At 47.0% G+C, this 65,604-nt stretch overlaps 2 protein-coding genes across 2 annotated transcripts; both read right to left on the bottom strand.

Annotated features, from left to right (window-relative positions):
• Positions 1–26,134: 26,134 nt before the first annotated feature.
• WFDC2 (WAP four-disulfide core domain 2) lies at positions 26,135–33,399 on the bottom strand. Its single transcript, XM_070472694.1, has 4 exons — positions 33,274–33,399; positions 32,538–32,681; positions 29,632–29,784; positions 26,135–26,290 (listed from the first exon to the last, which is right to left on the bottom strand). Exons 1-3 carry the CDS (start codon positions 33,347–33,349, stop codon positions 29,633–29,635), a joined length of 372 nt encoding a protein of 123 aa, XP_070328795.1. The 5' UTR covers positions 33,350–33,399; the 3' UTR covers positions 26,135–26,290; position 29,632.
• A 17,411-nt stretch (positions 33,400–50,810) lies between these two features.
• Positions 50,811–61,031, bottom strand: LOC110139246 (pancreatic trypsin inhibitor-like). Its single transcript, XM_070471827.1, has 4 exons — positions 60,941–61,031; positions 51,929–52,120; positions 51,369–51,506; positions 50,811–50,830 (listed from the first exon to the last, which is right to left on the bottom strand). The coding sequence occupies exons 1-4, from the start codon at positions 61,029–61,031 to the stop codon at positions 50,811–50,813; spliced, it is 441 nt and encodes a 146-aa protein (XP_070327928.1).
• Positions 61,032–65,604: the final 4,573 nt, after the last annotated feature.

Below are 65,604 nucleotides of genomic sequence, written 5' to 3'. Positions count from 1 at the left end.
AAGTGTGGTGCTTGGAATACTGGTTTCTGCAACAAATTAACTCAATATTGTAAAGTAATTATCCTCCAATTAAAAAAAAAAAAGCACCTGCTCTGAACAGGCTTCCTTAAGAACTAATTTTTTCCTCTTTATAGATTTATTTTTCTGATAGTTGGAAGAATTTTTTGCAGAATGGTTTTTCTGGCTCCATACATTTTACATCTTGTTTTTCCTCCACTATCCCATCCTTCTAGGTACATTAGGTATATTTTATTACAACACAAACTCTAGCCCCATTCCTTAGTGTCATGTGGGTGATAGGAATGTTGCTTAGCACCATTCTTGCACCAAGACAGAAGACAGCAACTTATGATACATAGAAATGTCATGGGAGTGTGTAATTTCCCCAATTCTGTCTCATCACAACAAAAATTTGAAGGGATGGACATTAAAGCTCTCGGACAGACCATGTCACAGCACCATGTTACAGCTCAGTTTTATTTAGAAAAGAAATAAAAGGAAAATACATCCTTGAGGCGTGAAGGCATGCTGACCCAAAAGACGTGAAGAGAAGAGAGCGAGACAGGGGCGAGAGAGAGAGCGAGCGAGCGAGTGAGGAGCCTGGCCCTTTGGCTCCTCTTTATATGTTTTTTTCTGCCCCCCTGGGCCTGCCTTGTGTAAACTGGGTTAGCAGGAGTGCTATTTGTTCCACCTGAGGTCCTCACTCCAGTCCTCGGACATTCCTTTGTTCTATTTTCATGGACTTTCCCCTTCCTTGTCTTTTAGCCACTGCCATTCTGGACTCCTTTTTCCTATTCTAACTACCTAACAGAAATAACTGATAGACAATACATAGATGTATCATACATACATGAATGACTACTTAAATGTAGGGGCTTCCCAGGGGGCTCTAGTGGTAAAGAACCATTCTGCCAATGCAAGAGACAAAAGAGATGGAGATTCAATCCCTGGGTTGGGAAGATCCCCTGGAGGAGGGCATGGCAACCCACTCCAGGATTCATGTCTGGAGAATCCCATGGACAGAGGAGCCTGGAGGGCTGCAGCCCAGAGTGTTGCAAAGAGTCAGACATGATTGAAGCTACGTAGCATGCACACATGTAAATATATCCCACTAATTCCAAACTCAGTTGCTTCCCCAACTCAACTTCCTTTTAGCTGGATGCCATAAGTGCTGGCAGCCATTTAAATGTCACTGGACACAGGAGGAGAGGGAAAGATGGAGTGGAAAGAGAAAGCAGGCTGATCGGTTAGAAGATCTTGCTTTCAGAGATGATACAGAGCATACTAATACTACCTGGGCCACTCTCAGAGTCTTATAAGGGGTCTGTTCAAGTGAGGGGTCCTAAGGCTTGAGGCTTAATAGAGGGTAGCTCCATCTTAGAAAGGGCTCATGCATCTGCCACGGAGAGGGAGGGGACCAACTACACTGAGATGATCATGCTAAAGAGGCCCCTGTAGGTGCTCTGGTCCACAGCTCCAGAAAAGCTCTGCCTAAGGAGCAGCAGCAGTCTCCAGCCACATGAATGAGCTCCCAACACATCAGAGCCTCCAGCAAACTTCAACCCTATGAAGACCCCAAGAGAGGACCACCCAGCTGATTCCTTCCCATTTCCTCCCCCACAAAAAATAAAATGCTTGTTTTAAACTATCAAGTTTGGGGAATTAAAAAAATGATTTATTTGGCTGCACTGGGTCTTAGTTGCATCATGCAGGATATTGGTTGTGGCCCCTGGACTCTCTAGTTGTGGCTGGAGCACTCTGGAGCCCGTGAGCTTCAGCCACTGCAGTGCGTGGGCTTAGCTGCTTCGTGGCTTGTGGGGTCTTAGCTCCCTGACCAGGGATGGAGTATGCGTCCCCTGCATTGCAAGGCAGAATCTTAACTATTGGACCACCAGGGAAGTCCCTGGGGAAATTTTATTTGCAGGAATTGGTAGATAATTGGAACTGATGAGATAAGGAAGTGAATAGAATGGAAGCAGGAAGCGGGGACGGGAGAGGAAGAGGAAAGACATGGAGAAGACTGGGTGAAGAAAAAAAGGGGTCCCCAAAAGATGGGCAAGATAAGAGGGCACAGGGCTTGAGAAGGGAGCCCCACAGCACACATCTTGGATGTCACTTTTGAATAAACTCCTTGTTTGCTTTGACTTGTACCAAGAGTTTCTAAAGAGAGTCTGGGGTACACTTACTGGTCAAGTAAGACCCATCGTCTTCCCAACTCTCAGTTTCTCCCTCTTTAAAAAGGGCTGCTTAAATTTATGACTATTTCTGAAAATGATGTTAGCAAACACCTACATTAGGGTCACTTAGGATAGCTTATGGGGCTTCCCTGGTAGCTCACTGTTAAAGAATTTGTTTGCCAATGCAGGAGCCACAGGACATGCAGTTTTGATTGCTGGGTCTGGAAGATCTGGAGGAGGGTATGGCAACACACTCCAGTATTCTGGCCTGGAGACTCCCCATGGACAGAAGAGCCTGGCTGGTCACATAGGGTAGGGAGGAGCTTGTCTAAAGTGTGGGTCCTCCAGAAATTGTCCTCTTAGAAATTGTCATCTCAAGAAGGAGAGTCCAGAAATCTTCAAGATCTAAGTGATTTTATCAGAACTTGTTGATGGAATGATACTTAAGGGGCAATCCATCAGTGAGAAAAAAAAAGAGGCTTAACACGTTTATTGGTGCCTGCTCCAGGTACAGAAGGATATTGGGAGGAATTACTAGAATCTTTGAAACCTGGGGAGTATCAGGCAGGGTTGGGCCGCAGATCTCCAAAACACTGCTAATTTGGCAGTTTTGCAGAGTGACCATCTGGCCAAGTGGTCCTCGTGTGTGGTGTCTCCCACATTTACATTGCTCTTGCCTTCACATGTCTGTTCTCCCGGGAAGCCTGTTCCAGCCCTGTACATCTTTGTGATGCAGGGCAAATTACCAAAAATTCATCATTGGTCTACATCCTCTGGGATGTACAGAGCACTTCTCTGGGAATAAAGACGTTGAAATATGAGTCTAAACTTTGCCCCTCATTGAATGTATGACCCAGTTGGGACAGGATAGGGTGGAGAGGTACTCCTCTCAGGAGCTCAGTTTCCCATCTGTTAGATGAAAGTGGTGGACTAATATTCAAAGAGTATTTCTAAAGTTGAGAAAATATGAAAGCTCAGGAACCCTGCCAAATCTGATAAGCAACTGATGCTTGTCCATCCCATTGGTACCTCTCAGTTCTTGATTGAAGTTTACATGCATGAGGGATTGGAACAGACTCGTTCTGCCCTCATGGACCACAGAGGTCCTTGTAAATGGCCAAGTGTGCTTTATGGATGACAGTGTCTGCACTCTGCACTCAGACACTCCTGAGCGGAGCCCTCAGCGTTGAGCATAGGTCCTTTTATGGAAGATGCTGTGTCTCCTTGTTGTCAACTCTGCTCATTTCTCTGCCCCTGAGAACCCTACTCAAGAGGATACCTTGAGTAGGATTTTGAAGTGTTACTCGTGCTGGCAGGCAGACCCAGGACCCCTTATCTCCCTTCTCCTTCTCTTTTCAAAACTGCCTTCAGAGCCAGAAATGCCCAGAGGAAGCTGTGGATGGCTTGGGACCTCTGGGAATGAGCAGGTAAAGGAGACTAGAGAGTTCTCACAGCCCAATAACTTTCCCCTCTTTTTTTTTTTTTAAACACATGTACAAATAGAAGCTTCTAGCAGGAAACAGACTTGTCCAAAGTTATACAGCAAATCAATAACATATCTGGATCTAAAATCTAAGTTTGAAGGGTAGCAAGGTGTTGCTCGGGGGCTCAGACGGTAGAGTCTGCCTGCAATGCAGGAGATTCAGGTTCGATTCCTGGGTCGGGAAGGTCCTCTAGAGAAGGAAATGGCTATCCACTCCAGTATTCTTGCCTGGAGAATTCCATTGACAGAGGAGCCTGGCAAGCCATAGTCCATGGGGTCACGAAGAGCTGGGTACAACTGAGCGACTAACACAAGGTGTTGCCAGATCCCACAGCCTAATGGGAAATCAGGGTGGATATAATGCTATTTGTAATTTTTTTTTAAATATTCAGCATCTTAATCTCATTCCTACAGATGAAACTTACAGATGAAGAATTCCCTATCCAGGGGAGTCTTGGAATGAGGTAAAACCAGCATTCCAATGTAAAACCTGAGAGGGTCAGACACTTTATAAGTCAGGGTTCATTAAAGGACACTGAAACCACCATATTTTGTATTTCAAACAGAGACAATTAAAAAATATGAATTGGTTACATGAGTATTGGGAAGATGAATGGCCAAAAGGAGGAGGGGCTGAGGCATCCATCACTCCTAGATTTGGGAGAATAAAAGATTTGGAATTATCAGACCTAGGAGTTCATAGAAGGGGCCCAGACACAACTGGGGCTCATACTTCTGGAAGGACAGAGCTGGGGCTGCGTGGTGGGCACTCAATCTTCTAAAATGCCCTGCAGCTTGTATTCGGCCCTCTGAAATGCGAGGAAGCTGGCTCCAGTGGCACTTGGTCTACTGTGTCAGCAGGCAGAGCCAGCTGGTGCTGTATTTCCAAGGAGGGGCAAATGTATCTGGCTTGAAAAGTGATCCAAAGAGTGGAGCTCTAACTCTTTTCTGCTGCTGGAAAGGTGCTGATGGGAGACAGAAAAAGGAAGAAAATCTTCTCCCTTCATCTGATCTGTCAGTTTTCTTTCAGAGTCTCCCATTCACAGAGTCTAACTGAAAGCAAACTGGCAAAAGAGTAAGGGAAAACTTCATTTGTAGAGAGTCCCATCCCCAGCAGAGCAAAGACGGACTTGGAGCTAGAAGAGGGGAAATTATTACTAGCGTACTCTCTCTCCCAGCCTGTCTTGCAGCTGGTAAATAGGCACTAGTCTTGGGTTCAGACAATCAGACACCTCACTTAAAACACTGAATTGAGAGCTACAAAGCAAGAAGCAAGGATGAGAGAGAATTCATTCTGAGGGACAGCAAGAGCAGAGAGCCTCATCCTGTTTCTGGGGGGCAGTGAGCATGATGGTGAAGGTGTTGGTATAAGATGGATCCCCAGTATTCAGGACTGTTGATTGTGGCCCTGGCTTCATCACCTTCCTTGTTCCCATCCATTCCCCTAATCTTATTTCCCTGTCCTGTTGGGTATCCTGAGAGCCACCCAGAATTTGAAAAGTAGATTTCCATTATGTTTAAAATAACCTGGATTGCATTTTTGTCTGGAAACCCTGACTGATACGTGAGGATGGCACCTGTAAGAGTCTAGAAGTCCCAACGCGCATAGGGCTCAGTCACTCAGTTGTGTCCAACTCTTTGTGACTCCATGGACTGAAGCCCGCCAGACTCCTCTGTCTATGGGATTTTATAGGTGAGAATACTCGAGTGGGTTCTCCAGGGGATCTTCCCGACCCAGGATTGTAACTTAAGTCTCTTTCATTGCCTGCAGTGGCGGGCAGATTCTTTACCACTAGCACCACCTGGAAATCTCAATGAGCACAGAGGACTTTTTTTCTCACGACAGGTTGTCAGCCTAACGTGATGTGGTCCAATGAAGTCCTTCCACAACCAGTCCTTGAAGTTTGTCGTTATGCTATGGGCCCCATATTCCTCTGGGTTAGGTTTTTCTTTGGAATGGGTGTCCTTTAGAGCATGAATACCCAGAAGTGAGTAACACTGAGGTCATTTACCCTCTTACTTTCTCACTGCAAGGATATGGATATGATGACAGAACTGGGGCTTGAGTGGAAATCAGAAAAAATATTCTTTTCAGAATAACAGGGTAAATAAAGTAAGACTAGTTCCATGAATAGTAGAAAGAGCTTTGGGCTTAGGGAACTGGTCTCTAATGCTGGCCCCAGCCCTTGAACTATGTGACAGTGAATAAGTTGCCATTCTCTCTGGGCCCTGGTATGACAACACCTGCACCATTGGGAAAAGACAGAGGACCTTCCTCTATGGACTCACCTGGGGCACTGGCTTGGCGCGAATCCTTCCCGCCCCTAGTGAGGTTCAAAGCGATGTCAACAGAGGTAGTGATGGGAGAAGGGTGGGCCTGGGAGAGCAACAGGAGATCCAGTAAAATCCTGTAGACCACACACCTTCCAGGAAGGCCTGGGGCTCCAAACCCTTGTCCTACATCCGCCTCTTGTCAGGCGAGCTGCAGCCCAACGCAGTATCATGTTGGGAGGGGAGAACTGAGCCCCTATAACTGTCATCAAGACCTGGGTTTTGGGTGTGGAGGGCAGTTTTCACTCTCAATCAACAGTATGTATACTTCAGTATCCACAAGTACTGACATTTGAGCTGCTCAGACATCCCAGACACAACTTCAGCAGGCTCTGTCAAGAAGATGAACAAACATTTTTAATGCCTTTTAAATACCTTATCTGCATTTGAGTAGGTCAAGGTTTTTTTCTTTTTCTTTTTTAAGCCACATATCTAAGGCAGTGGCTCACCAACACTAATACAAAGAGAACTCAGATATTCTAGACTTTTCTAAACAAAACAAACAAACAGAAAAACAAACTTAAAAGAAAGGTCCCCAGGTAATTCTGATATGTTACAAGTTTGGAACTACTGGCCTAACACCTTCTCTATTTAATATCACAATTCCTGAAAAATATTACTAAGTGCAGAACGTATCATTTCTAATTCATCATATTTATACTTCTGCACTCCTTCTGCTATTAATTTTGACACTAAAGATTCTTCCTTCTTGATCTGCCATTCCAGATAAGTATTGTCCAGTACAGAACATCTCATACCTGTTTCATCATATTTATCTTTTGCACAACTTTCCCTCCCTTTTTCTCCTTACCACGTACTTTTGGCATATTTATTCATCAAGCAAAATGAAGACAGACTTACTCAGTGTTCTTTCAAGATCACTGAGAAAGTGAAAAGAGGACATCAGAAGAAGGCTAAGCTTCAGTAAACTTTATTTTTCATGGCTGGAGAGGGTCCCTCTCTTCCCCTCAACCCCCTACCCAAAGCTAATCCATTGCCGAACCTGGTCGAGTCAGACTCCTCTCTCCCTCATTCCCTGAGCTATAGCCTTACTGGTATTATTTCAGTTTCTCAAATGTGCAGAGCTCCTTCCTATCCCAAAGCATCCGGTAAGCTGGTCCACATTATGTGGCTTCCTCTCCCTCTGAGTCTTCCTGCATCCTATACTTCTCTGTGATGGCCCTTATCATGGTATGAAGCTATATATTTAAAAAAATTGAAGTATAGTTGATTTGGGTTTCCTTGGTGGCTCAGATGGTAAAGAATCTGCCTGTAATGCAGGAGACCTGGGTTCGAACCCTGGGTCAGGAAGATCCCCTGGAGAAGGGAATGGCTATCCACTTCAGTGTTCTTGCCTGGAGAATTCCATGGATGGAGGAGCCTGGCGGGCTATACAGTCCATGTGGACTCAAAGAGTTGGACACGACTGAGTGACTAACACTTCAGGGCTTCCCAAGTGGCACTAGTGGTAAAGAACCCGTCTGCGAATGCAGGATATAGAAGAGACTCAGTTTCGATTCCTGGGTTGGGAAAATCCCCTGGAGGAGGGCATGTCAACCTACTCCAGTATTCTTGCCTGGAGAACCCCCACGGACAGAGGAGCCTGGCGGGCAATAGGCATAGAGTTGCAAAGAGTTGGACACGACTGAAGTGACTTAGCATGCACTTATAGTTGGTTTACAATGTCGTGTTAGTTACACGTGTACAGCCAAATGATTAATATATACATATATTATTATATATTACATCTATACTATACAGGTATATAATACATATATTCTTTTTAAGATTCTTTTCCCTTACAGGTTATTACAACATATTGAGTATAGTTACATGTGCTATACAATAGGTCCTTGTTGGTTATCTATTTTATGTATTGTAGTGAATGTATGTTGATCCCAACCTCTTAATTTATCCCTCCCTGCCCTTTCCCTTTTGGTGACCATGCATTTATTTTCTATGTCTGTGGGCCTATTTATGTTTTGCAGATAAATTCATTTGTATTATTTTCTCAGACTCCACACATAAGCAAGATCATGGTGTTTGTCTTTCTCTGTCTGACTTACGTCACTTAGTATGATAATCTCTAGGCCCATCCATGTTGCTGCAAAAAGGCATCATTTCATTCTTTTTTATGGCTGAGTAATAATCCGCTGTTACTTAGCTATTAAATCAGCCACATAACCGTGACTGATTTGCACTGTTGTACATCCCTTTTGAGTCTCCCTCTCCTCCCCACCTGTCCCGCATCCCACCCTTTGAGGTCATCACAGAGCACCAGGCTGGGTTCCCTGTTGTTATATAGCAACTTCTTATTAGCTGTCTGTCTTACACATGGTAATGTATATATGTCAATGCTACTTTCTCCATTCGTCCCACTCTTTCCTTCCCCTATTGTGTCCACAAGTCTGTTCTCTATATCTGCGTCTCCATTCCTTCCCTGAAAATAGGTGCATCAATACCATTTTTCCAGACCCCGTATTTATGAGTTAATATACTGTATTTGTTTTTCTCTTTCTGACTTACTTCACTCATATAACAGGCTCTAGGTTCATCCACCTCAGTATAAATGACTCAAATTTTATCAGAATTAGGTCAATAGATGTACACCCAATCCTACGTACATCCTAAACTCAGGGTCTGTAAGATCTCTCTGCCACCCCAAACATGACTCTATGAGTTCCTCTACTCCATGACTTCATTTCCCAAAGAATAAAGCCCTGAAGTGGATAGGCATTGAGTTCATGGAGAATTGATGGTCTCTCTGGGGTATGAAAATGATGGAGGGGAATGTCCTTTCTGAAGGACAGAGGTCCTTGGCAGGGTAGTGGTAGAACGACACAGTATAAGGGTTTAACATGTTTTGGGTCAGAGAAACATAAGTTAAACCCTAGACTGATCAGTTATGAACTAAATAAACTTGGGCAGGTCTCACAACATCTGTGGGTCATGGTTTCCTCATCTGTGAAAAATGCAAAATGATAAAATCTGAGCCACAGAGTTTTTGTGAAGGTCACACAAGACGATTTATGTGAGCATACTCCCTGGTATGTTGGAGATATTTCATGACCAAAAAAGGATTAGTATGAGAACAAACAGTGCAAAATGCAGGCATTCCTTCACGGTGTCAACCACTCAGATGCAAATCGTATAGAGTCACAACTCCCAGGAAAATGGTCAGTCTGGAGCTGTGGGAATTCACTGTGTCTCAGGGAGAATTTCAACCTCCTGAATTTTAGGGACATGTTCTTCCCTCCACTGAAGACCCTATTCACATGCAAGCTATTTGGCATGGAATGCTAAAAATTATCCCCTGCTAAAATTTTCACTCATCTTTCTGAAGACATAAATTGACTTTCCTGGTGGCACAGTGGATGGAAATCCAGCTGCCCATGCAGGGGACACAAGTCTGGCTTGGTCGTGAAGGATCCCGCGTGCCACAGAGTAACCAAGCTTGTGACACAACTGCTGAGCCTGTGTGCCAGAGAGCCGGTGCTCTGAAACAAGAGACGCCTGCACACCGCAGCTAGAGAGTAGCCCCCACCTTCCACAACTAGAGAAAAGCCTGCACAGCAACGAAGACCCAGCACTATCAAAAATTAAAAAAAACAAATTAAATTATAAAGAATAAACTGACTCTGCTTTTAAAGTAATCAAGTTTATTTCCCCCCTCTGGACATTTGTTTTGAACATAAATAAGGTGAAAACAAAAATAAAAACTCCTGGTATGTGTGCGTGTGTGGTAAATGTATTTGTTATACGTACAAGCAAGTCGTCTCCCTAAGTCTTCTTTTCTCTGTTGTGTCCATTATCTTGGGATGATGATAGTATCTGTCCCAAGGTCTTTTCATGAGAACATGAAGAGTCAAGGCAGAAAATTCCTTGATGTACAGCTGGTATTCAGGTGATGTTGGTCTCCTTCCCCCTTTTAGAAAAGATAAAGATAAACTTTACATGGAGGTTTTAGTCTGAATGGGGAGATTTTACTTTTCCAATATTCCACCCTTATTTACTTCCCCTATCCCTACAATGGACTTCCCTGGTGGCTCAGTGGTATAAAAATCTGTCTGTCAGTGCAGGAGATGTAGGTTTGATCCCTGGGTCAGGAAGATCCATACCCTGGGAGAAGGGTATGACAATCCACTCCAGTTTTCTTTCTTGGGAAATCCCATGGGAAGAGGAGCCTGGCAGGCTACAGTCCGTGGGTTCACAAAAGAGTTGGACGTGACTTAGTAATTAAACAACAACAAAAGTTCCTACACTACACAAAATCATCAGGTCTCAATTAATAGTAATTTAATTAATTCTTTATACATGTGTATACACACAGACACAGACACACACACACACAAACATGTATACAGGGTTGACATGGGGTTAGTAAAGGTCACTTTTTTTGTAAAGATAGACAGTACCAAATATTTATTAAAAATAGTTGTAGAGATCACTGAAACTATATAGGTAATCCTGAAATGATAGGAAGTTAATATAAAGATTTATTATGTCATCAGAAGTAATCAATCAATTTTCTTATTTTTACTGAAGTATAGTTGATTAGTAAGACTCCTTTGATGAGTATAAGTACTAGTAACTAGCAAGAACTTCCTGCTAGCTTCTCCAATGAGCTTTTAATAAATCTTGCACTAGCCCTCCAGCTTCTGGAATTATAGTCATCAGTCACCTGAAGAAAGGCTGAGTCACTGAGTCATCGCCAGAGATTGCCCAGGGCAACCGGGCACAGAGTGCCTGGTTTGGAAAGGTCAGTGCCTCCCACACCCACCTGCAAGGCTTGTTCAGTCAGTAAGTACAGACACAGCTCATCAAGCACTGCATTCACTTTGTGGAATCCATTGCATGCTGCCAATGTAAGGTCCAGGGATTAGGACTCTGCACCTTCACTGTCAGGGGGCCTGGATTAGATCTCTGGTCGGGAAGTGTTTATATCCATAATTTTTATGCAGGTTGCTTAACCTCAGCAATATTTGACATTTGAGGGCAGATACTTCTTTATGTTGAGGGTGTCCTACATCTTGTAGAATGTTTAGCAGCATCCTTGGCCTTTACCAGCTGCTCCTCACCCCTAAGTTGTGTCACTCAAAAACATCTCTAGATATTGTCCCTGGGAGGCCAGAATTATCCCCTGCCCAGATGAAAACTGCTTTTCTGGGAAAGCAGAAACTTTTCTGAAAAAGTTTTCTGAAAAACATTTTTCTTTTGTAGCTTGTGGGACCTTACCCGAGATGGAAACTGGGCCAATGGCAGAGAAGGCCTGGAGTCCTAACCATCGGACTAGCGGGGAATTCCTGAAAACTGCTTTTCTGAATTTAGAGGCCAATTCTCACTCTAGAAAAGGGAATATTGTAGTAAAGCTCTCAGCCGAGGGATCATTGTAGTAAATCTGTCGGCAATTCTGCCTTTCCTTTGTTTGATTGGAATGTCTGTCTGTTTACTTCCTGGGAGCCTCCTTCTGCCATTATTTTGGTTTCTGATGAACTATTTGACCACCCTTTAAGAGAGCTAAGAAAAGAGATACCAGGAATAGTGCTGCTAGACTCACCAAGGTGCAAAAGAGGATGCACCCATAGAGATGCGGAAATGCAGGCTTCAAGGGAATACAGTGAAGCTCTGAAGGTGATGAGACGGTTGACCAGTCACTGTGTGAACTAGAGTTGGGAGAAGCAATGCCAAGAGTGAGGATCATGGCTTCAGCGAATTTAAACAGAAGGAAGGAAGAGTTACCACTAATGTGTAAAGATGGGCAACATGTTTCTATAGAAACCGAGTGTGGTGCTGACCCAGCTGGCACTCTCATTTCCAGTTTGGGGCAATTATGAATAAGCCCCTTACAAACATTTGCACATAGGATTTTGCAAGAACATAATGTATCCTTTGGCTTCCTGATGGTTCAGTGGTAAAGAATCGCCTGCCAGTGCAGGAGAAAGTGAAAGTGAAAGTCTCTCAGTCATGTCTGACTCTTTGTGACCCCATGGACCCCCAGTCCATGGAATTCTCCAGGCCAGAAAACTGGAGTGGGTAGCTATTCCCTTCTCCACAGGATCTTCCCAACCCAGGAATCCAACCGGGGTCTCCTGCATTGCAGGCACATTCTTTACCAGCTGAGCCACAAGGGAAGCCCAAGAATACTGCAGTGGATAACCCAGCCCTTCTGCAGGGTATCTTCCCGACCCAGGAGTCCACCTGGGGTCTCCTGCATTGCAGACAGATTCTTACCAGCTGAGCTACCAGGGAAGCAAGGGTTCAGTCCCTGGGTCAGGAAGATCCCTTGGAGAAGGAACTGGCAACCCATTCCAGTATTCTTGCCTGGGAAGTCCTATGAACAGAAGGTGCTTGGTGGGCTACAGTCTATGGAGTCCCCGAAACAGTCAGACATGACTTGGTGATTAAACAACAACAAGCCTTGCTGGGATCTTGTGTGGATTCAAGGGACCTAATGAATGAAGAGTATTTTATAGGGTGCTTGGAAAGGTAAAGGCACTCAACAAATGGTAGCTGTTGTTTTATTAATTGTTTGAGGGGCTTGCACCATGAAGTGTAGCAAAGAATCCTTTGATAAATTCAGATCAGGTGAGGTCAAAGGAGAAAGGCAGAACTGTGCTTTGGATGGACACTGTTTCAGGGGTGGACCAGCCTTTTGAACTGCAGAAGTTAGGGATGAGTGACTTGGATGTGGGATCAGGCTCCTCCTCCTTGCTTTCTCTCTAAAATGCCAACCCCAGGCTGGGCTGCTGACTAGGAGGCAGCCATGCAGATCCGGGTCTCTCTCTCTTACTGCTTCAACTCTTCAACTTCTGCCAAGGGCGAGGTTAGTATAGAATGTGGGAGCTCCAAGAATAGCCTGGGAATAGGGTGGGCATGGCGGAGAGGGGCAGCAACGCAGAGAAAGTCTCGGACCAACACTTTCTAGCTTGACATTAGGAAAGACACTTCACCTCTTTGACTTTTAACTTTGTTCATGTAAAGTTGAAAGTCCCAATATCTGCCTTGAAGAGTAATTGCGAGGATAAAGTTGTTCAGTTACAAGGAATATAAAAGGAAATACTTTTTTAACATAAAAGGAGTTTTGTGTTTCTTTTCTTTTTTTTTTTTTTTTTACAAGAAACTTGTAACACTGCCTTAGATTCATGGTTGTCCCCTCCCCACCACAACCCCTTTAACAAATATTTACTGAGAACTCAGAGCCAGGTGTGTGTTAGGTGTGTAGACTGTAGAAAAGAGGATTATGAGGTCCCTGTTTTCAGAGTCTTCTTGGTCAAGGAAGGAAAAGAGTGATTGAGAGCAGCTTCCCTGATAGCTCAATTGGTAAAGAATCCATCTGCAACGCAGGAGGCCCTGGTTCGATTCCTGGGTTGGGAAGATCCCCTGGAGAAGGGATAGGCTACCCACTCCAGTATTCTTGGGTTTCCCTGGTGGCTCAGCTGGGAAAGAATCTCCCTGCAGGAGACCTGGATTTGATTCCTGGGTTGGGAAGATCCCCTGGAGAAGGGAAATTCTACCCACTCCAGTATTCTGGCCTTGAGAATTTCATGAACTGTATAGTCTATGGGGTCGCAAAGAGTCGGACACGACTGAGCGACTTTAACTTTTCAGGGTTTACTGATGCTTTCTATTTATCAAGCTTCCCACTGGTCATCTGTCACCCTTCAGTAAGTCTAAAATGTGCCTATTTTGTTATTTTAGTTGCTAAGTTGTGTCTGAATCTTTGGCTACTCTTGGTAGCCCGCCAGACTCCTATGTCTATGAGATTTCCCAGGCAAGAATACTGGAGTGGGTTGCCACTCCTTCTCCAGTGGATCTTCCCGACTCAGGGATTGAACCCACGTCTCTGGTGTCTCCTGCATTGGCAGGTGAGTTCTTTACCGCTGAGTCACTAGGGAAGCCCAAAATGTTCAAATACACCCATTTTACAGTGTATGTTTGTATATTTGAGTGTCTAAGAGATAGGTGATTTATCCAAGCTAGGAAATGATTGAGTCAAGTTCAACCCTGCTCTCAGATTCAAGTTGGTCCTTGTCTCATGATCAGATATCTTTTCTAGAAAGACAGTGAGATGGGGGTGGACACTTGAGAGATTTTCCTCATCAAATCCTAAAAAATCAGACCTGGAAGGATGCTCAGAGATGGTGGAGTTCAGCTCCCTAATTTTACAAATGAAGAGATGGCAATTTGAAGACATTAAGTTGATAGAATATCATATGGTATTAACAGTAAGTGGCAGGCCTAGGACTTGCAGCCACTTGAGTGGAAGTCTCAAGTCTCGGGTTTTCACCACATCAGGCTACTCCCAGAAATGAAAATCTCAACTGCTATGTAGATGGAGAAGGGGCTAGGTGGACCTGGTGGGCTGAGTGGGAAGAAACTATTACAGACAGCCCGGCGCTTGTGGCCAGGGCCGTCCCCTGCCCTGACCCCCTCTGCATATGGAAAGAAGCAGTGAGCCTTTCTCAACCACCTTCTCTCTTTAATCAGAAAGGGCGTTGCAAATGTTTGCAGATATCCCATAAACACTGGCCCCTGCGCAGAATGGCCCCAGTGCTGGTTTTACAACTGGAAAACTTCTGAATGTGGGTCTTTTAATTTTGGAGGTTGTTACGGCAATGGCAACAACTTTGAGAAGAAAACAGAATGTGAAGAAATCCGCAGGAAACCTGATTTTCTAATAAGAAGTCAGCCCTCCCTGGAGTCAAGCTTGCTCTAGGGCATTAGAAGGTATTTTTGTGAATAAGAAGTGCATTCCTTCACCTCCTTGTCTCTGCCGTGTTCTTTTTATTTTTTTTAAATTAATTAATTAGGCTTCGCCAAGTTTTAGTTTCGGCATGTGGGACTTAGTTCCCTGACTAAGGATAGAAATCAGGCTCCCTGCATTGGGAGCACACAATCTTAGCCACTGGACCTCCAGGGAAGTCCCCCTGGTGTGTTCTTTTTTTATTTTTTCAACCTGAGTCATGGAATTTCATCACATCATCGTTCACAGCATTCCCTCTCCTTTTCATGTCGGTGGGGGAGACGTGGTCCGGGAGTCCCGAGGGGATGGCTGAGAACTGCCCACAGACAGCACAGCAGAATGGCCCCCAGGACCAGGCAGCCCATGGGCCCACAGAACACTGATCCCACCCCACCCAGCTCCCAAAGCCGCACCCGAGAATGGGCCAATCCAGGGTCTCCGAGTTCGAGGGAAAGCAGAGGCCATGAGGATAGACTCAGGGAGAGCAGTCACCAGGGGCGATCAGACCCTGGACCTGCAGCCTGAGGTCCCTGCTGCTGCTGCTGCTAAGTCGCTTCAGTCGTGTCCGACTCTGTGCGATCCCATAGACGGCAGCCCACCAGGCTCCTCCGTCCCTGGGATTCTCCAGGCAAGAATACTGGAGTGGGTTGCCATTTCCTTCTCCAAGGCATGCATGCTAAGTAGCTGCAGTCATGTCCGACTCTGTGCGACCCCATGGACAACAGCCCACCAGGCTCCTCTGTCCACAGGATTCTCTAGGCAAGAATACTGGAGTGGGTTGCCATTTCCTTCTCCAATCCCCTGGTGTGTTCTTTATTTTTTAATTTTTTTTAGAGGATAATTTAATTAGAGGATAGTTGCCTTACAATATTGCATTGGTTTCTGCCGTGGATCAAAACGAATCAGCCATAGGCATACATATGTCCCCTCCCTCTTGAACCTCCCTCCCACTTCCCACCCATTCCCGCTCCTCTGGGTCGTCACAGAGCCCCAGGTTGAGTTTCCTGAGACATACAGCAAATTCCCGTTGGCTATCTAGTTTACATTCGGTACACATGTTTCCATGCTACTCTCTCCATTCATCCCCCTCTTTCCTTCCTCCCCCGTACCACTGTCCGTAAGGCTGTTTTCTATGTCTGCATCTCCACTGCTGCCCTGCAAACAGGTTTGTCAGTACCATCTTTCTAGATTCCATATATGCATGTTAATATATGATATTTGTCTTTCTCTTTCTGAATTATTTCACTCTGTATAATAGGCTCTAGGTTCATCCACCTCATTAGAATTGACTCAAATGCTTTCTTTTTATGACTGAGTAATATTCCACAGATATATGTACCACAGCTTCTTTTCCATTCATCTGTTGATGCATGTCTAGGTTGCTTCCATGTCCTAGCTATTGTAAATAGTGCTGCCTGAACACTAGGGTACATGTGTCTTTTTCAGTTTGGTTTCCTCAGGCTGTATGCCGAGAAGTGGGATTGCTGGGCTATAAGGTAGTTTTATTCCTAGTTTTTTAAGGACTTTCCCAACTGTCTCCTATAGTGGTTGTATCAATTTACATTCCCATCAAGAATGCAAGAGAGTTTGGTGTGTCTTTAAATTACCTACCTCTGTGCCTGAAATTCTACAAACATTGCCAAAATGTTTAAAATCTCAAGACTTTATTTTTAAAATATATACATACATACAAGTATTACTATACTGTGGGGATTAAGAGTCATTCACACTTACTACTGGAGAAGGAAATGGCAACCCACTCCAGTATCTTTGCCTGGTGGGATACAGTCCATGGGGTTGCAAAGAGTCAGACATGACTGAGCAACTAACACACACACACACTTAGTATGAGTTATTGCTTAGTGATTTGGAGGATAAAGGTTTTGGGGGATGGATGGTGAATTTGAAAACCTGGGGCATGGTATTGGAAGAAACCACATTAGACAAGGAAGTAGATCTTTGGGGTAAAGATTAAATTAAATTAAATTTTATCCACAGGGACAACATTCAATTATCATCTTAAAATAACATTCCTCTGTGTATGACTTTACTTACTTTCTCTCTTTCTCTCCTCCCCATTTCTCTCTCTCTCTCTGTATGAATTATGTAGTATTTTCTATCAGGATTTTTATGTAGCATTTTACTATAAACATTTAAACATTTTACCAGATCAGTGAATATTCTTCAGCATCATTGTTAATGGCTATGTAATATTCTAACCTACAAAGCGCCATAATTTACTTAGCTAATCATCTGTGGCTAAATGTGTGCTTCCAATTTTCCATTATTGCAAAATAACACAAGGTTAAACATTACGAATGATTTTTAATACCTTTGAAAAGTAACATCCTTAGTGACACCAGAAAGACGGCTGAATAAGAGGTCCCCCACTCATATTCCTTCTAAATAATTGTTTGGCATCAATCCATAGACAAAAATGCCTTTGTGGAAGTTTTCAGATCCAGGCAGGAGACTGTGAAGCCCAGGGAAGCCCTGGATCTAGGAGAACCATTTGAGAAGGCAGGCCCATACCCAGACGGCTGACACACCAATCATGGTTCTAGCTAGAGGCCCAGAAACAGCTTCATACCCACGAGGACTTGGTTACAGTCCCATTTAGCTTGGTCCTGCCACCAGCACCATATGAAGGGACCCAGGCAGAGTCAACCTCCCCCATGCATCAGATAATAGGCCTAGAGAACTAGTGAGCCCTGAACTAGCCTGTGTGAGACTGTCAAGACTAGCACCATGACAGGCACCCTGAACTAACAGTAGGCCTAAGTTTCAGTTTCTCCCGAGGGTAGGGTAATTATCTGCCCCCAACAGGCCACCAGAAACCAGCTAATCAGTACGCGCCCAGTAAACCTCCGAGAAGGTCCCCTGGAAAGTCCCGTGCATGCGAAAGTTTGTACCAATAAAATTGCTCTGCAAACATGTAACCAATCCGCTTGCGCCCACTGCCCACTGCTTATGTTTGAAATCGAGCACCCTATAAATGTGCATGGAAACTGGGGCTCGGGGCTCTCTGACTTTGCACCACTGCGTTGGTTGCAGCAGGGGCCCTGGCTCGAGTCAGCAGTAAATTTCCCTTCCTTTGCGTGTTGCATTGTCATGGAGGTCTTCTCTTTTCCTGCTGGGGGATTCGGACAGCGGGCATAACAGCCTGTGAACTGCCTCTAGCCCCTGCCTAGAAGCCCCTGGAGGAAAAGCCACCAAACTTACTCAGAGTGTAGATTCTGAAAGGGCCCTAAAATAGGAGCTGTCTCGTCCTGTCCATGGTCTGCAGACAGGTCCACTGGCTCAGGGACCCAAGAGAAGACACACCCATCTGTGACTCTGGAGGTCCTGAAAGGCCCTAGGCTGGGTTCCAGCCTTTTCCAGCCACAGACTGTGAGTTGTCTTGCCAGAACAGAGATTTGGCAGGAGACACATCTGTACTTTGGGAGATACAGAAAGGGCCCTAGAATTGGCTCCGGTCCTTCCAGTCACAGTTAGGGAACAGTCCAGCCCAGCCAGGGACCCAGCAGGCAACACTCGTCTGTGCCTCTTGAATCAGGAATACAAAATTCAATCTTGGCTGTTGAACCTGAAAAAGTCCTGGGGCTCCATTTCAGTCCCTCTCAGCCACGGTCCAGGACTCGTTTCACCCACCCAGGGACTCATCCAGTGACTCAGCAGCAGCCCTCCCAGGGACCTGGTGGGAGCCACACCCACCTTGTACCTGGTAATAGGCTCGCTGAATGACGACCTGACCTTGGACCCTAAAGCAGACCCCTTTCCCAGCACCTCCCTACAGAACCAGGTTCTAGAGACAGTCTCATCCACCCAAGGACTGGACAGAATCCATGCCTACCTGAGCCTCTGAAATCAAACATGCCAATCACAAACCCACTGCAGATGACGCAGTGACAGTCTCAAAACCAGCTCTAATCCAGCACAACTCTGATTCTAGTGGTAGTTCTGGCAGCCTGGGGAGCTGATAGAACGTTCTCACATGCCAAAACCAGTATATCAAGACTGGAAGAGGTGTTTGTTCCTTCAAATGCAGAGACACTGACACAAGGCCACATTAATCAGGAAGAATCAAACATGGCACAGCCAAAGGAACTAATAAAGCTCTGGTAACTGGCTCCAAAGAAATGCAGATCTACAATCTGCCTGTCAAAGACTGCAAAATAATCATCTTAAGGAAACTCACTGAGGACTTCCCTGGGGAACAGTGGATAAGAATCCACCTGCCAATGCGGAGGACACAGGTTCCAACCCTGTTTGGAGAAGATTCCACATGCCCGGGAGCAGCTAAGCCCATACACCACAAAAACTGAGAAATGGAAAATTTCCTGCCACATCAGTAAACAAGGTTGTCACAAATTCTCAGCAGTCCCAGCCCTCCAAATGCAAATTCCTGAGCCCTAAGGGCACCCAGGAAGGAGAGGAACACTTGCAACTCAGCAGCCGTTAGGCTGTAGCCACTCCCTATGGTAAACCCTGAGGAATTCAAGATGTAAAAAATACTTGATGCTGGCCCCATACAGCTGAGATGCAAATGAAACGAATGATTCTGTGAGTTCAGACTCTTGCATCTTCCCATACATAGAAATGTGCTGAATTCCTTAACTTGGGGTATCTGATTTTCTTTACTTCACAAAAATACTTTTGATGTTTAGACTACCTGCCCTTTGTTGCAAACTTCTATATAACCTGACTCATCCCCCTGCCTCCTCAGAGCAGTTCTCTCAGGGTTACTTAAATACTGTCTCCTGAGCTTAAGTTTTTTTTACAAGGATGCAGTTTAGGTGTCAGTGACTGACTGAGGCTGTTCTGCCATCTGAAGTTCAACTGGGGAAGGATCCACTTCCAAGCTCACTCACCTGGCTGTTGGAAGGATTCAGTTCTTCAAAGGCTGTTGGCCAGGGGCCACCTTCAGCCCTTGACAATTGGGCCTCTCCAGGGGGCAGCTCACAAACATGACACTGGCTTTCATCAGAGCGAGCAGTGGGGAAGAACCAGAACAAGTGCTGGCAAAATAGAAGTTCTAGTTTTTTGTGACTTAATCTTGGAAGTGACACTGCGTCACTTTTCATTACAGTACTGCTCCTGAGAAACAGGTCACCAAGTCCTGTCCACATCAAGGCAGTGATTACACAAGTGCGTGAATCCTGGGAAGTGGGGATCACTGGACCCCCTGGGCAGTCTCACTGCCACCGGGAGGAGGAGCTTGGCCAGAGTCCCACAGCAGTGACCGCTTAAAGACTCAGTTCTTGGGAATTTTCTGGTGGCCACTGCAGGGGACATAGGTACGATCCCTGGTTCAGGAACAAAGATCCCGAAATCCATGTGGCCAAAAATAAATAAATAAATAAAATAAAATTTAAAAAGACTCAGTTCTCAAGTCTCCTTCCTCTCCCTCGTTCTTCTCTGATATTTGTTCACAGGTGAAAAGTTGAAGACTTCCAGTGCCTGGTTCCTATGAGTACAAATACCCAAGAGGCCTTACGTCACCAAGTCTGGGTGATGAGAACTGTTGTGAAACAAAAGTTGCTTAGATGAGAAGATACACAGAAACTATCAAAAAGAAGAAACTACCAGAAGACCAGTGAGTGCCAGATAAGCTACAGGGGCACTGGAAATAACACTCTTGACATGGTGTTGAGATCTTGCTAAATTTCTTAATCCACATATGCTGGAGGAAAATCTTTCAAATGAACAAGCTCCACAAGCCTTAAAAAAGCTTCCTGGGAAGACTGAAAGAGAATAATTCAGGAACATACATTAATACAGATTTATAACCTGCTTTTATCAGTTAACAATATCAGGTGAAAATTTTCCTATATTGTTAAATATTCTTCAATGGGATCATTCAAAGGGGTAGAGCTTTCTTGGTATGGCTGGATGATAATTTATTTAAGCAAACTTCTTTGATTAAATATGAAGAGAGTTTACGATTTCTCAGTATAATAGTAATGCTGTATGGACTTCTCTAGTGGTCCAGTGGTTAAGAATTCACCTTGTGATGCAGGGGACTTGGGTTAAATTACTGGTCTGGAAACTAGGACCACATGCCTCGTAGCAACAGAGAGCATGTGCCACAGCTAGAGAGTTCACGCGCTGCCATGGAAGATTCTGCATGATGTGATGAAGATTTGATGCAGTCAAATACATAAATAAATATTTAAAAAAATTAAGTAATGGTACAAGGATAATAAGTCACTGTGAGCATTTCTGACTAGTTAAGATAGATTATAAGAAGGGGACCCTCTGGGTCAGAGAAACATGCATTTTAAAAACTTTCAATACATAATACCGTCTATTAAAATTTTCATCATTGCCACTTATGAAACACTTATGATATGCCAGGAACCAAGTTAAGTGCTTTACATATGCACTGTCCTTTAATATTTCCAACAGCCCAAAGAGGAAGATTCTATGAATATCTATATCTTACAAATGAGGAAGCTGAAAGTCAGAAAGATAAATGACTTGATCCAAACAGCAAACTGACAAGGAGTAAAGCTGGTGTTTGAATTGAACTGGGACTCTAGGACCCATATTGTCTTTTTTTTTCAGCTACATCAATCAGCATGTCAGATCATAGTTCCCCAACCAGGGAATGAACCCGCACCCCCTACAGTGGAAGCATGGAGTCTTAACCATGTGACCACCAGCGAAGTCCCTGGAACCCATATTCTTAATCTGTTTGCTTTCATTAAAATTCAGCTCTATTGTGTGAGCAGCCCAGTCCTTGCTTACCTCTCCATCCCATAAAATCCCCTGACCTCTCCATATGGACTATACAAGGATATTCTGGGCCTGCCTGCTTCTACCTTTTGATGTTCATATTTTGTGGGCTCTTGAAAGCTGGGATGTTGCGTTACACATTTCTGCACCCAGCCAAGAGAGGTGACGTGTGTACAGAGTAAATACTCTACAAGTACCTATTGATTTGTTTTGTAAAAATTACACTGTGGAGGAAAGGAGGGGCCTGGGATTTATTTTCAGAGGTAAAGTTTTAAGCTCTCAGCCAGTGCTATGATTCTTGTCATCTTTGAATTATAGAAGAAAGGAAAGAAGGAAGGAAATGAAGGAGGGAGGGAGAAGCAGTGCTAATCAAATTAAACTGCAGACAATAAAATCAAGAGCTGTGAGGAGGGAGCGCAGAAAAAATCATGAAAAAAACCTCAAGAGTGAAAGCCTCCACCCACTATCGAAGGACCTCCAAAGAAATGACAGAAACCCATCAGGGATGACTTTTATCCTCTGAACCAAGATAAAAGGGGAAAGGAAATGCAGAATGTGATATCTGGGTGCTAGTTGTCCCAAGCAATAAACCCAAACTACAGAATAAAGCCATAAATACATAAGATCGAGAGATTAGGGAATTCCCTGGTGGTCCAGGGGTTAGGACTCTGAGCTTTCACTGCTGAGGGCCTTGGTTCAACCCCTGGTCTGGGAATGCATGGCATGGCCAAAACAAACAGACAAAAAACAGCATAGAAATAACAAGGTGACCTTACAAGTATACCACAGCTGAACCAGATGAGACCAATGGAGAACTAACCCTGAGATAAGCATGAACATGCCTAACTTGTACATTAATATGTTGAGAGATTTATCTATTTCAAACTAGAGTCTCCAGCCCACCAACAGAAATCATGAGTGAACCAGTGTAGAAAATGTAACCCGCTGTGTCTGTCTGTATTGCCTCCTGGAGGTTGGTTAAAGGAGGGTCCTGTGGGCACCATCCAGGCCACTTGGAGCTCGGCCTGCAGAGTGAACCAGCCTTCCATCAGTAAGGGGTTGTTGTTTTCAGACTGACTGCAAACGGCAGCTGCCTTCCATAGTCTGTTCCCCTGGTGGTGCCAAGATTCTAACCATAACCCTAAGCCTAATCCTAGCCTGTAATAAACCACAGGCTTTGGACCATTCATCTGGAGAAAAATTTCCAGAGGGCTGTTCAAGATGTGAGGCTTGCAAATAATGGGGTAGGGGGGTACTGTAGCTCTAGGGGATTCCACCTTTTATATAATAAGCTCACCCCAGTAGGCTTGGTTTGGCTGGGTGCAGGGCTTCTGTGGGGTTGATATCCCATCTGCAGGGGATACACAGAGACTTCTGGGTCCAGGACCTCCGCGCTCTGCAGGCAGGACCTTCAAATGCTATGCTTTTCTGTGGCTGAAGGGGGCACTGCAGCTCCCCCCAAGTACCATCTTTAACAGCTAAAGAAACCAGATACTCACCAGATTGCAGCTGTGAATGGAAGACTAACAGTGTCCTCAGCCACTGCTATTTTTATGTTTTCCTCACCCCCTCACTTTTGATCAACTGGGTAAACGTGGTCATGGGGCAGGAAGGGTAATATTTGTTGTGTTTGCAATGTGATTATTTCTTGAGCTAATTTCCCAAAGCTCCATCAATAGACAGGACACAAAGAACCACACAGGAGTCCTAGGAGCCCCCATAGCTGGTACAGCCCTAGCTCCCAGGGCATTAGGGCTGACAGTTTGAGGTCCATACATGTTGGTAGATGATGAGGCAAAAAAAAGGTAATTTCTTCCATGTCCTGTTGGGTCACCTAACTGCTCTCTCTGCTTCCACATTGCCCCCAGAGTCGATTCTTAAATTTAATTTTGGCTGTGCTGGGCTTCTCACTGAGGGGGGCTTTTCCTCGAGGTGCCTGGACTCTAGAGTGGGGGCTCTGTAGTTGTGGGATGTGGGCTCACTTGCTCCATGGCATGTGTGATCGTCCCAGACTAGGGATGGAACCTGTGTCCCTTGCATGGCGGGAGGATTCTTAATCACTGGACCACCAGGAAAGTCCCACAGTCTATATAAACATAACAGCCAGAAGGATCTTTTTCAAATGTAAGATGATGTTGTCCTTCTGCTCAAACCCCCATCAGGTCTCCTAAATTCCTCAGAATAAGAGGCAAAGTCCTGTAGTGACCACAGGGCCCTCCGTAATCTGTGCCCACGTACCTCTCTGACTATCTCCCCTGGTGCTCCTGACCCCTCACCACTCCAGCCACGATCCCCAAGCACCCAGAGCACACTCTGACCTCAGGTTCTCAGCCCTAGAGATTTCCTCGGTCTGGACAGCTCTTTCCATGGATTTCACATGGCTCATGTCCTTCTTCACTCAGCTCATGACTTGAATGACACCTTAGGAAAGACCTTCCCTGAATACGCTCTGCAAAGCAACTACCCCACCTCTCCCCCATCCATTGGACCCACTTGTCATCTTACTCATCTTTTTTTTTTCATTTATTTTTATTAGTTGGAGGCTAATTACTTTACAATATTGTAGTGGTTTTTGTCATACATTGACATGAATCAGCCATGGATTTACATATATTCCCCATCCTGATCCTCACTGCCACCTCCCCCTCTACCTGATCCCTCTGGGTCTTCCCAGTGCACCAGGCCCGAGCACTTGTCTCATGCATCCAACCTGGGCTGGTGATCTGTTTCCCCCTAGATAATATACATGTGATGTTTTGAGAGAACAGCATTGAAACATCTTACTCATCTTTATAGTTTGCCATAATCTTGCCACCACGTGACATGTTATATATGCATTGTTTCATTCATTTATTGACTGTTCTTCCCCACTACACACACACACATGCACACGCATACACCACACACCTCCTTGATCTCAAATCCGCCCCACCTAGAACAGAACATATAGTAAGAACTCAAAAAGGATTTCCCAAGTGAGCAATACCTCTGCTTACGCTGTTTCTCAGACAGGGCTTTCCTCTACTGGTCTGGCTTCAGAACTTCACTTCTTAAGCTCTGGTTCCCTCAAATGTAGCTTTCTATTATCCCACCAACCCCAACCTGCCCTTTACTGAAGAGCAGATATTTGTTTTTGCATCAGTTTTACCGTACACAGTCCTTTAGACTGGAGGTGGGGTTTAGAGACAACAGCAAGGCAGCCTGTTATTGGAGATGGGAGGTCAGGGCAAGAAGAGACCCTGCCCTGAGCTCTGGAGGGGTGGCAGTTTACCAGGATTCTGGCCCTGGAGCCAGGAGATGGAGAGAATAAATAAATATAGAAAGAAGGGATAGAGAGGAGGGAATAAAGAGAAGGGTACAGAGAGAAGAAAGGATAGAGGGAGTGAGCTTGAGCTCTAGCTTGGAAAGAAGATACAAGAAACTGATAGCATTCATGGCCTCCACAGAAAACAACAGAGTAGGGACTTCTCTGATGTTCCACTGATTAAGACTTTGCTTTTCAATGCAGGTGTGAGTTTCATCCCTGGCTGGGGAACTAAGATCCCACGTGTTGCTGCCAGAAAACCAAATCATAAAACAGAAGCAATATGGTAACAAATAACGATTTTTTTTTTAAAAGGAATTCTTAAAGAAAAAAGGAACAGAGTAGCTGGGGGTGGAGGAAGAGTGTCAAGGGTGAATGATGTTTCACTGTGTATTCTTTTCTATTTTTGGAGTATATTTGCTTTAGAATGTTGAGTTAGTTTCTGCCTTACCAGGGAGTAAATCAGCTATATGTATATATATATCACCTCCCTCTCCCCTCATCCCACCCATCTAGGCCACAGTTGGGCTGTTATTTGCTCTGAGGCATGTGGGATCTTCCTGGGTTAGGGATCCAGCCCTGGTCTCCTGCACTGGCATGCAGATTCTTTACCACTGAGCCACCAGGGAAGCCTGGCTATTCATTTTAAAGAAGATGTGGGACATACATTGTATATCCTTATTTTACTTTTTGAACTGTGATCCATGTGTTATTTCTACAAAATAACAGCTTGATTAAAACAAAAACAAAAACCTACAACAAAGCACCCTGACTTTGTTACCTTCTTTCTGTGTGGCCCCAAGGAAGTAACTTGGCGGAGACCTGGCTGTAACACAGGCTCAGTAGTTGAGACCCAGGGGCATAGTCGCTCCATGGCATGTGGGATCTTCTCAGATGAGAGATCTAACCCAGGTCTCCTGCACTGCAGGCAGATTCTTTACCACTGAGCCACCAAGGAAGCCCTTATCACAATCTGAGGGCTATTTGGGGGATCCAGGAGATCTCACAAACGAATCTCCCAGCCCTGCGTCAGGCACACAGTACCTGCTGCTGTTGTCAGAACTCCCAGCAACTCTGGAGGGATTCCAGCATCTCTCTGAGCCCCAGTTCTCTCCTCCATCACCCTGGGAGAATAACCTGCAACTGCACAGGGCTGGTGGGCGGATTAACCGGGGAAGGGCCTCAGCACACAGAGCCCTGAGTTACCATCACTGTGTCACCCGTCACAGCTCACCTCTTCTGGGACTCTGCCTGGACGATCTGGTGGCCACGCCCACTCCCCCGCCTCCCCAGCTCACGGTTGCAGGCAGGAATGGAATGTGCCCGAATAATAAGAACAGAGGCCACAGGCCCGCCAGTGCTGGAAGCAGTCACTTTATTGGTTGGAAAAAGAAGCAGCTGTGGTCAGCTCAGGATGGAGGGAAGAGGCCAGGGAGGAGGGCAGCTGGGCTGGAGCCAGACAGGGCCAGGCAGACATTGCTGCTCCCTCAGTCCACAGGCTGCGGTGGCTGGAGCTGGAGGAAGAAAATCATAACAATACCATCAACAACAATACCGGGGACACTAGACAAGAGCGCTTGCAGCTTAAATTCTGATTCAAAGCTCCTCCCACTCCATCACATTCCCCGCTACCTTCCTAGCCCCTGCCCCCCAGCAAAGCCTCATTTTCTCGAGGCCTTGGGGCTCTGCCGGCATTTTTCCAGAGGTCCTAGACTCACCTCTTCTGCTCTGACCTTCCCTGGATACACCGGGGTATACCATGGTCCCCACGGACCACTGTGACCATTCATGAGGGGTCACTGTCGTTTACCTCTCTAAGAATCCTTCCACCACTAGGAAGTTGCACTATGCCCCCATTCCTTCGGTTAAGCTGAGTTAACTGATCAAAAAGATCTTATATATCCCATTTTATCAACAAAATATTTGCAGTTCAGGGAGGTGAAAAAGGCCAGTTAATTGTCAGAGGCTGAAATCTGAACCTAGGTCTTCCTGACTGCAACGCCAGCCCATGCTGTTGGCACACATGGAGGCAAGAGGCAGCAGGCATCGCTGGAGAGCTCCGGGTCCTGGGGAGACCGTGCTTCTCTTTCAGGCACTGAGTTAGCAACCATGGGTCCTTGGGCATGTCCTCCCCTCTCTCTGGGTCTCAGTCTTCACATCTGGGCAATAGGTTCCATCACTGGCCTGCCAGTCTATTGACTGACAGCTTATCAACAGCAGCGCACGATTAGCAATGAGATTACAACCAGGGGGTCTGAGAGGGTAACAGGCAGGAAGGCAGGGGTCTCCAAATGGAAAAAAGAAGCTGCAGGTGCCAGACATTTTTATCTCTCTTAAGCAGCAGGAAGAAACAAACCAGCGATATGCCTTTCCTTCTCTACACAAATTTAAAAGAGGTTTCTCTTAAAGTGCTGTGTTGCCATGACACCTGGTCTCACCTGAAGCTAACTACTCTCAAACCTTGAGTTGACCAATACGTTTCTTTTTCGTATGGAAATGTTGTCTTAAGCTATGTTAATGAACCCCAGACTCTATCTTCAAGTTGGTTCCGCCAAATGGCCTAATTTACTTACTCAGGTATTGTTCCCCTAATCTATGTAAATGAAATTATTTGTTGGTATTCTGCCCTTCTACAAGATTCAAGTCAATTGTTTTATGGCCAGGGATAAATTATCTGACGTCATTCTAAATTTTATGACATCCTTTTCATTAACAGACTGTGAGTGACTATATAACAGACAGCTAAAGACTAGGAGGGGGGTATTCTTTTGCCCCCTTCTGATGCCTATGTCAGAAGCTTTCTCTATCTCCTTTATACTTTAATAAAACTTTATTACACAAAAGCTCTGAGCGATCCAGCCTCGTCTCTGGCCCCGGATTGAATTCGTCTCCTCCGGAGGCCAAGAATCCCGCGTCTAATCGTTCAGCAACAACCTTTCAGGTCCTTCCGGGGTTCCCTCCATCTGGAACAGCTTCCCTACCACTGTACTTCACCAGACTACCCACCTTGCACTCATCCTTCAGGACTGGCTCAGAACCCTGCTCCCTCCTTCCCCCACCCTTGGGAAGGTGAGGCTTCCTCCTCTGTTCCTACCACACCCAGCCCTGCCCTCCACTGCCGCACTGATGGTAGGCTTTGGGAGTGTCTGTCCATCTGTCTGCCTCAGCCACCTGGCTGCAAGCTCGGTGAGGAAGGGCAGCCATCACCTTTTGTTCCAGCACACGGCACAGGGCTGGATCCCTCAGTGGACTGAAGATGCATGTGCCTTGGGTTTTGTTTCTCTTTCTTTTCTTTTTTTTAAAAAAATCTTTATGTATTTATTCACTTGGCTGCACTGGGTCTGAGTTGCAGCATGTGGGATCTAGCTCCTTGACCAGGGATCGAACCCAGGCCTCCTGCATTGGGAGCTCAGACTCTTTGCCACTGGACCACCAGGGAAGTCCCTCTCTTTACTTCCTTATGCTTGCTTTATGACTTAACATTGTTTTATTTTTAATTATCTGTGGGGAAGGAGAGGTTCCACGATCTTATCTTTAGGCATGGGAACCACTCAAAGCAGGTGAATGTAGTCCTGTCGGCCACAGAGTAATAAGTGCACAAGTGAAGGGGAAAAGGAGTAAATCTCACAGCCCAAATAATCAGCAAATATTGTCCCGTCCACCTTCACCATGTTGCAAACCCAGCCTCTTAGGTCACCTGGCCCATCACCTCCCACCTGGCCTCTTGCAGGAGCCTCCATGCTGGTCTCCCTGCTTCTGCCACTGCCCCCTCTAGGGTCTCCACACAGGAGCCGGAGCAATCCTTTTAAATCCAAGTCAAGAGCAGGTCCGTTTCCAAGGGCCCAACATCTCTGGGTCAAGACCAAAGTCCTGGACTTTCCTGGTGGTCCAGTAGTTAAGAATCTGCCTGCCAGTACAGGGGACCTGGGTCCGATCCCTGGTCCAGGAAGATTCCACATGCCACAGAGCAACTAAGCACGTGTGCTGTAACTACTGCCTGCGTGCTGCAATTCCGGAAGCCTGCTTGCCTAGAGCCTGGGCTCCGCAACAATAGAAGACACCACAATGAGAAACCGTGCAATGGAACAAAGAGTAGCCCCAGCTTGCTGCAACCAAAGGAAGCCTGTGCCTAGCAGTGAAGACCCAGTGCAGTCATAAATAAATAAAATATATTTTAAAAAAGACCACAGTCCTTACATGGTCTATCAGGTCTCTCCACTACCCAACTGCCTCTCTGACCCTCTCTTCTATTGCCCTCTCTTTGATCATAGGAGGCTTTTCCTGAAACACACCAGGGGTTCTACTGCTTTATATCCGCTGCCCCCACTGGCCATAACAGTCTCTCTGAAAGCTCCCAGTTCCCTTCATCATCTCCAACAAGTTTGTTCAAATGCTGCCTTTTGGAAGGTCCTGTGATAAAACTGCAACACAGCTCCCTGTTGCTCCCCATCCCTACTCCGTATCCTCCTTCTGTTTTCTTTTTCTCCAGGTCACTTATTTCCTGCTAACATTTTGCAGGGAATGAAGGTGTTGAAGGAGCCTGGTGCGCTCAGGTCCATAGAGTCTCAAAGAGTCAGACACAACTGAAATGACTTAGCACACATGCATGCACAGTATATAAAACCCATCAGAGAGAAATTTTTGTTGGGTTTGTTTACTCATGGAGCTTCCCAGCACCTAGAGCAGTGCACCACATGTGATAGATGCTCAGTGACTATGTTGAATGGATGAGAACAAATCAAAGGATGGATAAGCAAATAGCACTGTGTTAGCTCAGGGGCTCCTTTTCAGGCTCCTGCAGGGGTTGTCACATCTGGGTATCAATGTATCCGTCCCCCCACCCCAGGGCACCTACCTCAGAAGACAGGGGTGACACAGGACACCTTCCCGCAACCATTGCGGCAGCATTTCAACAGGTCAGGACACTGGCTGTCCACCTGGCACTGGTCCCGGCAGAGGCCGAGCTGGGGGAAGGCGATGTCCACCTTAGGGCAGGAGCCCTTCTTCTCTGGGTAGAAAGAGGAGTAAGAGGTGGTGAGCAGAGCCGAAGCAGGTGGCTGCACACATCTCCACAGCATGTCTGCCCACCTGGATTCACAAACAAGACAGCTGCCCGCCTGAGCGAATCTCTGGGGTGTTGGAAGTTTGTCTGCAACCTTCCTTTCTCCTGTTCTCTCCTCCCAGGGGTTTTGAGATCACTGGACTCCAGTCTGAGTCCCAGCTCTGCCTTCTCCTAACTTTGTGGCCTCAGGATGAAAAGCCCCTAGAGCCCCGTGTCTTCAGGTGTCAGATGAGATCAGCGCTGACCACACCACAGGGTTGTTATGGAAGCAATGGAGGCAACAGACTTCTCCCTGAGAAGTCAACATCCTTTGTAGCAAAAATAATGATGATGAGTAAAGGCAGCCATTAACACTTAGCTCCTTCTAAGTAGCAGGTATTATCTGAAGCTTGTGAGATTTATTAACTCATCTAATCCTCGGGGTAATCCTAGAACCGGGGACAAGGAGCTGTAACAATTTCCTCATGTTGCAGATGAGGAAACTGAGTCAACAAGAAGTTAAATAATTTGCTTAAAGTCAAACAGGGTAGAGACAGGATTTGAACCCAGGAACCTGGCTTCAAGTCTGTGCACCATGCATTTTGCTGCTTTGTAAGCTGTAAACCATAGTGCCCATGTAAGGGTGACACACCCACAATGCTTTCACTCCCGTATACTCACTCCTAGTTACAACCAGGTGGAACCAAGGTCCCCTCTACACTCTCACTCTAACACCCAGAGAAGCATTCTTCCACTAGTGCACACACACACACACACACACACACACACACACAACCACAGAGATGTACCAATTACAAAGTCCTTAGTGCAAATCCATTTTGTCCTTTAATTTTCACATCAAACATCTCTTCTGTAGGGGATAGTTCTTATTACTGTATTCTTGTTATAGAGGAAGAAAATGAAACCCAGAGGGGTGAAGGCATCACCCAACATCACACTGCTGATCAGAAGTAAAACCAAGACTTGGGCTCAGCCTTTCAATGTCCACACACACAGACACACACACACAGACACACACACACACACCCTGTGCTCCACTCCAAGCTCAAGGAGGAGGGAGCTGGTCTCAGTGCCCAGAAGCCCCAGGAGCAAGTCCAGCCAAACGTCAAGCAGGCACAGAGCTGGGTGATGAGCTGAGAGGACACGGTGGGCTGCCTTCCTGCACAGACACCCTTTCCCTGGAGAAGGGCAGGAGCTCTCAACACCGAGCTGCCCCAGGACAGAAGGGCATCAGGAGCCCGTGACTCACCAAACAAGCCACTGTGAGTGGAGGCTCTACTCTCTCCTGAGACATCTCACGTGTTATCATTTCATTTAGCCTCATATCAGTCCTACAACATCTGAGATTACCATTCCATTGTATAAAGGAGAAAACAGAGGCTCAGAGAGGGGAAGCCATTTGCTCAGGACACACAACCTGCAGATGGTACAACAAAGATTCTGATTCAGGAGACCCTCTGGCCCTGCCCCTCTTCCTGCCTCAGTCTATCCATCTGAGACCAGGGAGGAGCAGAGACTCCCCCAAGCAGAAACTCCTCTTTTCTCCCCACTCCCCTCCCATCTGTCTGTCTTTCTCTCCCAACGTCCTCCTCTCCTGGTTTTCCTGACTTTGGTCCAGGTTAGAGATCCCCAGATCCACAAGCCCCCCTGATGGGCTGTTTCTCCCTCCAGCTCCCACCACCCAGCTCTGACTGAGGTCTCTGATTACAGGCCTTCCTGGCCCCGTGGGCATCTTCAGAGAAATCACAGGGAGGAAGCAACATAGGGACTTTTTCTCTGGGTAAAGACCAGTGATCCCAACACAATGGGATCCTGGCTTCTAGTCCTCAGTTTTTCCCTCTGAAAAATTAGATGTTCAGGGTCCAAGCTGTCTAAGACCCCTTCCTGCTCAGGTAGGAGTCCCTAGGACCTACTGGACAGACTTGAGCTCCAGCAAGTGCTTTCTGTGAAGGGTAAGCTTCACACACTCTCATTCAGTCTTCAGAGCGGAAGAGAGGGTGTTAAGAGGAGGAAGGGGGAGGGTTGCTCAGGATGGGGTCCTGACTTTCTTCAAGCCACTCAGAGAAAAAAGGGACCCCCTGTGTTATGAATCCTGTCCAGCCAGGGATGGCAGTGTGACCTTGGACAAGAATCTTTCTCTCTTTTTGCAGCTCACATCATATCTTTAAGATGGGCGGAGTGCTCTCCTAAACCTGGAAAGCCTCCATCTGGACAGAGGAATTTGGGAAGTCCGGGCCAGTAGGCATCCCAAAGCCTTCCCCCAGGGCCGGAAAGGCCACAGGAAAGGGGTTCTGAAACGGGATCGAGTTCCAAACCTTGGGACTCAGCCCACTGGACAGCCATGGGCTGCACCGCGGCTAAACCCCCTGCCAGGAGGAAGCTTCGACCCGGCGCCCAGATCTCAAGGAACAATGGATGGCCCGGAATCACGTCCCCGCGGTGCGTCCCGGAAGTCCGTCATGCACCAGAGCGATGAATCTGGCTGGGAGTGGGGGACCTCCCTTCCCCTCGGAGGCATGTCAGCGACGCCTCGGTGTCCCCGGGGCCGCGGGAGGGAGAGCACGGGCTGATCCGGTTCCAGCCACTTCGACCTGGTCCTGGACCCCTGGGTCGGTCGCGCTGGCGTGCCCGAAACGGGGCGCTCCCTTCTGCCGCACCTCCGCTGCCCCGCCCCGGCCCGCGCGGGTCCCTCAAGTTACCATTAGGCATCTGGCAGACGGTGGAGCAGCCGGCCTGGCAGCACTTGAGGTTGTCCTTACAGTTCTCATCCGAGACGCAAGCCTTCGTGCAGTTCACGTCACCCTCCAGCTCGGGACACACACCCGGCTTCTCTGCGCCTGCGCCTGGGAGGTGGACGGGCAGTGGGGGACCCGGGCCCGCTCTCAGAGGATGCCCACCTCGTGTCTGATGGCCCGCAATCTCAATCCGCCCCCCACCCCCGAATTCTGAGTCTCTGTTCCTAGGCCCCGCCCTAACAGCCTCCAGAGAGCCCCACCTCCAGGGACCGGGTCCTCCAGGACAGGAGGACCCTTGGCCTCTGAGCCTTCAATTTTTAGGAGACCCCAGCCCAACTGAGCTTCTAGAGCTTCCGATGTCCCGGCAGAGGGTCCCTGCCACTGGCCATTGCATCTCCAGGATCAGCAAAGAACCTCCCCACCCCCGCCGCCCCCCCCCACCCCCCGCCCCATCCCGGGCATAAGGGTCAGTCTTCAGTGGTCTCCGCGCACCTCCAGCACACTGGACCACACATCTGAAGCTCAAGGGCTACCGCCTTCAGAGCACCAGGGATCCCCACATTTTAGCCTGCAGGGGACTCCCCACTTCCGCCCCGGGGAATCCTCACTGCTCAGAGAGGCTCTAAGCTCCTGCCCCGCTCCGTTCCTGCGCTCCCGGTTCGGCCCCTCTGGGCACCCAGCCTTTCCCCGCCCCACTCACCTGTGACCGGGGGGAGGCCCAGCAGCAGGCCAAGGAGGAGGGCGGCGAGGAGCGGACCGAGGCGGCAGGCAGGCATGGTGCTCGCCAGGGCGGGGTGCGGGAATGAGGCGCCGCCAGCAAGATTTAACTGGGCTCCTGGGGGGCGTGGGGTAGGGGCGGGACTGAGCCCCTGCGGGTGGAGGGCAGGCGGGCCGACTGCCACCTCCCGTCATTTCACAATCTCCCGGGATCAGGTGTCACTCTGGCCCCAGTGGGAACCAGGAACCTAAGCGGCTTCCTGGCCGGGTGCAGCTGGTCGCACCCGGACCCTTGTCCCCTCCCCCCTCCCCACCTCCCTCTGGGCCCTGGGGGCAGGGCAACAGGAAGCCAAGGGCTAGACCCAGGACTCCCGGGATCCCATTCCAAGACCCAGGGGTCTCGCTGTGACGCCCACTGCGGTAGGAGAGAGGAGGGCAGGACCCACTGGGAGAGACTGCAGATGAAGTGGCTGGACTCGGGGTCAGCAGATCAGGGTTCGGATCTCTCTTTAGGGATTCGTGGTGGGCCTGCTGTGTAGTGATACACAGCACCCAGAAGGAGCTACAGGAAAGCCTACTTATACAGGAACCCACTGGACACAAGACACTGAGGCCAGAGAAGGTGAAACACCTGTTAACATCTGGAGCCATTCAGGATGTGTGTTTCTCCCTCGCTCTCTTTTCCACGCACACTCAGGTTCACTCACTGTCTGTGCTCAGTGCCTCGTGCAGCCATGGATGGTCCCAGACACCTGTGAACAGAGGGATATTGTCATTGCCAACCGTTTGTGACAGATGAACTGTGCAGGAGGCCCTCCCAACTTCCCACGTCCCACGTGAAGCTGTAGAGACAAGGTTTGATTCCTAGTCTCCATCTCTCCAAGTCTGTTTTTTTTCCTGTCCATCATAAATGTATGATTTTGTGACACATCTAGGGCACACAGTTGCTGTAGAGAAAGTAATTAAAGGAGCTCTCATCATTGGCCTCGGGGTGACAGAGTTGGGTTTGGCTTCCTTCTCTCCCACTTCCTAGCTGCGGGACCTTAAATGAATCTCTTCTCTGTTCTGAGCGGCCAAGTAGTCATCTCCAGAGATCTGTAAATGGGCAGAGATGGTGTCTCCTGTTTGTAAGGAGACTGATGAGTAGACATCGAGGTTTAACATGCAGGCTGCTGCTGTTAAGTAGCGTCAGTCATGTCCGACTCTGTGTGACCCCATAGACGGCAGCCCACCAGACTCCCCCATCCCTGGGATTCTCCAGGCAAGAACACTGGAGTGGGTTGCCATTTCCTTCTCCAATGCAGGAAAGTGAAAAGTGAAAGTGAAGTCGCTCAGTCAGGTCCGACTCTTCGTGACCCCATGGACAGCAGCCCACCAGGCTCCTCTGTCCATGGGAGGCTAGTAAATGCCAAAGCACAGTTACCCAGCAAGAAGTACCTTCAAACATCCTTACTGATCTAAATCTGAGCTCAGTAAGCCCCAGGAGGTCTTTGCTGCTGGAGGGTGGAAGGGGTGGAGAGCAGTGGCCATGGGGATGACAGGTGAGCAGGACTTGATGACAGAAATATGTCCAACCACTGTCCCCACAAATGCCCCGGGGAAAAGAGGCTTTGAATACCTCCCCCACTTCCCATGTCCAGCCTGGGGACTGGAGACAGGTCCTCGTTGGGAGGGGCGAGGGCTGTTTACTCTGAGCACAGAGAATAGTTAACAGTGGCTGGAGTCAGGTGGGGGCTCAGCCCAGGGCGGCTCCTCAGTCTAGGACACGCAGGGGACATGTTGATGGGGAAGCTGGTTTTAGCCTGTGAATCCAGCTGCCTGCTGGACATTCAGCCCCGGGTGGTGCTGCCCACAACTTTCTTCTGGCACCTGGCCAGCTTGCCCAGGCCAGGAAACTGCCTGGCCTCACCCCTCTCTAGCCCTCTTGGGCTCTCCTGGGGACTGACTCTCTTGACAGGAATGGGGATTAGCCTGAGGCGAGTGGGATGGGGTGGGGCACACAAATGGAGGAGAAAGCATCCGTAGGTCCATGGCCCATGGCATACAAAAGATGTTTAGCTTTTATGATGTTAGCTTGTGCGCTAGGTGTGTTCATACAGTTTGCTTCTACATACAATCTAAAAAGGGCAGAGGCTAATTCCTATGTGACATAACAGCATCTCACTTTTGGGACCTACATCTTCTTCTTCCTTGAAAGAGGTTATCACGAGGGAATTCCCTGGCTGTCCAGTGGTTAGGACACCGTGCTTTCACTGCTGAGGGCCCAAGTTCAATCCCTAGTCAAGGAACTAAGATCCTACAAACTGTACAGTGAGTGCAAAAGAAGGAGGGTGAAGTGTTTTGTAGGATTATTTTAAGGTTCAAAGGGAAGACTAAGGTCCAAAATTCAGCTTCTCTGTATGCTCGTGCTGAATTGATTCTTAGAGACAGAATTTTGGATGGAGTAGAAAAGAGCAGCTTTGTTACTTTGCCAGGCAAACGGGGCCACAGCAATCTAATGCCCTCAAAACCATGCATCTCAACTTGGAGAAGACAGTGAGAAGTTTTACAGTGATTGTGCAAAGAGGACATGATCAGCTCATGGATATTCTTCTGATGGGTTGGTGGTGACATAGTAGGAAACAGCATCATCAACTTGCAGGTAAGTCCAATGTGTCTGGGGTCGACATGCTTGTGGGCAGATTACCATCATTAATCGTTCACTTCTCCCACCTGGAAGGGGTTTCAATACCTGCAAAATAGTACAAAAATATTGCTGTATGTATCTGTTAATGGGGAAGCAGAACCTTGCCCCAAGGCTGTTCTTGACTGTTTCTCCCTTTTCTCCCATCCCCTTCCTTCCCTAACTAACAATTGCTTGAATCTGCTGATTGGACCTCAAGGAAGGTCATGGAGGTTGAATGAAGGCTGTTTTCTATAATCAAAGAAATGGGAGACACAGAAAGACGTTGTGCTCAGAAGCCCCACAGGGCCCTGTTCTATATCAACAGCATAAACCAGAGGTTGCAAATCTGGATAGAATATTGTATTGTGAACCCACATAGTATATTTTAAAAATTTGAATTAGTTGTCAAATTTAAGAGTGAGGAATTTCACATAAAAGTAAAATTCTAATATCAACATTTCAGTAAAAGGAAATGGTCTGGGAACACAGTGGCAACCGTCAACTAGAACACTGGGCCTCAAACCTGAGCAAGCATCAGGATCACTTAGGCCACTTGTTCAAACACAGATTTGAGATCTCTACCTCCAGGGTTTGAGTCAGTAGGACTGGGGAGAAGTCTGAGAATCTGCATCTAAGGGTTTCCAGGGACACTGATGGTGCTATTTAAGGGACCACACTTTGAAAGCCGTGAACTAAGCTAAGGGGGCTGCTCTCTTCTCGGGAGGGGAGTGTTCTCTCCAGTTTCCATAATCCCCACCATTCCTTACTGTCCTCCTGCCTCCACCCCAACTCCAAATACTTCAGTCCCCATTACTCACCTGGCCTGGAGGGCATTTAAAAGTGTGGCTTGTCGGGTGAACTCACAGTAAGTGTTCGGGAAAAGGTAGCTTGTTCTTATTTAACAAGGTTGAAATGGGAGGTGCTATGAGTCAGCTGTAGACTTGCCCACTCTAAGATGACTGTAAACAAATGAACGTCAGACATCTGAGAAATTCCCAGGAGGAAACAGGGTACCTTTAACCAAACAATGGCTCTTTGTCCTCTTGGACCCTTTCAACCTCCCTAACTCAGAGAAAACCTGTCTTTCTGAGTGTATTGGCTATTTTGCTGTTTTGTCACCTAGCATCCTTTTGTCCTTTTTCTGATAACACTAGCCTGATTTTGGACTTGCTTGGTGGTAAAGTGGATAAGAATCTGCCTGCCAATGCAGGGGTCATGGGTTCCATCCTTGGTCCGGGAAGATTCCACATGCCATGGAGCTTACTGAGGCCCTCCTGTACTAAGGCCTATGAGTCACAATTACAGAGCCTGTGCCCCACAACAAGAGAGGCCCTGCAATGGGAAGCCTGTGCAATGCAACGAAGAGTAGCCCCTTCTCACCGCAGCTAGAGAAAGACTGAGAGCAACAACCAAGACCTAGAACAACCAAAAATAAACAAAGAAATAAATAATTTTAAAAAAGGTAGCCTGATTTTTGTTTGAGGGAACAACCCTTCCTCCACCCCAGATGGGACAGGCAGGTTGAGGGGCTTGTCAATCAGAGTTCTTGATTTTACCCCCCAGACCAAGAGTGGCCAATCAGTTGCTCTCCTTGGAATTTTAATGTTGACCAATGAATGCTTCCTTCGTGGTTTAGAGGGTAAAGAATCTTCCTGCAATGCTGGAGACCTTCGCTCCATCCCTGAGTCAGGAAGATTCTCTGCAGAAGGGACTGGCTACCCACTCCAGTATTCTTGCCTGCAGAATTCTATGGACAGAGGAGCCTGGCGGCCTATAGTCCACGCGTTCACAAAGAATTGGACATGACCAAGTGACTAACACTTTCACTTCTTAATAAATGACAAAAATCCTGAAAATGTATGGTATTCATTCAAAAGCAGCCTGAGAAGACCTTGATTTCTCCTGTTTCCCATCCTTTCCAAGCAGAATTCTTTTTAGCATTTCCTTCAACTCCAAGACTGAATTACATCAGCTAGTGCTATTGGTTGCCAACTGATGGATCCAATGGGATGTAACTTAAGGGTACAGTCAGGAAGAGAGAATAGATGCCCTCTATGTCACCACACCATTCTCACCAATTCCTTCTCTTCTTCCAGTAGCCAGAGTCAGTTTCTGTTGCTCACAACCAGGGAGATTTGATGCCCTTACTGGTCAGCAGCAAGTTTCACATTTCCAAATCCAATGGCCTTTTCTCAGGCCTCAGTCCAGTTTGGCTCAGTTGCTCAGTCGCGTCTGACTCTTTGCGACCCCATGGACCACAGCACACCAGGCCTCCCTGTCCATCACCAACTCCTGGAGTTTACTCAAACTCATGTCCTTTAAGTTGGTGATGCCATCCAACCATCTCATCCTCTGTCGTCCCCTTCTCCTCCCGCCTTCAATCCTTCCCAGCATCAGGGTCTTTTCAAATGAGACAGTTCTTTGCATCAGGTGGCCAAAGTATTGGAGCTTCAACTTCAGCATCAGTCCTTCCAAAGAACACTCAGGACTGATCTCCTTTAGGATGGACTGGTTGGATCTCCTTGCAGTCCAAGGGACTCTCAAGCGTCTTCTCCAACACCACAGTTTAAAAGCATCAATTCTTCAGTGCTCAGCTTTCTTTATAGTCCAACTCAGATCTATACATGACTACTGGAAAAACCATAGCTTTGACTAGATGGGCCTTTGTTGGCAAAGTAATGTCTCTACTTTTTAATATGCTGTCTAGGTTGGTCAGCCCTCATCCTCCTCTAACTCACAGGTAAGGTCTTCATGGCATAAATGTAAACCAAATTTTTTATACAAAAATTTGGTTCTATATCATCTAATTGAAAAAACTATGAACAGCAGAGCTTCCTTATTTGACAACTTTGAGTCCCGTCTTGTGAATCTCCAGGGCTTTAGACTATATCGCTTTCAAACTTCTTTTAGAGGGCAGTCATTGAAGTCAGAGAGTAGAGTTCAAATCGCACTCCTGCCATTATTGATTAGGTAACCTTGGAGAAGAGGTTAATCCCAGCTCCATCATTTCCTAGCTAGGTGACCTTGACAACATTATTTAATCCTTCCAAGCTTCAGTTTCTTCATCTATATTATTTCTAGCCTCATAAAATCAACTTGGATTAGGAGATAATTTTTTTTTTAAAGCAACCAAGATAGAGCTCACATGTGATTAATGTCAAATGTGGTTGTCAAACATTTTTTGATTAATGTCAAAATGTTGTCAAAGGGCTCTTGTCAAAATGCCCTGTAGATGCTCTGAGCTCAGTCTACCTGACTCTGCTTCATCCCAGTGACTCCAGGGATGTTGTCTACCTTTGTGCTTGGACAGCTTAGTCCTGGACCAAAGACACTTTGTGCCTGCACCCTTGACAGTTCATGGGGCCTGAAAGTATTTTGTCTTGCCTGGAAAAGTCGGGTGTTATATTTGATTTCTCTGCCTTTGGGAGAGAAACTGTAACAGACACTCCCAGGTATCTGCCCAACAGCCTTTTCTCTTTCTTCCTTCCCGAGAAAGAAACTTGATGTTATGGGTGGCAACAAATTCTTTCCTAAAAATACCCATCAAATATGCATGTGAGAAATCTGTCAATGTCAAGCTATCTACATGCTCTTTGGATGGAGACCATTAATAAATGTTTAGCACTTTAAGAGTAAACTACGTAAGAATCAAACATGAAACTCTAGAAAACTGACATATAATTTCAATGAAACCTGATAATTAGTCAATAAAGAGCATATATCAAAACACAGACTTAAAAGAGACATAATCCAGGATGTAAAGTAGTTGAAAGAAAAAAAAAGAAATATGGAGGGAAGAAAGAACCTTCTTTTTTCTCCTTTCAACATCCCTTCCCAGGGTTTATCTAATCTCATCCTCTGTACAGTCATGAGTGGTGGGAGATTTCATCATGCCCACGTTATAGAGGAGAAAAATGAGGCTGAATTGCACAACACAGGACAGGCAGGGGCAGAATGCACACATAGCCAGCATGTACTCCAAGAATTAGTGTGGCTGCTTCTTAGAGTTGTATAAGGGAGGAGCATACATCTAAAGCAGAAGTTTGCATTGGTTGTTATTCATCTCCATGATTACATGGTACCAGGCACCACCCTCCCTTGTAAGTGGACCCACCTCCAGGGTCACGTGGGAAGGCAAGAGCAGAGCCGTATTCTCCATTTTATTGTGAATCTGCACCCTCCTGGGTCCATATAACCACTCGTCTTAACACCATTTTCCATTAGGTGAATAATCTCAGATCTCCATCTCCAGCGTGGACTTCTCTTTACTCTTTTTTTTTTTTTTTTTTGCCACACTGTGTGGCTTGTGGGATCTTAGTCCCCTGACTGGGGATGGAGGCTGTGCCCCTGCATTGGAAGCATGAAGTCCTACACTGGACTGCCAGGGAATTCCCTCTCTCTCTACTCTTGGTGTGTTACATTTTCTTATTGTTGGCTACTGACCTTTTAAAAATGAAATCAGACCATGATGTGTCCCTGCTTCAAGTCTTCTCGAGGATTCCCACTGCACCTGGAATTACAACCTAGATGCCCTAAAATCACCTCTGAACAAATCCCCGCCTACTTCCCCCAAAGTTTCTCTTGCTGCACAGACCTTTCTGTTTCCCACCTCATGGAGCTTGTTCCTGCCCTGGGGCCCTTCCACTCACTCTTCCTTCCATATGCACAACCATCTGCCTAAAATTGCTGTGATTTGCTTTGCCCTGATTCTGCATGATTTTCTGCCTAGGTGATCTCTTTGTGAAATGTATCTTGTTCATAACCACTGACTGTATCCACTAGGTACAATGTCAGTTCCGGCAGAGCAGGGAGCTGTGGGCTGTTCTCCATTGTGATCCAGAGCCTAGGACAGTGCCTGGCACACACAGCAGGCGCTGAGATAGGACGTGGTTATTCCTTCCTGGGTGCAGGCACTACTGTAAGGTCTTTATAAGGATTCATCCCCTTGGTGTCACTATTGACCAAAGAAGTAGGTGCTGTTATTACGGCTCCCATTGTGCAGAGGATCACATGATGACAGAAGTGAGCTGACTACACAGCTAGAAAGTGGGCAGAGCCAGAGGTTGAAGTCATAGAGTCTGGTCTGAACTTTTGATCACTCTGTATTCTATCCCTAACCAGCATTTTCTGATCAAGTGGTTGGATGAATCAATGTCTACTCAACATCTTCCCATGAATGTTCTACAGGTGCCATAGACTCAACATTGACCAAGCTGAACTCTTTGTCCTTCCCCCAGACTCACTCCCTCTCCCTTCTCCCAGGCACCAGACTGCTGTCAATGCTTCTTCCCTTTCCTCACCCCTGGGCACAGTCTCCCAGCAGTCCCTCTCCTCACCCCTGGGCGCAGTCTCCCAGCATTCCCTCTCCTCACCCCTGGGCGCAGTCTCCCAGCAGTCCCTCTCCTCACCCCTGAAGGCAATCTCCCAGCATTCCCTCTCCTCACCCGTGGGAGCAGTCTCCCAGCATTCCCTCTCCTCACCCCTAGGAGCAGTCTCCCAGCATTACCTCTCCTCACCCCTAGGCGCAGTCTCCCAGTAGTCCTTCTTCTCACCCCTGGGCGCAGTCTCCCAGCATTCCCTCTCCTCATCCCTAGGAGCAGTCTCCCAGCATTCATCTCCTCACCCCTGAGAGCAGTCTCCCAGCATTCCCTCTCCTCACCCCTAGGCGCAGTCTCCCAGCATTCCCTCTCCTCACCCCTAGGCGCAGTCTCCCAGCATTCCCTCTCCTCACCCCTGAGCGCAGTCTCCCAGCATTCATCTCCTCACCCCTGGGAGCAGTCTCCCAGCATTCCCTCTCCTCACCCCTGGGAGCAGTCTCCCAGCATTCCCTCTCCTCACCCCTAGGTGCAGTCTCCCAGCATTCATCTCCTCACTCCTGGGAGCAGTCTCCCAGCATTCCCTCTCCTCACCCCTGGGCGCAGTCTCCCAGCATTCCCTCTCCTCACCCCTGGGCGCAGTCTCCCAGCATTCCCTCTCCTCACCCCTGGGCGCAGTCTCCCAGCATTCATCTCTTCACCCCTAGGAGCAGTCTCCCAGCATTCCCTCTCCTCACCCCTGGGTGCAGTCTCCCAGCATTCCCTCTCCTCACCCCTGGGCGCAGTCTCCCAGCATTCCCTCTCCTCACCCCTGGGCGCAGTCTCCCAGCATTCCCTCTCCTCACCCCTGGGCGCAGTCTCCCAGCATTCCCTCTCCTCGCCCCTGAGTGCAGTCTCCCAGCATTCATCTCCTCACCCCTGGGCGCAGTCTCCCAGCATTCCCTCTCCTCACCCCTGGGTGCAGTCTCCCAGCATTCCCTCTCCTCACCCCTGGGCGCAGTCTCCCAGCATTCCCTCTCCTCACCCCTGGGAGCAGTCTCCCAGCAAAGCCTGTTGGTTGTCCCTCCTCTGTCTCTGCTGTAGCCACTGCTCTCTGCTGCATCCAGGCCACTCCCATCTCCCCTCTGGACAGTTGTCACTGAAACAGGAGGGAAGGGGCAGAATGACACAGCCATATGTCATTTTGAAAGAATGACATAGCCATAGGACATGACAAAAACTGGTTAGAATCAACTAGGACCAACCTGGCAGAAGATTCTACTCCCAGTAGACCTTGAGCCTTACTGTATGCTCGTTGTAATACATTAGCTCAACACAGACCCATGACAGTTCTGAAGGCAACCATCAAAGACTAAAAAGTGGGTGGCGGACCAATTTCTGGAAATCTCCACCCCTTCCCCAAAATAGATGGAATAATCCTCCTACTCTTTAGTCTATGAAATTACCCAGCCCATGAAAAGTAACTGTCCCATATTTTGGGGCCCCTCATCTTCTGAGATGGCTCATACTCTGTCGGTGGAGTGTGTTTGTTCCAAGACCATTCTCATCTTTTGAAATGGACCACATTCTGTCTATGGAGTGTATATCTGTCTAAATAAATAAATTCACTTCTTAATCACTTTGTCTCTCACTGAATTCTTTATGCAATGAGACTTAAAGAAGCTGAGCTTCATTAAGGTCCCAGAATAGGTGTGTGACCTCAGTTAAAAAACCATGGTTCAAGTCCCAGCCTGGGTTACACGGTATCATCATGACCCCCCTGCCTTGCCCCAAACCCCACCCTCCCCTCCATCCTCTGCCAGGTTCTCCTAAGATGAACAGGTCCTTCCTCTGACCTCAGATAAAGCCCCAAACTCTTAACTCATCTCACAAGTTTCCTCAAGTCTGGTTCCCACTTCTATACCCAGTGCTACCTTGTCCCATCCTCCCATTCATTCTCACATACCTCCTCCTCCATCTCTAGCTTTTCCATCTGCTGAGAACCCTTTCCCCACCTTCCTCTTAGGGACTCTAGCTCATCTCTTAGGTCTCAAAAGAAAGTGACTTCCTCAGGGCATCCCTCCATCCAACTCCCACCACCTCCATTCCCCTACAAACTCTCCCTTCACACCCTGTGCATTGCATTCCTTAGTAATCACTTGTTCAATAGTTCATGGAATTTTCTGCTAGAAAATGGACTATAAGAGAGCAGATACCATGTCTTTCGTGTACATCATAGATGAGTAAATATTTTTAATAATTATTCATATTAACTGATTTATAAACCCACTTTATGTGCGTGTGTGCACGCTTGTGCGCGCACACACACACCCCCAAAGAGTTGAATTTTCCCTCCTAATAGTAGAGAGGGTTTGTTTGGATCCAAGAGGCAGCCACTGTGGGCAGAGAGTGCTTTCCTTAAAGAGCAGTTCCTAATGCTGGTTCCTTGGGGCTTTAGTTGAAAAGCTCTTTAATAGAAGAGCAGCAGAAAGTCAAAAGTTTCCCCCTATATTTTTGAGAGACCAGGGGGTCGAATATTTTTGCGTGGGATGGGTGTGAGAGTGGATCTGGGTGAGACCTGCTACCGAAGCCAGAGGGAATTAAATTCAGTGTGAAGAAGAATGGGACAAATTTGGAAGAGGACTTTGACATTCCTTAAACGATGGGGAAATTCCTGATAGCAGACTTCTAGAAGGTGATGCTACCAAGAAAAATGCTGTTTGTTCCTTTCTTTAATGAAGTTGATAGCACACTTAAAAAGCAGTCAGGAGCCAAAAACCCCTAAAACTTGATATTGTTGCTTAGTTGCTAAGTTGTGTCCGACTCTTTTGCGACCCCATGGACTGTAGCCCACCACCCTCCTCTGCCCATGAGATTTCCCAGGCAAGAATACTGCAGTGGGTTGCCATCTCCTTCTGTGGTTCTTCCTGACCCAGGGATTGAACCTGTGTCTCCTTCATTTGGAGGTGGATTCTTTACCACTGAGCCACCAGGGAAGCCCCAAACTTGATGTGTTTCTAGCCAACTTGTTTTTGTCTGTGGTGTTCAAAACACTTCAGCATCATAACCTGTTAGTCTTCAAAAATACCCAAAGGAGAGGATTTCTTTCATCTTCTATTAAAAAAATTTTTATTTATTTATTTGGCTGCACCAGGTCTTAGGTGCACCATGTGGGATCTTTAGTCTTCCTTGAGGCATGCAAGATCTTTCATTTTGGCATGTGAACTCTTGGTTGGGCATGTGGGATATAGTTCCCTGACCAGGGATCGAACTTGGACCCCCTATACTGGGAGTGTGCAGTCCCAGCCACTAGGCCCTCAGGCAAGTCAGAGGAGTGGATTTCCTAAGGCAGGTGCAATCACCTTATTTTTCAAAGAAAGAAACTGTGGTTCAGACTGGTGAAGGGACTTGCCCAAGGTCACACAGCAATACCCAGAGCTACTGAAGTCAATCTCTTCTATTTAGAACCAAGTACTTTTCCATTATACTGCTATTAATTAATATTTATTAATTATAAATTAAACAACTCATCTATTGGGCTTCTCAGATGGCTCAGTGGTAAGGAATCCACATGCTAATACAGGAGCCGCTGGAGGCTCAGGTTTGATCTCTGGGTCAGGAAAATTCCCTGCAGGAGGAAATGGCAACCCACTCCAGTATTCTGGCCTGGAGAATCCCATGGACAGAGGAGCCTGGTGAGCTACAGTACATGGTGTCACAAAGAGTTGGACACGACTGAGTGAGTACACACCCACAACTTCTTTATTAATGGTATTTCTTAATAATTTCTCTTATTGGAGCTGCCATTCATTGAGGGGTACTCTGCCAGGCACTTATCCAAGCATTTTGTTAATATTGTATCCTTAATTCTCACCTTAATTCTGTGAGAAGTTATGAGAAAGAGAAAAGCAGCCCCTGAAATCTGAAAGTCAAGCTGGCACTCACAGTTGGCTTTATGTTCTCTTGCTGAACATAAGTATTTCACAGAATTTTCATGTCAGACAAGACCATTTTGTGTTTATGATGCATCAAGACAATGATAGGACACTCCGTAGTTGAGTTTGAACATAGGCAAAGCAAGCTAAATTATCCCATTATCCTCCCTAAAATGAGTGGTGCTGATGCTGCTTTACCAAGTACAGCTCTAAGCTCTATTTAGTCTTCCCTTCTTAAAGATTAAGACAGCCAATCAGAGAACTGCTCGCTTCCTGACAGCATCCTATTCAGAGCAAAGCCAGCTTCCTGAATCCTGAAGCTAACCATACCACATCCTGTAAAGTTCTTTCTAACATCTTATTGGAAAGCCATATTGTTCCTCAAGGGAGATGTTCTTTGAGGTGCTGCTGTGAGTAGTAAACCCAACTTGTTCAGCTAGGAACAGGAGTGTTTCTAGTGGTCTATGGCTGGAAACATTAACAAGTATGAGCATTATCATTATTTTATAATTAAAGGAAGCAAAATTCAGATATTTGAGGAATAGTCCCAAGACTATAAGGTAGTGAGTAATAGAATCACAGAAAGCTAACCAAAATGATCACATGCAGCGCAGTCTTGTGTAACTCAGTGAAGCTATGAGCCATGCCGTGTGGGGCCACCCAAGATGGACGGGTCTTGTTTTCTCTTTTCCTTTATTTAATTATCTTTGGCATTTACAGCCTCGATGCCTCAGTTACTTCATCTGTAGTGAGGCAGTTAATCTCTGCTCTCTGAAGATACATCCATCGTATGTTTTCTCAGAGACAGGGACATGAAAAATGTCAAAATGGTGCTACCTGGGAGAGTAGGGCTCTCCCTTTGACTGGGGACAGTGGATTCTGAACATATTCCCACAATGCTATGCAGCTGAGAAACTCAAATAGTGAACGTGAAGTATGATGTATCCTGGGCAATACCTCCATGAGCCTTGGAGTCCTGCCTCCATCTTCATCCTACCCCTTCCTCTTTTTAAATAATATTTATTATTTATTTTTGGCTGTGTTAGGTCTTAGTTGTGGCATGCTCTGTATGGCGAGGCTCAGGCTCAGTTGCCCTGTGGCATATGATGTCTTAGTTCCCTGACCAGGGATGAAACCCAGGTCCCCTGCATTGGAAGGCAGATTCTTAACCACTGGGCCACCAGGGAAGTCTCCTACCCTCTCTTCTCAGCCACCCTCATGTAGCTCACAGTCTCTGATAATCATTGCTCTTGACCTATTAGGGAAAGCAAAACAGGAGGGTGACCTGCATGCTGACCATTCTCTTATTCTTACACAAACTTCCCTCTTCCAACTCAGTAAAGGGGTACCTCCTGAGCGTGGCTACCATCCTATCAGCCTCTGCATAAACTGATGGAAGCTGAACCAAAGGGATGTCCACATCTTTGAGGCCTGAGAATCTGAAAGCTGGCAGAGGGGACTTAGCAAATGTTGCAAGAGAACCTAAAGGACACTTTGGGAGAGATGGGGGTGCTTCCCTGATTGCCATCTCCCAGTGTCTCTAGGAATGTCTTAGGACAAAGAGAGCAGAATTGGTCCACAGGTTTCTTAGGAGCAGAGTAAGGACCAATGTGAAAGTCAGGGCCAGATGGGAGGGGTACTCTTACTGGTTCATTAGGACAAAAGACTTTGTATGGATGAAAGCTGCCAGCTGGCACCTGCTGCCCAAGGAAGTGTGCTCCCCATGGAAGGAGGTATAAAAACTGAGGTTGGTTGAGTATCTGATATTTATCTGACAGCTAAATATCCCTGTATTTAATTTTTTAGATGCCTTCTTCAATTTTGTGTTCACCACCAAATCCTTCATTCCAACATCCACTCATATATGTCATCAGCTCTGATGGGTCTGTTTCTTAGAGACACTCAAGGTGGCTGCCTCACTCCCCCAGGAACAGGGACTAGCAGAAGGAAGCAGGTAACTCAAGCTTTGGGACAAGGGCTCTCCTGCAAATGAGGTGTTTGCCTCACATCTCCTAGGTATCTCCTCCTCCTCTGTCTCTACTGAGGGGACTCCCAGATCTGTCTGTATTCAGGGTTGAGTGGACTTTGATGAACCAGTTGGGGTCTCCCTTGTGACGCTCAAAGGCTATGTGGAAACCGATATAAACTCCAACTTGGGAACTGGATGGAAGTTGAATCTTTGCTCTCATCTCCACATCTTTGTCTTACCTCTTCCTCTCCTCCTGATAGAATCCAATCCACCCTTCCACACTCAGCTCAAACCTTGCCTCTTCTGGGAGGCTGGCCTTGACCTCTTCCGGTGACATTTAGGGTCTCCCCTTTGGCTCCCACAGCATGCGTGTTTCTGAAATTATGTCTGCCTTCCAGCCTGGGTGGGGAGTTCTTTGCAGGTAAAGCCTGTCCTGGTCTAGAGGTGTCCAAAGTGGGGTGCCCCGGGGAACAAGAGAAAACATCTACAAACTTCTGCTTTTTTTCTCTATCCTGTGCTGTGCGGTGCTTAGTCACTCAGTCGTGTCTGACTCTGCAACACCGTGGACTGTAGCCCACCAGGCTCCTTTGCTGGTGGGGATTCTCTAGGTAAGAAATCTGGAGTGGGTTGCCACGCCCTCCTCTAGGGGATCTTCCCAACCCAGGGATTAAACCAGGTGTCTGGCATTGCAGGTGGATTCTTTACCATCTTAGCCACAAGGGAAGCCCGTCAATACTGGAGTGGGTAGCCTATCCTTTCTCCAGGGGATCTTTCCAACTCAAGAATCGAAGCGGGGTCTCCTGCATTGCCTGTGGATTCTTTACCAGCTGAGCTACCAGGGAAGCCCTTTCTCTAGCTTATTCTTTATTAAATATATATTATTGAACATTTCAAGTGTGCATACTAGTACAACAATATGCATATGAGTGTATGCACAAATACATATTCAAAACATTTACTAGTGTGAATGAGAGTAATCACATAGGTTTAAACGCTACTATCTTAGTCATTACTGTTTCCCTGCCTGCTATCACAGAACAAACACTAAATGCAAGATAAGAGTGATGAATGATTGAAAGAATGAGTGATGTTGCCTGGGTTTAGTCTATTATAATGTCTCACAGTTGTTAGTTGGGTGACACCGGGCAAGATATTCCCCTTTCTTTGGCTCTAAATTCCTCACTTATGAAATAAGGACTCTGAATCAACTTCAATTCCACATGCCTTCCAGCATGAATATTCTTCAGTTCAGTTCAGTTCAGTCGCTCAGTCGTGTCTGACTCTTTGAACCGCATGAACTGCAGCATGCCAGGCCTCCCTGTCCATCACCAACTCCTAGAGTCCACCCAAACCCATGTCCATCGAGTCGATGATGCCATCCAACCATCTCATCCTCTGTCATCCCTTTCTCCTCCTGCCCTCAATCTTGGCATCAGGGTCTTTTCTAGTGAGTCAGCTCTTCGCATCAGGTGGCCAAAGTATTGGGGTTTCAGCTTCAACATCAGTCCTTCCAATGAACACCCAGGACTGATCTCCTTTAGGATGGACCGGTTGGATCTCCTTGCAGTCCAAGGGACTCTCAAGAGTCTTCTCCAACACCACAGTTCAAAAGCATCAATTCTTCAGCGCTCAGCTTTCTTTATAGTTCAACTCTCACATCCACATATGACCACTGGAAAAACCATAGCCTTGACTAGATGGACATTTGTTGACAAAGTAATGTCTCTGCTTTTTAATATGCTGTCTATATTGGTCATAACTTTCCTTCCAAAGAGTAAGAGTCTTTTAATTTCATGGCTGCAATCACCATCTGCAGTGATTTTGGAGCCCAGAAAAATTAAGTCAGCCACTGTTTCCACTGTTTCCCTATCTATCTGCCATGAAGTGATGGGACTGGATGCCATGATCTTAGTGTTCTGAATGTTGAGCTTTAAGCCAACTTTTTCACTCTCCTCTTTCACTTTCATTCAAGAGGTTTTTTAGTTCTTCACTTTCTGCCATACAGGTGATGTCTGCATATCTGAGGTTATTGATATTTCTCCTGGCAATCTTGATTCCAGCTTGTGCTTCCTCGATGAGGTCAGAGTCATTCCTTCTCCAGGGAAGGCTCATATGATTTAGTCAATAATTATCCTAACAGGTGTTTACATTGCACTAATTACATGCAGGCTCTCTGATCTTAGGGCTCAGCATGTCCTAATTCACTTTCCTCATAACAGCCCCAGGTAGGAAGAAAAGTGCAGAGATGTTAAGTAAATTATTCAAAGCCACATAGTGTGGTAGATGTGTGCCCACCGACTACTACCACCTTCGGTGTTCCTGGCTGGCTTCCAGCTGCCAGTATCTGCAGCTCTTTGCCTGAAGGATTTCTTGGGGCCACACAAGAAGCCTGTGCACCGAGGGAGCCAGAAGTCTCCAATCACTGAGTGACAGGGAGTTGGTGTATAACTGCCCTTTAACCTCTCAGGGGCGGCAACTACTAGGAAGGTGTTGTACCCCACCTGGCTCCCCCTCCCCCATGGGATGGAGGGCATCACTAACAGTGCCAGTGGGCTTGCTCCTCCATGTTCGTTGGCCACCTTTCCTGCCCTTTCTCATACCCAATAAACCATATTCCCTTTTCTTCTTGGGAACCCCAAATTAAAACAAACCCAGGCTCTGGATCTTTACAGACTGGCTGGGGAGTTGGGCTCTTAACTCTTTCTCCTTGCAAAGGACAAAACCTTTGGGACAGTCAGCTAGGCTGTCATGGTTGGGGTTCTGCCACTGTGTCCCCACCAATAAAGAAATGTTGGAGTCCTAACCCCCAGGAACGCAGAAATGAGCTTGTTTGGCAATAGGGTCTCTAGTGTGGGGATTAAGTTAAGCGTTCATTAGGATGGGCCCAAATCCAGTATGACTGGTGTCCTGACAAAAAGGGCAGATTAGGTGACAGACTGGGAGAATGCCATGTGAAGACTGAACTCATGCTGCAGCAAGCCAGGCCTTCCAGGAGCTGAGATGCTTGGAATGGATCAGGGCCTTCTAAGGGAGCATGGCCCTGCTGACCCCTTGATCTCAGACTTCTAGCTTCCAGAAGTGAGAGAGAATAAATATTTTGTTTTCAGGGAATTTCTTGGCTGTCCAGTGGTTAGGACTCCAGGCTTCTACTGCAGGGGACACAGCTTTGCTCCCCTGGTCAGGGAACTAAGATCCTGAAAGCTGCATGGCGTGGCTAAATAAATATTAGTAAATAAACCACTCAGTTCATAGTTTGTTATAGGAACTCCAGGAAACAAACCCACCGGCCAGCTGACATCTGCATACCCCTGTTTTATCCTCAAAGGATTCTCAGATGATTAAATGAAATAATGCCAGAAAAATGCTAAGCACAGAGCCTGGCACACGACAGGTGCTAAGTGGGTGGATGCTGTTCTTTAGAAGAAATAAAAGTCCCAATCCCGCCACAGTATTTCGGGGGAGGGGTTTCCTTGAGCAAGTGGGCAAGTGAGCCTCACCCTCCTTCCTTTCTCCTCCCAAGAGTCCAGGAGGATGACCAGTCCCCAGACTGATCTGGTCCAAAAAGTAAACAAATGCTTTCACAGCATGGTATCTGTCACCCAGTTTTTTGTGTTGCTTGGGGTGGCCATTAAGAGGTAGATGGGGCTTGAATGGTTTCTACACCTGGTAGGCCCAGTCTGGGGACAGAAAAAGGGGAGGTGCCTTTCACACCGCCAAATAGTGAGAAGGACCACCATTTTCATGGACCCAATGGGTTACTGTTCTTGGTTGCAGACAATGGAATTCACTCCTGTTAGTTTAATTAGAAAATGAATGTATTAGATATAAGGCCAGAGGTTGAAGCCACAAACAAATATGCAACATCACTGTGGGGCAAGGGGGCTTCTTTACTGAAAAGACTTCTGCCACCACAGATGCTCAGGGCTGGACCAGAAATTTCCCCGCTCCCCCCTCCAAGGAGAGCAGTGACGTTGGGGAGCGGGGTGAGGGCGAGGTTGCAGCGAAGAGAGAGGCAGGGTTCTGCTGAGGAGGGTAGGCTTGAGAAGGAAGTAGAAGAGACTCAAATTGCTCAGAAGCAGCCACAGCCAAGCCCTGTGTGGGGCCTCCTAGGACTTCAGCATCTCAGGGAGCACAGTTGCCGGACTCTCTGTAAGAAGAAAGAAGAAAGGAATTTGTTGACTGTCATCACCGAAGTCCCTGACCTTGACAGCATACACCCTGACAGAGTCTTGACAACCCCAGAAACGAGCGAGCGTGGTACTCCTGACACCAGGATGACCAGGAAGAGAAAAGCCCTTTTGCTCAGGAGCACGGTGGACCCGCTGGGCAGGGTGGCTGACTCGGTGTTCCCATCTGAGAAAGAGGAGCCTGTGAGTGGCTTAGATTAGCTAGAGGGTGATTCTAGGGGTGAGCTTCTGGAACTCGCCCTTGGAGAACTCGCTCAGTGTGTGGTTTCACAGGACGCTGCAGCCTCTTCTGGCAGCGGCAGGGAGGAAAGACCCGGTAGGTGGGAATGGCGTGTGGCCCCCTGAGCCCCGCCCCTCTCCCCAGCCGCTGAGCCCCGCCCCTCTCCCCAGCCGCTGAGCCCCGCCCCTCTCCCCAGCCGCTGAGCCCCGCCCCTTTCCCCCCAGCCGCTGAGCCCCGCCCCTTTCCCCCCAGCCGCTGAGCCCCGCCCCTTTCCCCCCAGCCGCTGAGCCCCGCCCCTCTCCCCAGCCCCTGAGCCCCGCCCCTTTCCCCAGCAGCTTCCCCTCCCACCCTGCCCTGCCCGGTCTTACCCTGGGCCCTGTTGCGGCCGCCACAGGTGCTGATGCACTCCTTCTCATTCAGGAAGTTGTTCTGCTTCCTTCTGCATCCGCCGTAAGTAAAGGTCTGGCAGAGCCCGGACACGGCGTCGTAGAAGTACCTGATGAACATGGCCCGGCAGGGACCAGTGTATGGAGGTTGCAGACAGAAGGCAGGGCGCAGGCCTGAGGGGTTGGGGGCGACAATGGGTCGGTTACGAGGATGGTCATCACAGCTCGGGCTACAAGGTCAGCAAATGGAACCTCCGTGTCTTGAAACAGAGTGGTGGGGTGGCGGTAGGGGTGGTGAGGAAAGCCTGAACTGCGAAGCCTCCACTTGAGGACCTACATTCTGAGGCATTATTAATTCTTTTAGGTGTGTAGATGATTCGCTGATGGTGTAAAAAAGCCCATATACCCCTCATGAAGTATTTATGGATTTATTGGCATGTGCCTTAGATATAAACAATATTCTCCTTATGTTGATAATTGCTGAAAGTGAACAATGGGTACATAGGGTTTAATTACTATTTTCTGTACTTCTGAGTAAGGTTGAAAGTTTCCAGTATTTAAAAAAGTGAGAAAGAATCATGCTGTAATGGAGAAAGTCATGGAAAAACATACGGCATATTTTTTAAAATGTTTTTTATTTTAATTAATTGGCTGCTCTGAGTCTTTTTCACTGCAAATGGGTTTTCTCTAGTTGCGGCAAGAAGGGGTTTACTCTCTAGTTGCGTGGGCTGAGTAGTTGTGGCCCATGGGACTAGCTGCCACACAGCATGTGAAATCCTCTCAGACCAGGGATCAAACCCGTGTCCCCTCATTGGACAGGCAGATTCTTAACCACTGAACCAGCACCAGGGAAGTCCTACAGTGTATTAACTTTGGCTATCTCATGGAGATGGGAATACTAGAATTCTGAGGGGGTGTGATGTTGTGATTTATAATATAATTAGAAATATATATTTGGTGCTAGTTCCATCCTAGCACAAAGCTCCTAAAACCCTGGGAATTTTCTAAATGAGGAGAGTGATAAAGGCGTCTTCAGTAATGTGTGATAAAGGTGTCTTCAGTAATGTGTGATAAAGGTGTCTTCAGTAATGTGAAGAGGGTGACTTCGGAAAGCTCCCAGGTGACCCAAGGATGGGAGCCGGCTGCCAGGGGGACCAAGTGCCTGATCGGATGGTTGAACTATCTCCTTGGCTCTCTGAAGCCCCCACCTCCAGGGAGAAGAGGATGGGTGGAAGTTTATCAGTCACCAATAGTACATGATTTAATCAATCATGACTGAGGAAAGTGAAAGTGAAGTCGCTCAGCCGTGTCCGACTCTTTCCGACCCCATGGACTGTAGCCTGCCAGCCTCCTCCATCCATGGGATTCTCCAGGCAAGAGTACTGGAGTGGGGTGCCATTGCCTTCTCCAGGGGATCTTCCCGACCCAGGGATCGAACCTGGGTCTGCCTGCATTATAGGCAGGGGCTTTCCCGTCTGAGCCACAGACTGTATGAGTCACCGTGACCGCAAGAGGAAGCCTCCAGCAAAAACAGGAAAGGACTGCATCTGAAGAGTCTCCCGGTCGGTGAACAGGAGCGGGCCTCCCTGTGGCTCAGATGGTAAAGCGTCTGCCCGCAGTGCGGGAGACCCGGGTTCGATCCCTGGGTCGGGAAGATTCCCCGGAGAAGGAAATGGCAACCCACTCCAGTACTCTTGCCTGGAAAATTCCATGGATGAAGGAGCCTGGTAGGTTACAGCCCATGGGGTCGCAAAGAGTCGGACACAACTGAGCCTGGTAGGTTACAGCCCATGGGGTCGCAAAGAGTCGGACACGACTGAGCGACTTCATTAAATCACTACTAAACAGGAGCAGGTTCAGGGAGTATGAGCAAGAGACAGCGTGGAAGCTCTGTGCCCTTTTTCCATATCCTGCCTTGTGCAGGATCCATATTCCAGGTTGTCTTGAATTATATCCTTTTATGAAAAGCTGGTGCGTGCCTGCGTGCTACGTCGCTTCAGTCGTGTTCGCCTCTTTGCTACCCTATGGAGTGTGGCCTGCCAAGTTCCTCTGTCCATGGGGTTCTCCAGGCAAGAATACTGGAATGGGTTGCCAAACCCTCCTCCAGGGGGTCTTACAGATCCAGGGATGGAACCTGCATCTCCTGGGGCTTCTGCATTGCAGGCAGATTCTTTACCACTGAGCTACTGGGGAAGCCCTGATAAACTGTTAATCTTGTAAGTAAAATGTTTCCCCAAGTCTGTGCTGCTCTAGCAAATTCACAACTCCAGGGGGGGGTCGTGGGAAGCTCTGATATACAGCTGTTGGTAGAAGCATGAGTGACAGGCTCACGGACTGTATTTAGAGTCTGAACCTGTAATTAGAGTTTGAAGATGGGAGGAGACTTGCGGGCCACAGTCATTAACTGGTGGAAATCTGACACTGTTTCCAGGTTGCTAGCGTCAGAACTGGTATGATGCAAAGACAGCCAGTTAGTGTTCCCTGAGAACTGGACAATTGGTTGGTGGCTTGGGAAAACAAACACACAGCAAAAGGAGGAGTCTTAAAAACTTTCCTTACACATCTTTATATCCTCTCAAGTTCCTGTGAGCATGTATTCCTTTTGCAATTATGAAAGAAGACATATTTAAAATAAAATATACCACAATTTTTATAAGCAAGTAATGCTGTACAAGAGTATTTATCGACATCAGAAAATGGTTGAAGTGTATTGTGGAGTAAAAGTGCTCCATCAAATGATGTGTTTTGTTAAGGATAAAACTTCTGCCCTGAGGATATGGGTGTTAATCCCTTTTTAGCAACAGATCCCTTTTTTCAAAAGGAAATTTAGAAGAAATCTGGGTTTTGGGTAGGCCCCATCCTTAGCCCTCTCACTACCCACCCCCCCAGAGTCATTTTCCCACCCCTCTTACACCCAAGTCTCAAGGAACATCTAGTGCAAACCCCTAGACTGTATTCTTTAAAGTCTTAGAGGAGCCACTCTTTGGCTGTGTGACCTTAGGTGAGACAAGTAACCACTCTGAGCCACAGCATCATCATCATCGAAATGAGCATAATAACCCCAACCTCAGGAACTTGTTGAGAGAATTAGAGATGATGTCTGTCAAGTAACTGGTAATCAATCAATACTCAATAAACACTAGTTATTACAATAATTGTTAAATGTGCTCATTAAATTAATTTAATGGCAGGGCAGAATCCAAACTACAAAATCACTCATGGACACAATTGCCCATTAAAGTCCTTTAAGCTTCCTCCGTCTATGCACAATAGAGAAGTCTCCAGGGACCACGCTGGACACCAACACAGCCAGTTTTCCCAACACTGGGAAATGTGATCCTTCTTTTCTGGAGCTTCAGATTAAGTAAATACCTTCATTATAACACTCAAGCATATCAAGAACACATATTTATTCTATGCAACATTTTAAAATATGTATTGGTTCAGAAATTGGAAAAATAATTAATATATAGTTTAGATGTAAGTTGTCAAAATGTAAACTATCTTGAACATTTAGGATGGGAACTCAAAAGTCTCTGAGTTATTCAATATGTTTATACATCCACAGACTTCTTGATCTCTTAAATAAACCACCAATAAATAGGAAAAAAAAAATCCTGTGAAACTCAGGCTAAAAAAGATCACATAAATGCCCAGAGAGAAGAGGGAAAGCTCTCATTTTCGAGAAAACCTTAGCATCAATTAGAAAGTTGCTTTCCTTAAAGCCTAAAGAATGGCAATTCTCTATTTAAAAGAAGAGTTTCCTCTGAAGTAGCAAGTTACATCTGATAGAAGATAACATTTTCACTTGAAATTGGGAATGAGGTGTATTCAAGTCTCAGTGTAAAACTCTTGGTCCCAGCTGAGCAGGGCCAGGCTTGGGGTGAAGCAAAGAGGCAGGTCAGGCAAGTGAAGGGTCACATCCTTTTCATTTAAAACTTTCATATTGGGTCAGTAGTAAAGAATCTGCCTGCAATGCAGGAGACTCGGGTTTGATTCCTGGGTTGGGAAGATCCCTTGGTGAAGGAAATGCAAACCACTCCACTCCAGTATTCTTGCCTGGAAAAAAACCCCATGGACAGAGAAACTTGATGGGCTGACTACAGTCCATGGGGTTGCAAAGAGTCAGACAAGAATAATCGACTCAACAGCAACATTGCAAATCAATTATGATCTATCTGCGTTAAGTTTTTTAGCTTCCCTTTAAATCCTGGGCTGAGTGAGGGCCTCACTCACCTCACGCAAATTGCAGCCCGTGGCGAAGGTGGAGCCTGTCCCCTCTGGAGGCTGAGGAGCTGAGGAAAGGGAAGGCTGTGCTTCCGGAGGGCAGCCCTACCTGCGGGGTAGCTCTGCCTAGGTGATGCTAGATGCTAGATCGCTTCAGTTGTGTTTGACTCTTCGATCCTGTGGACCATAGCCCTCCAGTCTCCTCTCTGTCCGTGGGATTCTCCAGGCAAGAGTACTGGAGTGGGTAGCCATTTCCTTCTCCAGGGGATCTTCCCAACCCAGGGTTTGAATCTGAGTCTTTTATGTCTCCTGCGTTGGCAGGTGGGGTCTTTACCCCTGAGCCACTGGGGAAGCCCCAAGCTCTGCCTGAGGCTGCACTGTTCCCTCCTCATCTCTGGATGAACAAGGTTGTGAGTTCACATACATTAAGACCTTAAAGTAGAAGCATTTATCCCTAATCTTCGGGTTTCTAGATTTGAAATCTTGATTTACCCTTAACATTTATATATTTTTTTAAATTAAAGGATAATTACTTAACACTATTGTGATTTTTGCCATACATCAACATGACTTGGCCATAGGTATATATATATTCTCTCCCTCTTGAACTCCCTTACCACCTCCCTCCCCATTCCACCCCTCTAGATTGTTACCGGCTTGGGGTCCCCTTGTCTTATGTCATACTCCCACTGGCTATCTAGTTTACATATAGTAATGTGTGTGTTTTAATGCTATTCTCTCAAATCATCCCACCCTTTCCTTCTCCCACTGTGTCCGAAAGTCTGTTCTTTGTGTCACTCTTGTTGTCCCACATAGAATCGTCAGTACTATCTTTCTAGATTCCATATATATGTGTTGATACATGATATTTGTCTTTCTCTTGACTTCACTCTGTATAATAGGCTCTAGGTTTATCTACCTCATTAGAACTGACTTGTACATGTTCCTTTTTACAGCTGAGTAATATTCCATTGTGTATATGCACCACAACTTCCTTATCCATTCATCTGCTGATGGACATCTAAGATGCTTCCATATCCTTGCTACTGTATGTATTTGGCTGTGCCAGGCCTTTGTTGAGGCACTCGGGATCTTCTCTACTTGTGGCATATGGGATCTAGTTCCTTGACCAGGGGTTGAACTCATGCCCCCTGTTGAAGCCTTAGCCACTGGACCACCAGGGAAGTCCCTTGATTTACCTTTTGATATTTTTATTTTCTAAGGTTTATGTATAAAACTAGTATAATGAACATTTCTAGTATAATGAACGTATACTAACGCATTTGTGTATCAGAAAACAGCAAAGATGCTTAATTGTTTAATTAAGCAACAGAATTATCCCGAACAGGGCAAGCCATTCATGTTACTCAAGGGAACTGGCGTCAACCTTAGAAGTAACTCAGCTACACTCTGTCGTGGCTCATTGGACCGACCACTGAGGCAGCTGCTCACCCGGCCTCTCTGTGTCCTTCGCCCCCTAGAGGCCACTCTCTGCACTGCAGCCGCAGGGATCCAATCGTAACTTGAGTCCTACCGGTGGCTCCTGTGACCACTCCCAATCTCAGTGACTCCCCAGCTCTCTCAGGGTCAAATTCTGATTCTTGTAAAACCCTAGGAAGTGCCTCACGACCTTCCCCCATGGCGTCTCTGCCTTAGCCCCCTCCTCTCCCCTCTGCTCCACCAACTCAGTTCCAGCCATCCTGGGCCTGGCTGCCGCTCAAACACCTCCTTATCACTGAGGGTTTTGCTAACGGGTCTGCAGAAAGAGCATGGATTCCTTTCCCCCATCAATCTCTACAATCCAAACACTTGTCATGAACTGCCATAGTATTTCAGCTACCCAATTGTCTGTCTCCCTTCTAGGGTGCACTGGTTCTTGTGCTACATTTTGTTCCTAGCTGTGTCCTCACACAAAGAACAATGGTTTGCCGGGCCTTGATAAATATGTGTCAAGTGAATGAATCTCCCACTTCAGGCGCTTGCTGGGTGCAGTCATTGAGTAGAATGAATATAATTAAATTCCTGAAATGTCTGAAGCTGGGCAGGAGTTTATGGAGTTCTGGGCATAAAAGCCTTTCCCTGTCCCCAGTTTGTTTCTTATTTGCAGGAAAAAGACTTCAGCCGCCTAGACTTTCCAGAATACCAAAGGGCAGATTCAAGCAGTAGCTAATCAAGAAAGGGAGGGGAAGCAGAAACAAAGGAGAAGCAGTCAAGAAACAATAGTGCACAGTGGGGCAGGGCAGGGTCAGGTCCAGGCTCCTCCAGAATGAATACTTATCAGTATCTTTGAGTTCTTTTGCAGCAACTAAATTCCCCACCCCTGTAGAGGAAGGTAACTTCTGGCTGAGCACAAGGTTCTTGGAACACCAACCATTCAGAAGAAAGTCACACAATCACACACCTGCAGCTTTCACCCCAAATCTTGCATGTAAAAGCTTCTCTCTGGGGGAGTTAGGGGTTTTTAAGGCCTGAGCCACTCTAGTCTCCTTGCATGGCCCGGCAATAAACCTTTCTCGGCTCCAAACTCAGACTTCTCGGTTTGCTTAGCCTCACTGTGAGTCAGGCACATGGACTTATCTTTAGTAGCAGCACGTCTAGAAAACTATATATCTACTCCAACATTCCATATCCTGAGATGATAATAAAATAATAGACAAGGGAATAAAGGGAAAGGCCTTGAGTCATCACAAATATTCTAACATCCTGGGAGAAGTATAACCTTGTCCCCATAAGCAAAAGTCATGGAAGTGTTGCATTCTTGCAATAATAATGGAGAAATAATATCATTGTTGTTGAAGCATTCAATGGTGTCCGACCGAGTCTGCCATCCCATGGACTGTAGCTTGCCAGGCTCTTCTGTTCATGGAATTTTCTGAGCAAGTATACCGGAGTGGGTTGCCATTTCCTCCTCCAGGGGATCTTCCTGACCCAGGGATCGAACCCACATCTCCATGTCTCCTACATTGCAGGTGGATTATTTACAGCTGAGCCACTGGGAAGCCCAATAATATCATTATTTGACCCCTACATATTTTTTTCTTGGGGGTAAGTAGGCAAAAATTCTTCAGACTAAGACATTTTGGTGGAAAATGTACGTTATCTGGCGTGAAATGTGAAAAAAACTCTATATTCATGATAGATAATTCCTTGCAAGAACTTGTTTGGTAGTTTTCCTTTGTAGAGGTGAGAAAACTGCAGCAAAGTGACTGACCTCAGGTCACAGAGGAGGCGAGTGGTAAGGTTGGGTCAATGTATAATCCTGTTACAACCCATGTGACGAAGCACCTGCCGTCTGCAGGGAATTGTTACAATCTAGGTGACTGGTAAGAGTTTCTGGGAACACTGCCCTCCACTTTTACTCACCTGTATTTGAGCCTCCTTCCAGCCATCAAAGCCCAGGGATATACGAGTCTGAGTTTCTTCTGTACACCAAACATGTGGCATCTCTTCCAACACCAACCAATTCTCCAGCCCAATGCAGTGTCCCTTAAGTCAACTCACTTCAGACTCTAAATCTGCAGAGTTAGCCTCGACTCCCCAGGGTGAGGGCTCAACCCCACAAGACAGCCCCACTTCAAATGCCAGCCACATGTCCCTGGGGTCCCACAGACCTCTCAGCAACTGGCTAGAAATTCAGGGGCTGTGTGACTCCCACTCTCAAGTTCCAATAATTGACTATAATGTCTCACACAACTCTTTTATTTAGTGGATAAAGGATAAAACTCAGGGGCTTCCCTGGTGGCTGAGTGGTAAAAGAACCTGCCTGCCAATGCAGGAGACATGGGTTTGATCCCTGACCCAGGAAGATTCCACGTGCCACGGGGCAGCTAAGCCCATGCGGCATAGCTACTGAGCCTGTGTTCTAGAGCCCAGGAGCCACAACTGTTGAGCCCAAGTGCCCTAACTACTGAAGCCCAGATGCCCTAGAGCCTGTGCTCTGCTCACCGCAGGGAAAAGCCTGCTCTCTGCTATTAGAGAAAAGCCCTCTTGAATGTTCCCCACCCAGGAAGCTCTGCGATTCCTCAAGTTTAGGGGTTTTTATTCACTGGGTTGGCAAATGGATTGACTCATTAGCTGTTGGAGACTTGACTTCTATCCCAGTACCCTCCCTTCCCCAAGGAGGAGCTGGGGGCTGAAAATTCTAATCTTCTGATCACCTGATGGATGTCCGGGAGGGCAGTCCCACCCAGAAGCTATTGAGGGCTCAGATGGTAAAGCGTCTGTCTACAATGCTGGAGACCTGGGTTTGATCCCTGGGTTGGGAAGATCTCCTGGAGAAGGAAATGGCAACCCACTCCAGTATTCTTGCCTGGAAAAATCCCATGGATGGAGGAGCCTGATAGGCTACAGTCCATGGGGTCTCAAAGAGTCGAACACAACTGAGCAACTTCACTTTCCTTAACATACAAAAAGGCAGCAAATTCCAAGTTTCAGGAGACCTGGACCATAAACCCGGACAAGGGTCAAATAGCGATCTTTTTGTTACTCGACAGTCAGGTTCGAGGACCAGGCAGTGACCAGGAATAGAGAGTCTCAGAGATGCGGCCCCTGATCTGGTAGAGTTATGCAAGATAATTTTTTAAGCTGAAAGCATAATGATTTTCTTTTTGAGAGCCATGAAATGTCCCTGGAGTGAAAATTGCTGTTTCCCAGGAGATATCCAGAGAGGGTTGGCAACGCTCGCCCCACCCCTGCTCCCCAGCCCCTTCCAAGGACTCCCCTTTTCCCTCCACCTGGTCTGTAGAGGAGACAGGAGCTGGGACTTACTGTCCTTGTTGCTGTCGTCACCCTCTGGGGTGCCGGCCACCAGGGTGCCCAGGAGGACCAGAAGGGCTGCGGAGAGGCAGAGCCGGCTCATCTTCGTGGCCTTGCAGGAGGGCTCCTGAGGATGCTGGGGGCTGGCTGGGCTTTTCACACCCCTGGTGAGGGGTGGGATCAGGCGATGAGCAGGGAAGGGTAGGGGGAAAGGGGAGGGGCTAGGGTCAATCCTCTCCACGTTCGACCTCCACACCTAACCAGACTTCTTCCTGCATCTGCCTGCTGGGGCCCAGCGCCCAGTAACAGTGCTTCTCAGACTTCGTTCTGCCATTGGGTCTTGTGGAAATAAATGCACATTCTGATTCCCCAGGTCTGGGTGAGGCCTGAGAAGCAGCATTCCTAATAGGCTCCCTGTTACAGGTGTGTCCCCAGGCCATTTCCTCTCCTATTAAATGGTCCTCAGAACCGCGCTTTGAAAGCGAGCCTGCAGGAGCCCTCACCGGGGCAGGCGGGGAAGGACAGTAGACAGAAAAAAGCTGCCTTCCCCACGCACCCTGGGAACGTGAAAGAGGAGCCTAGGTCAAGAAGGGGCGACTCTCAGAAAACCCCACATTCTCTCCTCTAACCTGCACACTGGAGGCATTTGTCTTCTGTTGCAAAAAATAAACACGAGTGCCTCCCCGCTCCCTGAAGATGAAGTGACCCATCGGATTTCCATGTGCTGGTACCACACCAGGCTGTGTGCACAAGTGTGTAGTCTCCACACAACCACGTCACCCCCACCCAGTTACTGTCGAGACCCTTGGGTCTAGATTCGAGTGAATTGCCAGGACCCTCAAAGCAGTGGCAAACACCCTCGGAAGATGAAAACCTCAGTTCTTTTTTGTTTTAACTTTTTATTTTAGATTGGGGTACAGCTGATTAACAAACAATGTTGTGAGAGTTTCAGGTGAACTGTGAAGAGTTTCAGCTGTATAGACACATGTATCCATTCTCCCCCCAAACTCCCTTCCCACCTAGGCTGCTACATAATATTGAGCAGAGTTCCATGTGCTTGCTATACAGGAGGTCCTTGTTGGTTATCCACCTTAAATATAGCGGTGTGTACAGGTCCATTGCAAACTCCCTAACTGTCCTCCCCCCCATCCTTCCCACACAACCATGAGCTTGTGCTGGAAGTCTGTGAGTCTATTTCTGTTTTGTAAGTAAGTTCATTTGTATCCTTTCATTTTAGAGTCCACATACAGGGGATGTCATACAGTATTTTTCCGTCGTTGTCTGACTTTCTTTACTCATTATGACACCCTTTAGGCCCATTCATGTTGCTGTACATGGCATTATTTCATTCTTTTTTAATGGCTGGGTAATATTCCACTGGCGCTTCCCCGGCGGCTCAGTCAGTAAAGAATCTGCCTGCAATGCAGGAGACATGGGTTCAATCCCTGGGTTGGGAAGATCCCCTGGCAAAAGTAATGGCAACCCACTCCAGTATTCCTGCCTGGAGAATCCCATGGACAGAGGAGCTTGGCAGGCTACAGTCCATGGGGTGGAAACAGTCGGACACAACTTAGTGATTAAACCACCACCACCAATATTCCATTTAGACCTCAATGCTTATTTTATTGGAGAAGGCAATGGCACCCCACTCCAGTACTCTTGCCTGGAAAATCCCATGGACGGAGGAGCCTGATGGGCTGCAGTCCATGGGGTCGCTAAGAGTTGGACACGACTGAGTGGCTTCACTTTCAATTTTCACTTTCATGCATTGGAGAAGGAAATGGCAACCCACTCCAGTATTCTTGCCTGGAGAATCCCAGGGACGGGGGAGCCTGGTGGGCTGCCGTCTATGGGGTCGCACAGAGTCGGACACGACTAAAGTGACTTAGCAGCAGCAGCAGCTTATTTTATGCTGGAGATAAACTCAGCTGAGATGTTGGATCCCAGGGTGTGATGACTGCATGTTTCACAGTGAGGGGAAACATGTCATGTGCTCCCCCGCAAACAGGCCACATGGTGCGTGGGTTATTTTGAACTGAAGACATTTGAGACCCAAAAGACTCAGGAAGAGCTGATTACTACTCCCTTAACTGCCTAAAAGATTTAGTTAGAGGGCCTGTATCTGGAAGGGAACTAACTCCAAAGATAACTTTTAGTATCAAAAACACTTATCTAGCTGCATGGCGTGGTAATCATTTGTTAACCAAATATCTGCTTTTCTCATCTTCCTGGAATGTATCTTCCTCCCCTTTGAGCCCCAATCCTCACTCCCTTCTCCTTCACTCTGAGTGGCATATAAGCCTCAATTGCCTGACCATGTCTTTGGGGATGATGTATGTATGAAATTTGTTTTTCTCCCGTTCATCTGTCTTATGTCAATTAAATTACCACACCAGCCAAGGACCCTAGAAGAGAAACAGGGAAAAGGTTTCCTCCCCTGCAATAGTAGGAGGACCCAGGTTTGGCAAATTACCCATTGTTCCTGGGCCTTGGTGCTTTCATCTGTAAAACGGGATTATTTATCAAATCAGCCCATTTCTTTGGGATGCTGTGAATACATTTGAGACTAATGAACACAGAATGCTTAGCTCTGTGCCTCTAAGAAGTAAATGGTCAAAGATTCAGGCCTCCTCTTATGATCATCAATGGGACACCCAACTCCTAGTAGGAACTTCTGGGTCTGATCTCAGGCCTGTGTTGAAATAAATATCTAGACTCAAGATGAGTCACTCCAGGGACTTCCCTGGTGATCCAGTGAAGAATCCACCTTGCAATGCTGGGATCATGAGTTTGACCCCTAGTTGGGAAATTAAGCTCCCACATGCCATGGAGCAACTAAGACCCAATGAAGCCAAATAAAATAAATCTTACAAAAAAAAAAAAAAAAAAAAGACGAACCACTCCAGCCTGGGGTGCCGGGTCAGCAAACCAAAACTTAACTCTGTCCCTGTAAATGCTCTGAGGTTCTCTGGACCCTTGGGGATAGAGACTGCCCACTTTATGAAGTGTTCAATAGAGTTTCTATGTTCTTTGACCATTTTTTTAAATGAGGTGTTTTATTTTGCTCTGTTTATTTATTTCTGGCTGCACTGGCTCTTCGTTGCTCTGTGAGGGCCTTCTCCTCCTTGTGGTGCACGGGCTTCTCATTGCAGTGGTTTCTCTTGTTGTGAAGCACAGGCTCTAGGCACATGAACTTCAGTAACTGCAGCACTCAGGCTCCGTAGTTGTGCACATGGGCTTAGCTGCTCATTGGCACGTGGAATCTTCCCAGAGCAGGGATCGAACCCATGTCCCCTGCATTGGCAGGTAGATTGTTAACCACTGGACCACCAGGGAAGTCCTTTAATTGTTTTAAACAAGGGAATTGCCTCTTTCCCTCTAGGGGTCTGGGGCTTCCCTGACTAAGGTCAGCCATGTAGGTGGTATATGCCCATGTGACTGACCACAGTAAAAAAAACCCAAGACTCTCAGACAGGAGTAAGCTTCCCTGGTAGGCAACAGCTTGGACGAGTTGGGATGACAGAATCAAGCAGATTCTGTGTGACTGGACAGGGAGAAAAGTGAAAGTGAAAGTTGCTCAGTCGTGTCCGACTGTTTGAGTCCATGGACTGTCGTCCACCAGGTTCTTCTGTCCATGGAATTCTCCAGGCAAGAATACTAGAGTGGGTAGGGTTGTCATGCCCTTCTCTGGGGGATCTTCCTAATCCAGGAATTGAACCCAGGTCTCCCAGATTGCATGCAGATTCTTTACTGTTTGAGCTTCTTGGACATCCAGACAGGGAGATTTGGAAGCTTGTGTTTGTGTTCCTCCAGTTTCACTGTCTGCATGTTCCCCCTTCTGCATTTCCCCCTTTGTTGACTGGACGCTTGATCTATTTGCTGTAAACTTAAGTATCAATACAGCATGTTAGTGTTCTGTGAGTCCTTTTATGAACTAAACCTGAGTGGTCTTGGGCATTCCAAACGCAAGTAGTTACCATTACTGGGGCTTCCTTGGTGGCTCCGATGGCAAAGAATCTACCTGCAATGCAGGAGACCTGGGTTCAATCTCTGGGTCTGGAAGATCCTCCTGGAGAAGGAAATGGCAAGCCACTCCAGTATTCTTGCCTGGAGAATTCTATGGACAGAGGAGCCTGGCAGGCTACAGTCTGTGGGATCCCAAAGAGTAGGACATGACTGAGAGATTAACACTTTCACTTTCCCATTGTTACCCCTAAAGAGAAACTGTATCCACAGAGGTTAAATAATTTGCCTGAGATCAAACAGATAGTGACTAGCAAAGCTGGAAATTAAAATTTTCTGACTTCATAAGACATACTTATTATTTTTTTTTTTTTTGTATAGCAAAGTTTTATTGAAGTGAAAAGAGACAGAAAAGCTTCTGACTAGACATAGAAGATGGACAGAGAATGCCCCCCCTGCTAGTGTTAGCAAGGGAGTTATATACTTTTTTAATTGGTTATTATAGTAAATCAAAAGAATGTCTCAAGTTTGTAAAGATCTTACTAGACCCACTCCCACAATTTACATTTTAAGATAACAGGATTAGCCAGAAGGTTTTCAGGAAGAAGAAACTGTCCTCAAGCAGGATACATTGTTGTTATATAATCCTTAGTACAGAGTTTAAACTGAGTTGTTTGTTGTGTAATCATCAGTTTCAGGCTTAAAGAAAAAAA

Source organism: Odocoileus virginianus, chromosome 9, assembly GCF_023699985.2.
Source record: "Odocoileus virginianus isolate 20LAN1187 ecotype Illinois chromosome 9, Ovbor_1.2, whole genome shotgun sequence".
In the NCBI taxonomy this organism is placed as follows: domain Eukaryota; kingdom Metazoa; phylum Chordata; class Mammalia; order Artiodactyla; family Cervidae; genus Odocoileus; species Odocoileus virginianus.
This window is presented reverse-complemented; position numbering and strand designations above follow the sequence as displayed.

Bases quoted from the DNA above. Each gene is read 5' to 3' on its own strand.
- WFDC2 (XM_070472694.1), bottom strand. From the start codon at position 33,349: ATGCCTGCCTGCCGCCTCGGTCCGCTCCTCGCCGCCCTCCTCCTTGGC. The intron at 32,682-33,273 runs GTGAGTGGGGCG...TCCACCTCCCAG, and splicing joins GGGCCTCCCCCCGGTCACAG to GCGCAGGCGCAGAGAAGCCG. The intron at 29,785-32,537 runs GTAACTTGAGGG...CTTTCTACCCAG, and splicing joins CGTCTGCCAGATGCCTAATG to AGAAGAAGGGCTCCTGCCCT.
- LOC110139246 (XM_070471827.1), bottom strand. From the start codon at position 61,031: ATGAGCCGGCTCTGCCTCTCCGCAGCCCTTCTGGTCCTCCTGGGCACC. The intron at 52,121-60,940 runs GTAAGTCCCAGC...CCAACCCCTCAG, and splicing joins TGACGACAGCAACAAGGACA to GCCTGCGCCCTGCCTTCTGT. The intron at 50,831-51,368 runs GTATGCTGTCAA...TTCTGTCCCCAG, and splicing joins TGTCAAGACTCTGTCAGGGT to ACTGGGCCTACCAGGTGTAG.